A 72,089-nucleotide genomic window follows, 5' to 3' on the forward strand; every position below is an offset into this window, starting at 1 on the left:
GAAGCCCGCTAGGTGCGGCCTAGGGGGTGGGGCGCCTCATGGGCTTGTGACTCCCTCGTGGCTCTTCTCGCCTTCTTCCGAAGCTTCGGAGGTCTCTTTTGGTCACAAAAAAAAATCATCGCAAAGTTTTATTCCATTTGGACTCCGTCTGAAAAAGGGCCAAAACACGGAAAAAACAGAAAGTGGCACTTGACACTGAGTTAGTAGGTTAGTCCCAAAGAAAATGTGAAATAGCATATTCATGCATATAAAACATCCAAAGTTGACAAGATAATATCATGGAACCATAAAAATTATAGGTACGTTGGAGACGTATCAGGTAACCTAGTGACTATTCGAAAATTATCCGTTCTTTTTTCATGCGATTCGAAAAAGTTTGTCAAGGAGACTTGATCAACCTCATCGACGGATTTCTTTGGATGACCATGGGATGGATGAATCGAGGAGTCACAATCCTCTGTTCCAAGCTTTCACCTTCGGTTGCTTAGAAGAAAAATGATAGATTTAGCTTTAATTTTCCTTGTTTTCTGCTTTTTGCGTCCCGTAGAAAAGTGTCCCGAAAATAAAAGTTCTCCGAATGCCGTGAAAATCAAGTATGATTTTTTCTGGATATTTTGAAAAATTCTGAGACGGAGAGCTAGTCAGGGGGATGCACCAGTGGGCCACAAGCCCTGGAGGCGCGGGCACTCCCCCTGGCCGCGCCTACCAGGGTTGTGGGGCCCACGTGTCCCCCCTCCAGTTATTCCAGCTCCCATCTCCTTCTCCTACCTCCAGAAAAAATCGTTTCGCAGCTCAAACCCGTGTTCTTGCTCTTTTTCTGCGATTTTCGATCTCCTTGTGCAAAGCCCCATTCACCAAACTATTTTGGGGGAAATTGCTCCTTGGTATGTGACTCCTCCATTGGTCCAATTAGTTTTTGGTCTACTGCCTCATACGTCGTGTATTTTTACTGCCTTGGTGACCCTGTTCTTGAGCTTTGCATGCTAATTTTAGTTGGTCCCAAACAGTTTTGATGTGTGATATGGCCTCTAGGCACTTGTCGGAGTAGTTGCTATGAGTTTCGTTGAGCCTTGTTCACTTTTCCTTTGAGTCACTGAAAGTTTCAGAAAAGGAGGATGTTCAGGAGAAACTATCATGGTGGTTCCTCAAGCAAGAGGGGTCCCCGTCTCGCGATTCTGGAATCGGATCCTTACCAACCGAGGAACATACATGTACAACCATGTGAATGGCCTTCTGATGAATTCAAGATTGATGCAGGTTTCAAAGACGAGTTTGATACACTTGTTCACAATGTTGGACTTGAAGAATTCATCTCTGATAAATGTGAACATTATACTACTCTCACTGCCTCTTTTGTTCGTAGATTCAAATTTTCAGCTGGCCGTGACACATCTGTACTGTTTGATCTTTGTGACAAATCGTATACCATGGAATTAGAGGATTTCAATAGAATTTGCAAGATACCTGATTGGGGTAGTCTCAATGATCCTCCTAAATCTTCGGTTAGAGAATTTTTCTCTAGTATAACTGTCGGAGAAACTAGAGATATTATGCAGGCTATCATGGGGAGCATTCATTTTCCTGCCTTGCATTACTTTGCCCTCTTCATAGGTAGATGCATTAACGGCAAGATCGAGCATTGTCACCTTTGCACACCTGACCTCAGTATTCTTAAGAGCACAATAATGGGTGATAGAAGTTTCAACATGGGAGCTATAATAGCAAGGAGGCTGAATAATAATGCTAATGAAGGGGATTTCTTTGGTGGGATCTATGCCACTCACAAAGCAAATTTTCTTGGAGTACCCATCCGCGAAGGAGCTCCCCCGCTCCATACAGCTTTCCTTGATCGCGTCGCTATGACACGCTACCAGTTCCTTGAGAGGGATAATGAATCCCTCCTATACCGGTTAATATTTAACTGACAGCGTGTTTTCCATATTACCCTTCCTACTCCTTCCTTCTTTGGCTTTCAGGTAAAACGGAGATATTACATAACCAGAGGAGAGGCAGAGGAGTATGAGAGGGAGGCAAAGGCTGCTCGCCTCCGTGAGCCAGCTATTCAGGCGGTAGCTGCAGCGCTCCTATACAACCCCCATTATGATTTTCGGTATCGCCCGTACCATCCATGGGAGTAGACCAACTTAGGCCAAAAGCCTAAGCTTGGGGGAGTACGTGTTTCTCACCGACTTTATATTCATGCTCACACTTTCACTTTGATAGTCGGTGTTCACACTTTGCCACTGTATCATCCATGCTAGTTTATTTCTTTTTCTCTCTTTCTTCTCGTGTGTTTGTCTAGTTTGAGAAAACCAAAAAAGATTTCTCGTTCTTCTTTTGCTTGTTGGGAGCTTTCCCGTGTAAATAGTTTTCTTTTTCTTTGGGTCAAGGTAGAAGACCATTGTTACAATGTTTAGTGGCTCTCGCATGCTTATCTGTTTATCTGTCAAAGAGCCATATTACTTTGTCTTCTCCTTTGTGTTTGCTTGCAGATTCCAGCTTAGTCCAATGCATGAGCACTCTTATTATTGTTCACATCATTCGGTCGTGCAAGTGAAAGGCAATAATGACGACATATGATGAAGTGACTGAGCCTGGAAAAGCTGGTATGAACTCGACCTATTTTGGTTTTGTAAATATGACTAGCTCATCGTTCCTGATTCAGCTTTGTTGTGAGAGAAACATGTTTAATGACAACTTAGAGATCATAGTTTCTGATGCCATGCTTAATTAGCCAGGAGCTTATAATGGTCTGTCTTGGCTACCAACATGAATTTTGAGATGATTATGATGTAGTATGATAGGATGGTATCCTCCTTTGAATGATTCAAGTGGCTTGACTTGGCACATGTTCACGCATGTAGTTGAAACAAAATCAACATAGCCTCTATGATATTCATGTTCATGGTGATTTATGTCCTACTCATGCTTGCACTCAATGTTGGTTAATCTCAATGCATTTTGATGACTGTTGTCGCTCTCTAGTTGGTCGCTTCCAAGTCTTTTGCGAGCCTTCACTTGTACTAAGAGGAAATACTACTTGTGCATCCACTTCCATAAACCCAAAGTTGTTCCATATGAGTCCACCATACCTACCTATATGCGGTATCTACCTCCCGTTCCAAGTAAATTTGCATGTGCTACTCTCTAAATCTTCAAGAAATAATCTGTTTTGCATGCCCGAACCGCTCATGTGGCGACAAGGGGCGATCAATATCTTCCATGCTAGGCGTGTTATCCTTGATATGTGTTTATTCACTATCATTCACAAGAAAGGGGCCGGTAATTGGAATGCCCAGTTCCATGCTCAAATCGAAAAGATAATTGCAAACAAAACTCCCCCAGGATTGTTGTTGGTATGGACGGCACCCGAGTATTCGACTAGTCGTGGAGTGTGATTGATCGGTGGTGGGGCAGTCAAAACTTTACTTTTTTGTTTGGGAACCGCCTATAGCATGTGTAGCATGGAAGATGGTGAAAAATCTTGGTCATTGCGTTGACAATGAAAGCATGCCACCCAAAATTATAATCTCTGTCTTCAAAGCTTGAGCTCTGACACCTCTGCAAATCAATGCTTCCCTCTGCGAAGGGCCTATCTATTTATGTTTCTGTTGAGTCATCCTCTTCTTTCAAAAAGCACCATTTAGAGAGCACCTCTGTCATTCTTATGCTTTGCTTTTAACTGCTATTGAGTGTGACTGTCACTGCATCTTCTTCGCCATGAATTACAATGTTCAGTCAGCCCTTGGTCTTTGATGGTGCTCCACATTTATGTTTTGCGGTCTCAGAAAGAGCTAGCGAGATACCACCTGTTCATACTGCTTCATGATTGTTTTGATTGAAGTGTTGACGTTTGAAACTTATTATTATTGCTCGCTAGTTGATTATGCCATTGATATGAGTTTGCCATGAGACCTAAATGTCATTTCTTATGTGGTTAGCTTATGATCTTGCTGAAAATCTGAATATGAGTTAGACATAATTGCAACAACAAGATCAAACAGAGTTCGTAAAAGTTTTTTATTTTGTCTCTTTCAGTTTGTCAACTGAATTTCTTGAGGACAAGCAAGGCTTTAAGCTTGGGGGAGTTGATACGTCTCCGTCGTATCTACTTTTCCAAACTCTTTTGCCCTTGTTTTGGACTCTAATTTGCATGATTTGAATGGAACTAACCCGGACTAACATTGTTTTTGCGCAGAAATAAAAGTTCTCGGAATAACCTGGAAATTTACGAGGATTTTTTGTGGAATATATAAAAAATACTGGCGCAAGAATCAACCGGAGGAGTGGAGCGAGGAGCCCACAAGCCCACTAGGCACGAGCCCCCTAGCCGCGCCTAGCAGTCTTGTGGGCCCCTCAGAGCTCCACCGCCTCCAACTCCAGCTCTATTTAGTCCCTTTTGTCCGGAAAAAAATCAACGAGAAGAGTTCATCGCATTTTATGATACGGAGGCGCCGCCACCACCTGTTCTTCCTCTGGAGGCCAGATCTGGAGTCCGTTCTGGGCTCCGGAGAGGGGAGATCGTCACCATCGTCATCACCAACCTTCCTTCATCGCCAATTCCATGATGCTCTTCACCGTTCGTGAGTAATCTCATCGTAGGCTTGCTGGACAGTGATGGGTTGGATGAGATCTATCATGTAATCGAGTTAGTTTTGACGGGGATTGATCCCTAGTATCCACTATGTTCTTAGATTGATGTTGCTACAACTTTGCCATGCTTAATGCTTGTAACTAGGGCCCGAGTGCCATGATTTCAGATCTGAACCTATTATGTTCTCGTTAATATATGTGTGTTCTTGATCCTCTCTTGCAAGTTGTAGTCACCTACTATGTGTTATGACCCGGCAACCCCGGAGTGACAATAGCCGGAACCACTCCCGGAGATGATCAGAGTATGAGGAGTTCATGTATTCACTAAGTGCTAATGCTTTGTTCCAGTTCTCTATTAAAAGGAGAACCTTAATATCCTGTAGTTTCCATTAGGACCCCGCTACCACGGTAGGGATGGACAATAAATGTCATGCAAGTTCTTTTCCCTAAGCACGCATGACTACGTACGGAATACATGCCTACATTACATTGATGAACTGGAGCTAGTTACATATCTCTCCGTGTTATAACTGTTGCATCATGAATATCATCCGGCATAATTATCCATCACCAATCCAATGCCTACGAGTGTTTCCTACTGGTCCTTGCTACTGTTACTCTGTCACTATTGCTGTCACTACTGCTACTATTACTTTGCCGCTACTGCTGTCATTGCTGCTACTATTACTCGGTCACTACTGCTATCTCTGCTGCTACTATTACTGTTGCTACTGTTGCTATCACACCACCTTGCTACTGGTACTGTGCTACAGATACTAAGTCTTTCAGGTGTGGTTGAATTGACAACTCAACTGCTAATACTCGAGAATATTCTTTGGCTTCCCCTTGTGTCGAATCAACAAATTTGGGTTGAATACTCTACCCTCGAAAACTGTTGCGATCCCCTATACTTGTGGGTTATCAATGCTCCAGAAGATTCCCCTTCTTATTCCGTTGTCGCCGTGCAATTAAATTGTCTGTCGCATTCACCATCGGATCATGGCATCATCCGCATTGCATCGACACTCCGTTACCGCCAGATTTTAAAACTTGCATCCGTTATTAGTTTCTGGTTCTCTCCATTTTTCCATTGACCGTTTTGAGACCGACCGCACACGCACGCGCCCATGGCATCTTTAAAATTGTGTTTTTTAAAGTGTGTATAAAACATACTCAGATTGGGTTGATTCTTGGCGTGCGGTCTTATTTGAATATAGGTAGACCGCTTGCCAAATTTCATCGTGATCGAAGTTTGTTTGATATCCAGACCGTGAAATATATAGCGGCACTATAGCCGGTTGATACGTCTCAAACGTATCTATAATTTTTTATGGTTTCACGCTGTTATCTTGTCAACTTTGGATGTTTTGTATACCTTTTATGACTTTTTTGGGACTAACTTATTAATTCAGTGCCAAGTGCCCGTTCGTGTTTTTTTTGTGTTTTTGACTCTTTTCAGATCTGATTTTGGAACGGAGTCCAAACGGAATAAAATCCCCGAAATAAATTTTTCCAAAACAGAAGAAGATCGGGGGACATGAGGGCCAAGGCAGGGGGCCCAGAGGGAGCCCACAAGCCCTGTTGCCGCGGCCACGGGGGCGCGGCAACCAGGCTTGTGGCCTCCCTTGCCCTCCCCTAAACTAGGTCTTTGGCCTATAAATTCCTTAAAAATCCAAAAAAAATCAGGGCATCCACGAAAACACTTTTCCGCCACCGCAAGCTTCCGTTTCCGCGAGATCTCATCTGGAGACCCTTCCCGGTGCCCTGCCGGAGGGGACTTTGGAGTTGGAGGGCTTCTACATCAACATCATCGCCTCTCCAATGACTCGTGAGTAGTCCACTTCAGACCAACGGGTCCGTAGTTAGTAGCTAGATGGTTCTTCTCTCTCTTGGATCTTCAATACAAAGTTCTCCATGATCTTCATGGAGATCTATCAGATGTAATCCTCTTAGGCGGTGTGTTTGTCGAGATCCGATGAATTGAGGATTTGTGATCAGATTATCTATGAATTATATTTGAGTCTTTGCTGATTTCTTATATGCATGATTTGATATCCTTGTAAGTCTCTCCTGAGTCTTGGGTTTTGTTTGGCCAACTAGATCTATGATTCTTGCAATGGGAGAAGTGCTTGGTTTTGGGTTCATACCGTGTGGTGACCTTTCCCAGTGACAGAAGGGGCAGCAAGGCACGCATCATGTTGTTGCCATCAAGGGTAACAAGATGGGCTTTTATTGTAGATATGAGATTGTCCGTTTACATCATGTCATCTTGCTTAAGGCGTTGCTCTGTTCTTTTGAACTTAATACACTAGATGCATGCTGGATAGAGGTCGACGTGTGGAGTAATATTAGTAGATGCAGAAAGTATCGGTCTACTTGTTTTGGACGTGATGCCTATAGATATAATCATTGCCATAGATAGAGTCACGACTTTGCGCGGTTCTATCAATTTCTCGACAGTAATTCGTTCACCCACCATCTACTTGCTTTCATGAGAGAAGCCACTAGTGAACACTACGACCCCCGGGTCTATTCACAACTATCGTTTCCACTTTCACTTTTACTTTGCGTTGTTTACTCTTTGCTTTCAGTTCTCACTTTGCAAACAATCTATAAGGGATTGACAACCCCTTCATAGCGTTGGGTGGAAGCTCGTTGTATTTGTGCAGGTACTTGTGACTTGAACGCTCCTCCTACTGGATTGATACCTTGGCTCTCAAACTAAGGGAAATACTTAACGCCGCTGTGCTACATCACCCTTTCCTCTTCAAGGGAACACCAAGGCAAGGCTCCAAGGCCGCGGGGAAATCCTTTGCATATTTGCCAAGGAAGTCCCTACAGGCGTAGTCGTAGCAGCAGGATTCCTGGCGCCGTTGCCAGGGAAGGTCTGTTGTCGCAGTAGCAGAAGGATTTCTGGCGCCGTTGCTGGGGAGGAGACCTATCCAAGTAGGTGTCACAAACTCATCTCTTGCATTTACCTTTTTTGCTAGTTGCCTCTCGTTTTCCTCTCCCCCACTTCCCATTTGCCGTTTTCATTTGCCTTTCTCCCTTGCCGTTTTCATTTTCCTTTTTGCCTTTCTCCTTTGTCGTTTTCTTTCGCCTTTTGCCGTTTTCCTTTGCCGGTTTTATTGCTTGCTTGTGTTATTGTTGGTTTGTTGAAGTCATCATGGCTGAAAACACCAAAATTTGCGACTTCTCGAGTACCAATAATAATGATTTTATTAGTACTCCGATTGCTCCCGCCACTAGTGCGGAATCATATGAAATCAACGCTGCCTTGCTAAATCTTGGTATGAAAGAGCAATTCTCTGCCCTTCTAGTGAAGATGTCGCATCCCATCTCAATACCTTCATTGAACTTTGCGATATGCAAAAGAAAATAGATGTGGATAATGACGTGATTAAGTTGAAGCTTTTTTCCTTTCTCGTTGCGAGATCACGCAAAAACTTGGTTTTCTTCTTTGCCTAAAAATAGTATTGATTCTTGGGATAAGTGTAAAGATGCTTACATATCCAAGTATTTTCCGCCGGCTAAGATCATCTCTCTACGTAACGATATCATGCATTTCAAGCAACTTGATCATGAACACGTTGCAAAATCTTGGGAGAGGATGAAGTTAATGATTAGAAATTGTCCTGCTCATGGCTTGAGTTTGTGGATGATTATACAAATCTTTTACGTTGGTTTGAATTTCGCTTCTCGCAATATCTTCGACTCCGCCTCAAGTGGAACGTTCATGTAAATCACGTTAGGAGATGCTACGAAACTCCTAGACAATATCATGACCAACTACTCTCAGTGGCACACTAAAAGGTCACCTGCTAACAAAAAGGTACACGCTATAGAAGAAATTAACTCACTTGGTGCTAAGATGGACGAGTTGATGAATTTGGTTGCTAGTAGAAAAGCTCCTTTAGATCCTAATGACATGCCACTATCTTCTTTGATTGAGAGTAGCAATGCTAGTTTGGACGTTAATTTTGTTGGTAGGAACAATTTTGGCAACAACAATGCTTTTAGAGGAAACTATGTTCCTAGGCCTTTTCCTAGTAACTCCTCTAACAATTATGGCAATTCCTACAACAACACTTACGGAAATCATAACAAATTACCCTCTGATTTAGACAGTAATATCAAAGAGTTCATCAACTCTCAAAAGATTTTCAATGCGTCCATAGAGGAAAAACTACTCAAAATAGACGATTTGGCTAAAGGCCTTGATACGATGTCTTGTGATATTGATGCTTTGAAAGTTAGATGTGCTCCTCCCAAGGTCAACTTGGATGAAACTTTAAAAGCTATGCGTGTCTCCATGAATGAGAGCAAAGAAAGAACCGCCCAAATTCGCGCTAGGCATGAATGGTTTAAAAGGGTGCGTTCTAGTGATGCAAATCACGAAGATCTTAAAGTGCTTGGTGTGACTCCTCTTGAATCTTTGTTTTCGCGTGTCAAACCTATTGATGAAGGGGCTGGATATGAATCCACTTTGGTTGAAAAATGCCCCAATGATTCGGAGTCCACCTATCTTGATGATAAAGGTGTGGAGAGTGGAGTAGAATAAATCAAAATTTTGGGTAGTATTGAAACTCCCACTTTGGATTTCAAGGAATTCAATTATGATAGTTGCTCCTTGTTTGAATGCATTTCTTTGATGCAATCCATTGCAAACTCTCCACATGCTTATAGACAAAGAAAGCCTTTACCGCACATATCGTAAATGCTATGATGAAGTCTCTTGAAGAGAAGCTCGAATTAGAAGTCTCTATACCTAGAAAACTTCATGATGAGTGGGAACCTACTATCAAAATCAAAATCAAAAACTATGAATGCAATGCTTTGTGTGATTTGGGTGCTAGTGTTTCCACGATTCCAAAGTCTTTATCTGATATTCTTGGTTTTCATGAGATTGAAGAGTGTTCTCTTAATTTGCATCTTGCGGATTCTACTGTCAAGAAACCCATGGGAAGGATTGATGATGTTCTTATTGTTGCAAATAAGAACTGTATACCCGTCGATTTCATTGTACTTGACATAGATTGCAATCCTTCATGTCCTATTATTCTTGGTAGACCCTTCCTAAGGACTATTGGTGCTATCATCGATATGAAGGAAGGGAATATTAGATTTCAATTTCCCCTAAAGAAGGGCATGGAGCATTTTCCTAGAAAGAAAATAAGATTGCCTTATGAATCTATGATGAGGGCTACTTATGGTTTGAGCACCAAAGATGACTATCCGTGATTCCATCACCTTTTGCCTAGCTAAGGGCGTTAAACAAAAGCGCTTGTTGGGAGGCAACCCAACGAATCTATCCTTTTTATTTCTGTTTTGTGTTTTCCACACTTTCATAATTCTGTTATGATTGTGTTTTTTTTGTTTCTTTTTGCGTTTGTGCCAAGCAAAACCGTTATGATTAGTCTTGGGGATGATCGTTTGGTCATGCTGGAAAAGACAGAAACTTTTTGCTCACGAAAAGAATTTTCATTTATTTTCTATAAGAGCTTTTGAGTTGATTCTTTTTTCTGCTGATTACCACGCAAATTCGTCAGACTGTCATAAATTTTCAGAATTTTTGATGTACCACAAGTATACGAAGTGTACAGATTTCTACAGATTCGTTTGCTGTTAATAGATTCTGTTTTTGTTGAGTTGGTTGCTTATTTTGATGAAACTATGGATAGTATCGGGGGGTATTAGCCATGGAAGATTGAAAATACAGTAACCCAACATCAATATAAGTAGAATTTAAGTTTGCTATAGTACCTAAGGAATTGGTGGTTTGCTTTCTTAACTAATGTTATCACAAGTTTATGTTTAAGTTTCGTGTTGTGAAGTTTTCAAGTTTTGGGTGAAGTTCTTATGGACAAAGAGATAAAGAGTGGCAAGAGCTCAAGCTTGGGGATGACCAAGGCACCCCAAGTTGATTCAAGGATGTCGTAAAAGCCTAATCTTGGGGATGCCCCGGGAAGGCATCCCCTCTTTCGTCTTCAATCCATCGGTAATGTTACTTGGGGCTATATTTTTATTCACCACATGTTATGTGTTTTGCTTGGAGCGTCTTGTATCACAGCAGTATTTTATTTTTGTTGTGTCACAATCGTCCTTGCTGCACACCTAGAGAGAGATACATGCACTCACCGTGATTTTGTCGAGCTTCACTTATATCCTTTGGTTAGACAATTCAGCTCACATGTGCTTCACTTATATCTTTTGAGCTAGTTGATTTTGCTCTTGTGCTTCACTTATATCTTTTAGAGCACGGAAGCGTGTGGCTTGGTAGTTGATCTATGCTATGATAGTAGTCTCAAAAGGGGTAGTTATCCAAAGGGATATGAAAACTTCCACCTTCATGTGCATTGAATAGTTAGAGAAGTTTGATTCATCTCAATTAGTTTTGAGTTGTGGTTGTGGTAATATTGAAGTTATACTAGGAAGGTGTTGTGGATCTAGAAATACTTGTGTTGAAGTTAGTGATTCCTGTAGCATGCACGCATGATGAACCGCTATGTGATGAAGTCTGAGCATGATTAGTCTATTGATTGTCATCCTTTGTGTGGCGGTTGGGATCGCGCGATGGTTTATACCTACCAACCCTTCCCCTAGGAGTATGAGTTGAATACTTTGTTTTGATTACTACTAAATTTTTTGCAACAAGTATATGAGTTCTTCATGAATAATGATGAGTCCATGGTTTAGATGCACTTTCACCTTCCACCATCACTATCTTCTTTAGTGTCGTGCAAGTTTCGCCGGTGCACAAAACCCACCATTAGCCTCCCTCAAAACAGCCACCATCACTATCTTCTTTAGTGCCATGCAACTACCACCATGACATGTGCCACCACTTCTACATTACCATTGCATGAGCATAAGATAGCTAGCATGATGTTCCCATTGATGTCTATGCCATGCTAGATCATTGTCACGGTACACTACCGAAGGCATTCCATATAGAGTCATCATTGCTCTAAGTTTTGAGTTGTAAGTGTGATGTGCATCATTGATGGAGCATTGTCCCATGTGAGGAAATAAAAGAGGCCAAAGATGCCCACCAAAATATATATATATATATATATATATAAAGAGGCCAAAGATCCCACCAAAAAATGAGAGAAAAAGAGAGAAGGGACAATGCTACTATCTTTCCACACTTGTGCTTGTAAGCACCATGATCTTCATGATTGAGAGTCTCTGGTTTTGTCACCACCATATAGCTTGTATATTCCAATGATATGCTTCCTCAAAATTGCCTTAGTTCTTCGTGAGCAAGCAAGTTGGATGCAGACCCACTAGTTTTCTTTAAGAGTTTTCACATACTCTTAGCTCTAGTACATCATTTGTATAGCAATCCCTACTCATTCACGTTGATAACTATTGATGAGCATCTCCATAGCTCATTGATATGCCTAGTCAACGTGACCATCTTCTCCTTGTTTGTCTTGCAACCTCCACCACACTCCACACCACTTATAGTGCTAAAACCATGGCTCACGCTCATGTATTGCGTGAGAGTCGAAAAAGTTTGAGAAAGTAAAGGTGTGAAAACAATTACTTGGCCAATACCGGGGTTGTGCATGATTTAAATTCGTTGTGCAAGGATGATAGAGCATAGCCAGACTATATGATTTTGTAGGGATAACTTTCTTTTGGTCTAGTTATTTTGAAAGTTCATGGTTATCTTGCTAGTTTGCTTGACTATTATTGTCTCCACATCAATAGCAAACTATTGTTTTGAATCTAATGGATTTGAACATTCACATCACATAAGATGAGTTACAAAGGACATCTATGCTAGGTAGCATGAAAGCATCAAACATTCATTCTTTATCACATCCCTACTCGAGGACGAGCAGGAGTTAAGCTTGGGGATGCTTGATACATCTCAAGCGTATCTATAATTTTTGATGGTTTCACGCTGTTAAATTGTCAACTTTGGATGTTTTGTATACCTTTTATATCTTTTTTGGGACTAACTTATTAATTCAGTGCCAAGTGCCAGTTCCTGTTTTTTCTGTGTTTTTGACTCTTTTCAGATCTGATTTTGGAACGGAGTCCAAATGGAATAAAATCCCCAAAATAAATTTTTCCAAAACAGAAGAAGATCGGGGGACGTGAGGGCTAAGGCAGGGGGCCCACAGGGAGCCCACAAGCCATGTTGCCGCGGCCAGGGGGGCTGCGGCAACCAGGCTTGTGGCCTCCCTGGCGCTCCCCTGCCCTAGGTCTTTGGCCTATAAATTCCCTAAAAATCTAGAAACAATTAGGGCATCCACGAAAACACTTTTCTGCCGCTGCATGCTTCTTTTTCCGCGAGATCTCATCTCGAGACCCTTCCCGGTGCCCTGCCGGAGGGGACTTTGGAGTTGGAGGGCTTCTACATCAACATCATCGCCTCTCCAATGACTCGTGAGTAGTCCACTTCAGACCTACGGGTCCGTATTTAGTAGCTAGATGACTTCTTCTCTCTCTTGGATCTTCAATACAAAGTTCTCCATGATCTTCATGGAGATCTATCCGATGTAATCCTCTTTGGCGGTGTGTTTGTCGAGATCCGATGAATTGTGGATTTGTGATCAGATTATCTATGAATTATATTTGAGTCTTTGCTGATTTCTTATATGCATTATTTGATATCCTTGTAAGTCTCTTCGAGTCTTGGGATTTGTTTGGCCAACTAGATCTATGATTCTTGCAATGGGAGAAGTGCTTGGTTTTGGGTTCATACCGTGTGGTGACCTTTCCCAGTGACAGAAGGGGCAACAAGGCATGCATCATGTTGTTGCCATCAAGGGTAATAAGATGGGATTTTATCGTAGATATGAGATTGTCCATCTACATCATGTCATCTTGCTTAAGGCGTTACTCTGTTCTTTTGAACTTAATACACTAGATGCATGCTAGATAGCGGTCGACGTGTGGAGTAATAGTAGTAGATGCAGAAAGTATCAGTCTACTTGTTTTGGACGTGATGCCTATAGATATAATCATTGCCATAGATAACGTCACGACTTTGCGCGATTCTATCAATTGCTCGACAGTAATTCGTCCACCCACCGTCTACTTGCTTTCATGAGAGAAGCCACTAGTGAACACTAAGGCCCCCGGGTCTATTCACAACTATCGTTTCCACCTTCACTTTTACTTTGCTTTGTTTACTCTTTGCTTTCAGTTCTCACTTTGCAAACAATCTATAAGGGATTGACAACCCCTTCATAGCGTTGGGTGCAAGCTTGTTGTGTTTGTGCAGGTACTTGTGACTTGAACGCTCCTCCTACTGGATTGATACCTTGGTTCTCAAACTGAGGGAAGTACTTACCGCCGCTGTGCTACATCACCCTTTCCTTTTCAAGGGAACACCAACGCAAGGCTCCAAGTCCGCGGGGAAATCCTTTGCATATTTGCCAAGGAAGTCCCTACAGGCGTAGCCGTTGCAGCAGGATTCCTGGCGCCGTTACCAGGGAAGGTCTGTTGTCGCAGTAGCACCGGTCAATTGTTGGACGTTTCGGTATTTGAAACTCTGTCACCGGGTTGCCCGTTTTCCCTCTCGTCTCCGCCTAGCACCTCTGCACAACGCACCGACCTTCCTGCAACCTAGTCCGGAAACTTTTCCCGGAAACGAACCGGCGGTCGTAGCCGTTGGATGTGAATCAACCCCGTTTTACCGCAAACCATCATTGGTTTGTCCACTCGACTCCCTATTCTAGCCATTTCCGACCGTCCGATTAAATCGGAGGGTCTAGATGTCGTGAGAGTGAACCTGACAGTAGAGGTGTAGGGTACAAAAGAAGAGGGCAGAGTCCTAGCTACGGCAAGCTTGTACGCAAGATGTATGAGTTCAGGTCCCTCTCGTAGAGGTAACAACCCTACGTCTCAGTGTTCGAGAACTCTCGCGGTGTGGAATATGTGTTACACGGGGTGCGAACCCTTGTGCCAGAAGGGAGGGGTTGCTTATATTGAGTGCGCTATGATAACCCACAAGTATAGGGGATCGCAACAGTTTTTGAGGGTAGAGTATTCAACCCAAATTTATTGATTCGACTCAAGGGGAAGCCAAAGAATGTTCTCAAGTATTAGCAGTTGGGTTGTCAATTCAACCACACCTGAAAGATTTAGTATCTGCAGCAAAGTATCAGTAGCAAAGTAGTATGATAGCAGCAGTAGCAACAGTAACCAGTAGCAGCAAAGTGACAACAGTAGCAGCAAAGTAACAGCAGTAGCAACAGAGTAACAGTAGCCGAATACTCCCCCACCACCGATCAATCACACTCCACGACTAGCCGAATACTCGGCTGCCGTCCATACCAACATCAATCCAGGGGGAGTTTTGTTTGCAATTATCTTTTCAATTTGAGCATGGAACTGGGCATTCCAATTACCGGCCCCTTTCTCGTGAATGATAGTGAATAAACACATATCGAGGATAACACGCCTAGCATGGAAGATACTGATAGCCCCCTGTCACCACATGAGCGGTTCAGGCATGCAAAAACAGGTTATTTCATGGAGGTTTAGAGAGTGGTGCTGGAATTATGCCCTAGAGGCAATAATAAATATAGTTATTATTATAATTCCTGTATCAAGATAATCGTTTATTATCCATGCTATAATTGTATTGAATGAAGACTCATTTACATGTGTGGATACATAGACAAAACACTGTCCCTAGCAAGCCTCTAGTTGGCTAGCTAGTTGATCAAAGATAGTCAGTGTCTTCTGATTATGAACAAGGTGTTGTTGCTTGATAACTGGATCACGTCATTAGGAGAATCACGTGATGGACTAGACCCAAACTAATAGACGTAGCATGTTGATCGTGTCATTTTGTTGCTACTGTTTTCTGCGTGTCAAGTATTTGTTCCTATGACCATGAGATCAGATAACTCACTAAAGGAATACTTTGTGTGTATCAAACGTCGCAACGTAACTGGGTGACTATAAAGATGCTCTACAGGTATCTTTATACTATTTGTTCCTATAACCTATTATGTTGCCGGGTTATAACACATAGTAGGTGACTACAACTTGAAAGATAGGATCAAGAACACACATATATTGGCGACAACGTAATAGGTTCAGATCTAAAATCATGGCACTCGGGCCCTAGTGACAAGCATTAAGCATGGCAAAGTAGTAGCAACATCAATCTCAGAACATAGTGGATACTAGGGATCAATCCCCGTGAAAACTAACTCGATTACATGATAGATCTCATCCAACCCATCACCGTCCAGCAAGCCTACGATGAGATTACTCACAAACGGTGAAGAGCATCATGGAATTGGCGATGAAGGAAGGTTGGTGATGACGATGGCGATGATCTCCCCTCTCCGGAGCCAAAACGGACTCCAGATCTTCCCTCCAAAGGAAGAACAAGAGGTGGCGGCGCCTCCGTATTGTAAAACGCAATGAACTCTTCTCCCTGATTTTTTTCCGAACGAAACGGACTAAATAGAGCTGGATTTGGAGGCGGTGGAGCATTGTGGGCCCCACAAGCCTGCCAGGCACGACCAGGGGGGCCGCGCGTGGTGGGCTTGTGGGCTCTTAGCTCCACCCTTCCGGTTGATTCTTGCGCTAGTATTTTTCATATATTCCACAAAAAATCCCCGTAAATTTCCAGATCATTCTGAGAACTTTTATTTCTGCGCAAAAACAACACCATGGCAATTCTGCTGAAAACAGCGTTAGTCCGGGTTAGTTCCATTCAAATCATGCAAATTAGAGTCTAAAACAAGGGCAAAAGAGTTCAGAAAAGTAGCTACGACGGAGACGTATCAACTCCCCAAGCTTAAAGCCTTGCTTGTCCTCAAGCAATTCAGTTGACAAACTGAAAGAGACAAAAGAAAAAACTTTTATGAACTCTGTTTGATCTTGTTGTTGCAACGATGTCTAACTCATATCCAGAATTTCAGCAAGATCACAAGCTAACCACATAAGCAAATGACATCTAGGTCTCACGGTAACCTCATATCAATGTCATAAGCAACTGGAAGCTATAACGATAAGTTTCAAATGTCAACACTACAATCAAAACAATCATGAAGCAGTGCGAATAGATGGTATCTCGCTAGCTCTTTCTGAGTCCGCAAAACATAAATGCAAAGCACCTTCAAAGACCAAGGGCTGACTAAACATTGTAATTCATGGCAAAGAAGATCTAGTCACAATCATACTCAATCACAGTTAAAAGCAAATCATAAAAATGACAGAGGTGCTCTCTAATTGGTGCTTTTATAAGAAGAGGATGACTCAACAGGAACATAAATAGATAGGCCCTTCGTAGAGGGAAGCATTGATGTGCAGAGGTGCCAGAGCTCAAGCTTTTAAAACAGAGACAATAATTTTGGGTGGCATGCTTTCATTGTCAACGCAATGACTAAGAGTTTTCACCATCTTCCACGATACACATGCTATAGGCGCTTCCCAAACAGAAAAGTAAAGTTTTCACTCCCCCACCACCGATCAATCACACTCCACGACTAGCCGAATACTCGGCTGCCATCCATACCAACATCAATCCAGCGGGAGTTTTGTTTGCAATTATCTTTTCAATTTGAGCATGGAACTGGGCATTCCAATTACCGGCCCCTTTCTCGTGAATGATAGTGAATAAACACATATCGAGGATAACACGCCTAGCATGGAAGATACTGATAGCCCCCTGTCACCACATGAGCGGTTCAAGCATGCAAAACAGGTTATTTCATGGAGGTTTAGAGAGTGGTGTTGGAATTATGCCCTAGAGGCAATAATAAATATAGTTATTATTATAATTCTTGTATCAAGATAATCGTTTATTATCCATGCTATAATTGTATTGAATGAAGACTCATTTACATGTGTGGATACATAGACAAAACACTGTCCCTAGCAAGCCTCTAGTTGGCTAGCCAGTTGATCAAAGATAGTCAGTGTCTTCTGATTATGAACAAGGTGTTGTTGCTTGATAACTGGATCACGGCATTAGGAGAATCACGTGATGGACTAGACCCAAACTAATAGACGTAGCATGTTGATCGTGTCATTTTGTTGCTACTGTTTTCTGCGTGTCAAGTATTTGTTCCTATGACCATGAGATCATATAACTCACTAAAGGAATACATTGTGTGTATCAAACGTCACAACGTAACTGGGTGACTATAAAGATGCTCTACAGGTATCTCCGAAGGTGTTCGTTGAGTTAGTATGGATCAAGACTGGGATTTGTCACTCCGTGTGACGGAGAGGTATCTCGGGGCCCACTCGGTAATACAACATCACACACAAGCCTTGCAAGCAATGTGACTTAGTGTAAGTTGCAGGATCTTGTATTACGGAACGAGTAAAGAGACTTGCCGGTAAACGAGATTGAAATAGGTATGCGGATACTGACGATCGAATCTCGGGCAAGTAACATACCGAAGGACAAAGGGAATGACATACGGGATTATATGAATCCTTGGCACTGAGGTTCAAACGATAAGATCTTCGTAGAATATGTAGGATCCAATATGGGCATCCAGGTCCCGCTATTGGATATTGACCGAGGAGTCTCTCGGGTCATGTCTAAATAGTTCTCGAACCCGCAGGGTCTGCACACTTAAGGTTCGACGTTGTTTTATGCGTATTTGAGTTATATGGTTGGTTACTGAATGTTGTTCGGAGTCCCGGATGAGATCATGGACATCACGAAGGTTTCCGGAATGGTCCGGAAACGAAGATTGATATATAGGATGACCTCATTTGATTACCGGAAGGTTTTCGGAGTTACCGGGAATGTACCGGGAATGACGAATGGGTTCCGGGAGTTCACCGGGGGGGCAACCCACCCCGGGGAAGCCCATAGGCCTTGAGGGTGGCGTACCAGCCCTTAGTGGGCTGGTGGGACATCCCAAAAGGACCCTATGCACATTGGAAGAAAAATCAAAGAGAAAAAGAAAAAAAAAGGAGGAGGTAGGAAAGGAAAGAAGGACTCCACCCACCAAACCAAGTAGGACTCGGTTTGGGGGGGAGACCTTCCCCCCTTGGCTCGGCCGACCCCCTTGGGGCTCCTTGAGCCCCAAGGCAAGGCTCCCCTTCTCCCACCTATATATACGGAGGTTTTAGGGCTGATTTGAGACGACTTTTCCACGGCAGCCCGACCACATACCTCCACGGTTTTTTCCTCTAGATCGCGTTTCTGCGGAGCTCGGGCGGAGCCCTGCCGAGACAAGATCATCACCAACCTCCGGAGCGCCGTCACGCTGCCGGAGAACTCTTCTACCTCTCCGTCTCTCTTGGCTGGATCAAGAAGGCCGAGATCATCGTCGAGCTGTACGTGTGCTGAACGCGGAGGTGCCGTCCGTTCGGCACTAGATCGTGGGACTGATCGCGGGATAGTTCGTGGGGCGGATCGAGGGACCTGAGGACGTTCCACTACATCAACCGCGTTCACTAACGCTTCTGCTGTACGGTCTACAAGGGTACGTAGATCACTCATCCCCTCTCGTATATGGACATCACCATGATAGGTCTTCGTGCGTGTAGTAAATTTTTTGTTTCCCATGCGACGTTCCCCAACAAGTGGCACATGCAAATTTACTTGGAACGGCAGGTAGATACCACATATAGGTAGGTGTGGTGGACTCATAGGGAACAACTTTGGGTTTATGGAAGTGGATGCACAAGAAGTATTCCCGCTGAGTACAAGTGAAGGCTAGCAAAAGACTGGGAAGCGATCAACTAGATGGCGACAACAGTCATCAAAATGCATTGAGATTAACCAACATTGAGTGCAAGCATGAGTAGGACATAAATCACCATGAACATGAATATCATAGAGGCGATGCTGATTTTGTTTCAACTACATGCGTGAATATGTGCCAAGTCAATCCACTTGAATCATTCAAAGGAGGATACCATCCTATCATACTACATCATAGTCATCTCAAAATTCATGTTGGCATCCAAGACAAACCATTATAAGCTCCTAGCTAATTTAGCATGGCATCAGAAACTATGATCTCTAAGTTGTCATTGCAAACATGTTTCTCTCACAACAAAGCTGAATGAGGGACGATGAGCTAGTCATATTTACAAAAACAAAATAGTCGAGTTCATACAAGCTTTTCCAGGCTTAGTTACTTCATCATATATCGTCATTATTGCCTTTCACTTGCACGACCGAATGATGTGAACAATAATAAGAGTGCTCGTGCATTGGACTACGCTGGAATCTGCAGGCAAACACAAAGGAGAAGACAAAGTAATATGGCATGCGAGAGCCACTAAACATTGTAACCATAGTCTTCTACCTGCACCCAAAGAAAAGAAAACTATTTACACGGGAAAGCTCCCAACAAGCAAAAGAAGAACAAGTAATCTTTTGGGTTTTCTCAAACTAGACAAACACACGAATAGAAAACGAGAAAAAGAAATAAACTAGCATGAATGATACAGTGGCAAAGTGTGAACACCGACTAACAAAGTGAAAGCGTCAGCAAGAATATAATGTCGGTGAGAAACACGTACTCCCCCAAGCTTAGGCTTTTGGACTAAGTTGGTTTACTCCCAAGGAGGGAAATAACCAGCTCCGGGGTACTCTAGAGTGTACTGAGGTGCCACTGCTGTGTGAGCTCCTCTGGCTCCCACTGATAAACTAGCGTCTGATACTGGGCTGGTGGCTCGGGCACGAGCAGCTGTGGTTGGGCTATGCCCCAATATGCGTAGATGTCCGAGGGCATAATAATGTACGTGCTTGTATGAAGATTGAACAAAGAAGGAGCAGGCAAGGTAATAGTCTCACGAGTACCCTGACTAAATACCATGTTATAAATCATCCTTCTATTTATATCTCTATCAAGAAAGTCATGGCGAACCATGCTATCATAATCTAGATATATCTCGGGAAGAAGAATCTCTTCTTCCTCGTCCAGTCTAATAGGTATCTCAAAATGTCTAGCAAGACGAGTAGCATAGATACCTCCATAGACAACGCCTTTAGAACGGTTCGTGTTCAACCGTTGAACTACTATAGCGCCCAAGCTATAAGTTTTATCATTATAAAGGGCTTCGTGCAAGACCGCAAGATCTGGGGAGCTAAGGGACCCAGCTTTCCCACGGCCAATCAAACATTTTCCCACAAATAATGAGAAGTATCGAAGCACGGGAAAATGTATGCTAGCAGCTCTAGTGCAAGACACTCCTCTCTCCTCTCCTACAGCAATATTATCTATGAAAGCCTCCAAGTCCCGTGGACGAGGTTCATGAATATCCCCAACATAAGGTAATCTGCAAACATTGCAAAAATCCTGAAGTAACATGCGTTGGGGGATATCATATAATTTGAACTCAACCATAGGAGGACTCTTCCTTGGATTGAAATTAAAGCTTTGCACGAAAATATTAGTGAGGAGGAGGTATTGCGGACACTTATCTTCAACGAAGGCGGTAAGGCCTGCGTTCTCCACCAAGTAGTAAAAGTCCTCACAAAGTCCGGCGGCGCGTAAGAACACATCGCTTGGCCACTCGCACGCTCGAACTTCTGCAACTCGGGGGACCGTATACTTGGGTTTCTTCTTCTCACTTTCATCATCCTTGGGGTCATGGCTTGAAGAGCCTCTTAAGAACCTCCTCATCTTTTCCTTTTTCTATCTCTGAAAATTTCTGAAATTTTTAGTGACTCTAAGGAAAAGTGAACATGGCTCAACGAAACTCATAGCAACTACTCCGACAAATGCCTAGAGGCCATATCACGCATGAAAACTACTTGGCACCAGCTAAAATTAGCATGCAAAGCACAAGAATAGGGTCACCATGGCAGCAAAAATACGCGACGTATAGGGCACTAGAGCAAAAACTAATTGGACCAATGGAGGAGTCATATACCAAAGAGCAATTTCCCCAAAACAGTTTGGTGAATGGGGCTTTGCACAAGGAGATCGAAAATCGGAGCAAGAAGAGCAAGAACACGGGATTGAGCCGCGAAACAATTTTTTCTGGAGGTAGGAGAAGCAGATGGGAGCTAGAATAAGTGGAGGGGGTACACGTGGGCCCCACAAGCCTGGTAGGCACGACCAGGGGGGTGCCCGTGCCTCCAGGGCTTGTGGCCCACTGGTGCATCCCCTTGACTAGCTCTTCGTCTCAGAATTTTTCAAAAAATCCAGAAAAAATCATACTTGATTTTCACGGCATTCTGAGAACATTTATTTTCGGGGTACTTTTCTACGGGACGCTCAAAGCAGAAAACAGGGAAAACTAAATCTAAATCTATCATTTTTATTCTAAGCAACTGAAGGTGAAAGCATGGAACGCATGTTCGTGACTCCTCGATTCATCCATCTCATGGTCATCGAAAGAAATCCGTCAATGAGGTTGATCAAGTCTCCTTGACAAACTTTTTCGAATCGCAAAAGAAAACGGAGAATTTTCAAATAGCCACTAGGTTACCTCAATGGGGATGTGCATATCCCCAACAAGCAAATCATACTTCATCTTGATAGTAGGTATAGGGCATTCAAAGCTCCCAATAAGAATCGATGAAGTTTTTTGATAGCATTGATGCAATGAACTTGATATTGTTTCTTCAAAAAGTGCACCCTATGCTCATTACCGTTGACATGAAAAGTGACATTGCCTTTGTCGCAATCAATAACAGCCCCTGTAGTGTTTAAAAAGGATCTTCCAAGGATGACCGCCATGGCATCGTCCTCGGGAATATCCAGAATAACAAAGTCTGTTAAGATAGTGACGTTTGCAACCACAATAGGCACATCCTCGCAAATGCCAATAGGGAAAGCAGTTGATTTGTCGGCCATTTGCAGAGATATTTCAGTGGGTGTCAACTTATCCAATTCAAGTTTACAATAAAGAGAGAGAGGCATAACACTAACACCGGCTCCAAGGTCGCATAAACCAGTTCTAACGTAGTTGCCTTTAATGGAGCAAGGTATAGTGGGAACTCCGGGATCACCTAGTTTCTTAGGAGTTCCACCCTTGAAGGTATAATTCGCGAGCATGGTGGAAATCTCAACCTCAGGTATCCTCCTCTTATTAGTCACAATATCTTTCATGTACTTAGCATACGAAGACATTTTGAGCATATCTGTCAAACGCATTTGCAGAAAGACAGGTCTAATCATTTCAAGAAACCTCTCAAAATCCTCATCATCCTTTTTCTTGGATGGTTTGGGAGGAAAGGGCATGGGTTTCTGAACCCATGGTCCCCTTTCTTTGCCATGCTTCCTAGCAGCGAAGTCGTTCTTATCGTATCTCTTGTTCTTAGGCTGTGGGTTATCAAGATCAACAAGTTAAATCTCCACATCCTTATCATTGCTAGGTTGAGCATCAACATGAACATCACTGTCAATATTATCATTAGGCTCATGTTCATCACCAGATTGCGTTTCAGCATCAGAAACAGAGACATCGTTTGGATTCTCAGGTGTAACAGCAACAGGGTTGCTAGAGTGCACGTTCCTATCATCTTTCTTCTTCCTAGGATGACTAGGTGCATCAGTGCTAACTCCTTGAGAATCTTGTTCAATTCTCTTCGGATGACCCTCAGGATACAAAGGTTCCTGGGTCATTCTACCGCCTCTAGTGACGACTCTAACAAAATTGTCATTCAACTCATTGAGAAAGTCATTTTGAGCCTTAAGTACTTGTTCTACCCGAGTAGTAACCATAGAGGCATGTTTACTCAAGAGCTTACGATCATTGACATTTCTATCCACACAAGCACTTAAATGACTAAGCATACGAGCATTCTGTTCCAATTGTGTGCTAACATAATCATTGAAACTTTGCTGTTTGGCAACAAAGTTATCAAATTCATCTAGCCATAAGCTAGCAGGTTTATCAAAAGGAATATCAATCTCATTGAATCTACACAGAGAATTTACTTCTACTACCTGTATCGGGTTATCAAGACCATGGATCTCTTCGATAGGTGGTAGATTTTTGACATATTCAGATTTAATGCCTTTCTCTTTCATAGATTTCTTAGCTTCCTGCATATCTTCAGGACCGAGGAATAGAATACCTCTTTTATTAGGAGTTGGCTTAGGAGGTGGTTCAGGAATAGTCCAAGCATTCTCATTGCACAAGATGTTATTCAATAGGATCTCAGCTTGTTCTACAGTTCGTTCCCTAAAACCACAACCAACACAACTATCTAGGTGGTCTCTAGAAGCATCGGTAAGTCCATTATAGAAGATATCAAGTATTTCATTCTTCTCAAGAGGGTGATCAGGCAAAGCATTCAGTAGCTGGACGAGCCTCCCCCAAGCTTGTGGGAGACTCACTTCTTCAAATTGCGCAAAGTTGTATATTTCCTGCGAGGCAGCTTGCTTCTTATGGGCAGGGAAATATTCCTCACAGAAGTAGTAGATGATATCTTGGGGGCTACACACACATCCAGGAGCAAGAGAAGTGAACCAAGTCTTAGCATCATCCTTTAGCGGGAAAGAAAACAACTTAAGGATAGAGTAGTGGCGGATCTTTTCCTCACTCGTGAATAGGGTGGCTATATCGTGCGTTTTGGTAAGATGTGCTACAACCGTTTCAGACTCATAACCGTGGAAAGGATCAGATTCGACCAGAGTTATTAACTCACGGTCGACAGAGAATTCACAATCCTTATCGGTGACAAAGATAGACGAAGTAGCAAACTTCGGGTCGTATTTCATCCTAGCGTTCAAAGATTTTTCTTTCCACTTGCGCAGTAATTTCTCGACATGATAGCTATCCTTACAAGCAAGAAAGTCATCAGCTATCCCTCCCTCCATAACATAACCCTCAGGCATATCAAGCAATTCATATCTAGGACAGCTAGTTCTAACAGGCAAAATAGCAGGTTCTACTTCAATAGTATCAGCAGTTTCAGAAGTATCATCACATCTAGAAGCAACTCTAGCAATTTGTGCATCAAGGAATGCACCTAGTGGCAAAGCAGTATCAAGCATAGCATCATCATAAGCATCATGGGCAGCAGAAGTAGCATCATCAAGCACAGGCGACACATCAAGATTTCTAGCAGGAGGCGGTGTCGCAAACTTACTCATAACTGAAGGTGAATCAAGTGCAGAGCTAGATGGCAGTTCCTTACCTCTCCTCGTACTTGAGAGCAAGACTTTAGTTATTGGATCTTTCGGATTCCTCATAGTGACCAGCAGACGTAAATCCCAAGTGACTCGGAGAATATAGCTATGCTTCCCCGGCAACGGCGCTAGAAAAAGGTCTTGATAACCCACAAGTATAGGGGATCGCAACAGTTTTCGAGGGTACAGTATTCAACCCAAATTTATTGATTTGACACAAGGGGAAGCCAAAGAATATTCTCAAGTATTAGCAGTTGAGTTGTCAATTCAACCACACCTGAAAGACTTAGTATCTGCAGAAAAGTATCAGTAGCTAGGTAGTGTGATAGCAACAGGAGCAACAGTAACCAGTAGCAGCAAAGTGACAGCAGTAGCTGCAGAGTAATAGTAGCAGCAGTGACAGCAAAGTAACACCAGTGACAGCAGTAGCAGAAAAGTAACGTAGCAAGGACCAGTAGGAAAAACTTGTAGGCATTGGATCGGTGATGTATAATTATGTCACATGGTATTCATCATGCAACAGTTATAACACAGAGAGATATGTAATTAGCTCCAGTTCGTCAATGTAATGTAGGCATGCATTCCGTATATAGTCAAACGTGCTTAGGGAAAAGAACTTGCATGGCATCTATTGTCCGTCCCTCCCGTGGCAGCGGGGTCCTAATGGAAACTACGGGATATTAAGGTTCTCCTTTTAATAGAGAACCGGACCAACGCATTAACACTTGGTGAATACATGAACTCCTCATACTATGGTCATCTCCGGGAGTGGTTCCGACTATTGTCACTCCGGGGTTGCGAGGTCATAACACATAGTAGGTGACCACAACTTGCAAGATAGGATCAAGAACACATATATATTGACGACAACATAATAGGTTCAGATCTGAAATCATGGCACTCGGGCCCTAGTGACAAGCATTAAGCATGGCAAAGTAGTAGCAACATCAATCTCAGAACATAGTGGATACTAGGGATCAATCCCCGTCAAAACTAACTAGATTACATGATAGATCTCATCCAACCCATCACCGTCCAGCAAGCCTACGATGAGATTACTAACGAACGGTAAAGAGCATCATGGAATTGGCGATGAAGGAAGGTTGGTGATGACGATGGCGATGATCTCCCCTCTCCGGAGCCCAGAACGGACTCCAGTTCTGTCCTCCAGAGGAGAACAGGAGGTGGCGGCGCCTCCGTATCGTAAAACGTGATGAACTCTTCTCCTTGATTTTTTCCGGACGAAAGGGACTAAATAGAGCTGAGATTGGAGGCGGTGGAGCTTCGTGGGCCCCAAGGGGGCCCGCGCCTGGTGGGCTTGTGGGCTCTCAGCTCCACCCCTCCGGTTGATTCTTGCACCAGTATTTTTCATATATTCCACAAAAAATCCCCGTAAATTTTCAGGTCATTCCGAGAACTTTTATTTCTGCGCAAAAACAACACCATGGCAATTCTGCTGAAAACAGCGTTAGTCCGGGTTAGTTCCATTCAAATCATGCAAATTAGAGTCCAAAACAAGGGCAAAAGAGTTCGGAAAAGTAGATACGACGGAGACGTATTAGTCGTCTCCGCTCTAGACCAACAGGAATGCGGCGCTCTAGGACGAAATGAATGCGGTGGAGAGAGGGGAAGTGTGCTCGCGCTCGAGATGATTTTAGGCGAAACCAAGGGTCGAACGCGTATGTGGTGATGGTTTGGACGCCCCCAATGACCGGAAGGTTGCTTCCGGTTTGTGGTATTTCAAACTACCGGACTGGTGTGGAGACCCATAGGGCATTGTCTTTGATGGCCAAGTGCATCCGGACAAGTTGGCCCCATGTGGGCATTTTAAGGTCCGTGTTGAAGATGCTCCTACCAAGTTATCCTCCCATTTCCTCATCCCGCTCAAGGGTAAATCAAACACCCACTTGAGCACTCTTTTGTTATTCCTTTTAGAGGAACTTTTTGGGCCATAAATCTGTTGGAAATTTAAACAAATTAATGATAGTTCCATTAACTAATTCATGACTAGAATGTAAAATAGCATGCAACAATCTAACATACTAGACGAACAAGAAAACACGCATAACATCACACGTGTCACATCAACTACAGATAGAGAAATGAAAAAATCACGATGGACGTACTACTCATTAGCTGCTGTAGGAGCGATGTTGTTGTTGACGTTGCCTACTATGTGCTGCTGAAAGTGCTTGTAAACGATGATGAGTAGTGTCGCCTCGCTTGGACGAAAGATGGCCGTAATGATGAACTTGAGCAGTCACACAGAGCGTTTCCAAAAAATCTAATTCGTCATCTCCCGATGCAGGATCGTAAGGACAAACGGTTTCGGAGACCTACTCTCCCGTGCGCCAAATGCATATCGGCGTTCCGGATGAAATAGATTATGGTGGCGACGCTAGTTGCAAGCTGATGCAAAATCCTAGGTGACTTTCGGTGTGTCTTTGACTGCTATGGGATCACATGCGGCATCGTGTCGTGATCACGATCTAAAAAAATTGTTTTTTAAGTCGTGTACTATCCGCACAGGAAATAATTAATTTGTTTGTCAATACATTGAAAATAAAACGACAAATTATGTTACTACCCCTGCAAGGCAGCCGACCAATTATCGGTGGACCATTCACGCGCCGCCCCGGCCCGAGCCCGACGAGGCGAGCCAAGCTAACGCACGCGTGTTGTTAGGACTGGTTTCCAAATAAAATAATTTATTGGAAATCGGCCATAAATGTCACGAGTGTAGAAAAATATTTCTCACTGATAGACTCATCTTGATACAGAAAACCAGTACTACGTAATATTAAACAAAGTAGAGCAGAGGTCGCTCTATAAATTATGACAACATGTTCAGGTCTCACACAGACGGATATGTTACAGCGTAATGGGATACTCTACTCCTCGTAATAAAGGGGGCACGTCACATCAGAGTAATGTGACAAGACAAGTACTACTAAGCGCCATGCATCAGACTGAGGTTTGACGATTTATTCGTGGTGGCGGAAGCAGTGAAATAATACAACAGTAGACTCCAAGATCATAAGACTGACTTGGACTCCTCTAGATGTCGGACTCGCTATCGAACTCTTCATCCATGAGGTCTCCTTCATCCATATCCGATCACATCAACAAGTCAGTGAGTACTTCGAAAAGTACTCGCAAACAGTTTACACAAACGATGAGATGCATTCAGCAAAATTTTAATATGCAGGGTTCAGGTCATAATTTATCATAATAGATATGTTAGTAATCCTCCCGAGATATCCAAAGAAAAAAAAATAAGATGCACTGATCGGGAGTTTGGAGCAACGCCTCGAAATGTCAAGAGGTAAATAAATCACGACTGTTGGGCGTCTAAACGACACCTCATACAGGGCATCAAATAAATAACAAGCCGAAGTGAGGCATCTTAGCGACACCACAGAAAGGGCATAAAATAAATAACAAGACGGAGTCGGGCGTCTTAGCGACACCACAGAAAGGACATAAAATAAATAACAAGCCGTAGTCGGGCGTCTTAGCGACACCACATAAAGGGCATAAAATAAATAACAAGAAGCAGTCGGGCATCTTAGCGACACCACACAAAGGGCATAAAATAAATAACAAGCCGCAGTCGGGCGTCTTACCAACACAACAAAAGGGCATACAATAATAAAGGATTATCCGGGTGGTACGACCAACCTTCAGGATAATTTTAGAACGAAAATGTTAGTAATATGGTGTTCCACAACACCGGTAGATATCCACAACCATTATCATTCAATCATACTCGTGCTCAAAGGACCGGCTCAAAGACCGACACTTGACCTGTCAAATGACCGTCCTTGACCGTGGACACGGCTACTCGAATAGTTTTGACTCTGTAGAGGATGTACTCTTTACCATAGCTCACATGTTCCGATAGCCCATATGACTAATCCCGCGTACGGTATTTTAGAAGCAGGCGCTCAAAATTAGTACACGCCCATGTTAACCCCGCGAAGACCGGCTTCACCCGGACTGCACTGAGAGGGAAAACCATAAGACGGGGAGGCTACGACCTCGATTAGCATGGGATCAAATTTATACCACGTGCTACAAGGGAGTGCCCTCCCTCTTGGTCCTAGACCGGAAACACCCATGCCCCCTAACCGGGTGACTGGATTTAGTCCAGGGCCATGGATACCTTCATCCCGTCCCCTCTACTTGGTGTGTAACTGATAATAGGCCTACGACAGACTGTACCGAATCCTCATTCAGGAAACTGTGGCAGCACGAAAATGAAAGTAAGGCACTGACAAGACTCGATCTAGGTCGATACTGGAGTTATTACTTTCTTTCCGTTACGGTCATGCACTTGTCATGACCAGGCCATAACCTATCACGTCCGCGTGACTAGGCTATCCACGACCTCTCACAACCATAACTTTTCATAGTCATATTTTAACCTTGTTTATGAGAGATGTAATATGCTTGGTTAATGCAATGGATGAATGCTAAATTATGTTAGTGAGCAAAAAACACATCCAAAGTTCAAACATGCTTGCTCGGTTCCACGTAGTCAGGATCGAGCTCGGTGAAGTTAATGTCGGTGTTTCCTTCATTGGAATCTATGTCATATGACATATACCATCGTAAGAGCTAAAGCCTAGTTAGTGTCTAAAAATAATTTTCAAATAAATATGAAATAAACTAGACCCTCACAACAAGATTTTGCATAAAGATTCAATTCAATAGTTGTTATTGTTTAATAGTTATTAGCAAAACAAGATAAGGGACCATTATGTAAGAAGACAGAATCTGCCCAAGGGCTAGTCTGAGAAAACTCAAAGCGCGAGACGGGTTATGCGCCAACCCACAGCGAAAACAGTTTCTGGAGAAGGCGCCTTCGACGAAAATGATTCAAAAAACAGAAGAACTCTGATGAGGGGGTCCCACCATGTCAGGTTCGAATCTCACCGGCGCCTGAGGCGTGCAGTGGTCGCCGGTGGCGATAGACGAAGGGGGAGGGCAAGCTGAGGGCATCTGTGCACTCGCCGTGTTCCTGCGCGTCGATGGGATATGGATTGGACTGAAAAGGATGCTCTCTATCAACGGCGGCCTAGCTCTGGTGGACGACGCCATCGGCCACCACCAAATCTCATTGAAGGAATGGCCTGCGACTAAATTGGAGAGCGGATTACGTAGAGGAGCTCACCAGGGAGCTACTGAGAGGCTCGGGGGCTCACCTCTCCGCTTACCTTGCTCGAGCGTTTTCTAGAATAGGAGCAGATCAAAGTGGCCGGAGTTGGAGAAGAAGGCCTCTCTGAGGCCCTTCTCTGGCTTGGGCAATGCTTCGGAGTGAGGAGGGAATGAGATGGAGTCGATGAGGGGTTCGGCAGCAACGGAGGGGTTCTATTTATAGAAGCGCGAGACGGGTGTTGCGGAGCTTACACCCGGCGATCAATTCCGGTGAGATCCAGGAGCTTAATCAGGTGGTTAGGTGGTCGAGTGAGTACCTACTCAGTATAGGGACTCCATTTTTGGTCAAAGCTTGATCAACCCTCGGCGCAGGACGCGGCTCGACGATGCGATTCATTCTGCGCATGGCGGCCGTAGAGGTCGTGCTCTACTCTGCCCGGGGCGTGGCGAGGGCAAACACGACGCACACTGCAGGCCAGGGACATGCGGAGCTCACAAGGGCGATGGGCGGTGGTGAAACGGCGAGGGCTGCAGCCAAGGGCTCTTGTGGTCACGGCAGCTGCTGCTGGTGCTGCTGTAGGAGCTCGTTGGCTCTCGCGAGCTCACCACCGACGCCAGCATGTGTCCAAGGAAACGTGCGGCGGGTGCATAGACACGAACACAGGGGCGAGCTATCCCCGCTCATACTGCTGAGATTGACGAAGCGACGGACTGAACGGCGAAGCAGTGAAGTCTGAATGACTGAATCAGTTTCACAGATAAGACAAAAGTGCACACAAGTCATTTGATCAAATGGAACTAGCACGTGGAAAAAGGTTTTGGAGCTGAAAATTTCTGAGATGGCCTCTCACTGAGTGCACAGAGAGTCTGCAAATTTTCAGAATTTTTGAAAATGTTTAAGACAGTTTTTTTAATAAAAACAGAATATTTTGATTAAACTTGAGTCAAATCAAATTTGAAATTTGTAAACTTGTGAACCCAAGGTTTTTGGTGAAATGGGTTGAGGGTACTAAGGTATTCTAAGTATAGGAGTTTGGGTCTCAATTTCCAAAGGAATCTATGAGTTCCTTTGAAAAATTGCTCGGGTTAAAACTGATTACAGAAAATCCTTTTAACAGAAATAATTTATGAAAGGTTGTTAAACCCTTCTAAAAATTTGAAGAAATCAATAAAATGAAAGCCTAGATGATGGAGAGGTGTCATAGGATAGAAATCAGAAGGGGTGGAGGGAAAAGAAATATATAAGGACATTAACAATCGAAAGTATGGAAATTTTCCCAAGGTTTGGTTAAAGAATAAATAAAGTTTTCCAACCAATCATTTTGAGAAGAGGCCAATAAAATCCTTTTTCAAACTAGCCATGTTGAAGAAGAAAGTTCAAAAGATTTTCTTTAAAAGGTTTTCAAGGAAACTTCAGGGTATTTCTCAAAGCCAAATTTTTAAATTCATCCTAAAACAACTTAAAAGTCAAAGAAATCCAAATTTAAAAATCTTGGGTGTTACACGTGTGGTCTTCTATTTCTCTTCTTCACACATCACTAAGCGTGGTATAGAGAATCCTTTATATAAAATGGTTTCTCTCTTCCTCCACTAGCATTTTTTTTTGCGAAGAACAGGGAGATTTGATTAAACTGTAACAGACTTACAATCCTCAGCAACCAGCATGGTCATACATGGAGGTGGTCTACCCAACCAACATGCAGTGCTATCACCACTACGACCAAAGTTCGCTAAGCAATGTGCAACTCTATTTTGTTCTCGACTAATCTTAAGGAAAGAAACCTCCCTATTCAAAAGTAAACTCTTAATTTCTATCACTAGGACACCATAAGGTGATCTATCAAAATTACAAGTAGCAATCCTCTTTAGAGCAACAGCATAATCGGATTGCAGCACCACAGGTAATGAAGCATGAATGAATGCCAGTTGTAGCCCTTCTTTTATTGCTTGTAGTTCCGCCTCGAGTGCATCGTTGCATTGGAACAATTTATGATAAGACGCAAAGATGACATCCCCTTTGTTATCCCTGAGGATCATCCCCGAACCGGCAGTGCCATCATCAAGGTTGAACGAGCCATCGGTAGATAACCTTACCATATTAGCTCCCGGGGCCAGCCACTTCTTAGCCACAGTACTCATGGATGAAGGTTTTGGAGGGGTTAGCTCAATCACTGGAGATTTGCCTTTCACCATATCCTCGACGCTTAGGGATATGTTCTTGTAAGAATTATAGTAGCTTGCAAGGAAAGAACAAGAGATATCAAGCGGGGGTACCGGTTTGCCATGGAAAACTTCATTCCGTAAGTACCATGTCCTCCATAGGACCATAACAATTCTGCTGCGAATGGACTCCGGTGCCTCCACCAGTAGATGAAACAACCATTCCTTACCAGTACATGTGATGTCCATACGAGGAGGTAATGGCCAGACTGCTTGCATTGAGTCCCATAAAATCGCGGCATTCGGGCAATCCAGAAGAGCATGAAATGATGATTCCACATCACGATCACATAAAATGCATGTAGGCTGGGTAGTCATGTGTCGCCGATGCATCTCTGTCGAAGTTGGAAGGGACCCAGAGATCACCTGCCATGCGAAGTGGCGCATCTTTGGGGGGGCTTCGATTTTCCATATTAACTTCCACATAGACCGATCACCCGTGGGAGCAGAAGAAGATGCGCCAGGACTGAGCTGGTGCCAGCATGCGGTCATAGCAAGGTGGTAAGCAGATTTAACTGAAAAAGTACCAGATTTATCCCATGGCCAAGCAATAAAATCATCTATTTGGCGTGCAGAAGTACGGATTTTCAGAATGGATGCCACATCCGCCTGACAGAAAAATTGTTGCAAAAGTTCGGTCTTCCAATTCCCATGAACATCGAGGAAATCCTTAACCTTTATGAGGCGACATGTTCTCTTTGGAAGAATAGGCGTGAAAGGAGGGCCTCGTGGGATCCAAGGGTCTCTCCATACCCGAATATGTTCACCATTCCCAACCCTCCATAGCATACCTTTTTTGACTAGGGCAAGCCCATGTTCTATTCCCTTCCATACCGCCGAAGGATTTGATGGAAACACCGTATCCACAAGGTTGCCATTGGGATAATATTTCGCCTTCGCCTTTAGGAGTCGAGCACATAGGGAGTCCGGAGTAGTGAGGAGCCGCCAAGCCTGTTTAGCTAAGAGTGCTTGGTTGTAAGCCTGCATATCCCTGAAACACAAACCACCTCGGGCCTTAGGGAGAGATAGTCGATCCCATGCCACCCACGCCATTTTCCTCCTTCCGTTCTCGACACCCCACCAAAACTGTCGCATCATCTTTGACAATTCATCACACACTGCCACCGGAAGTTTGAAAATGCTCATAACATATACTGGGATTGCTTGAGCCATTGCTTTAATAAGCACTTCCTTGCCCGAGTAAGAAGAGTAGCGTTCACTCCATTCAATAAGGCTCTTGCTCACCCTAGCTTGCAACGATTCAAAACGTCCTTTATGCATGCGTCCTTCCGGCACAGGGAGACCAAGATACTTTGGCTCAAAAGCTTGTTGTGTTATCTCAAGAACTAGCTTGACATCATCGGCCACTTGAGGAGAACAATTGTCTGGAAAAAGAATGGAACACTTTGATGGGTTGATAAGTTGGCCCGTTGCTGAGGCGTAAGTGTTCAAAACATCCTTTACAATTGTTGCATTCTCCATATTAGCTCGGAAAAAAAGCAGCGAATCATCCGCAAAGAGGAGATGTGACACGGCACGGGCTCTCCGACAGATTTGGAGCGCCTCCAAACCTCCATGTTGGACGGCCGTGTGCAGTAAAGATGAGAGTGAGTCCGCCACAAAGAGGAACAAAAAAGGGGACAGAGGATCACCTTGACGAATGCCACGAGTGGGAATGAATTGTTCCAGCAAACGTCCATTAAACTTGACAGAAAACTTTACGGAGCGGACGCAAATCATAACCAGAGAGACCCAACGTGGGGCAAAACCCCATCTCAATAGAGCTCCTTCCAAGTAATCCCAGTCCACTCTGTCATACGCTTTGGAGAGATCAAGTTTGTAGGCACAGAAATCTGCATTCCCAGCATTAGATTGAATATGATGAATGCATTCAAAAGCAATAATGGAGTTATCTAAAATCAGCCTCCCGGGGATAAAATCACTTTGATTTTTAGAAATCAGATCTGTCAAGCACGGTCTCAACCTATTAACCAAACATTTGGAAACAACCTTATAGATTACGTTGCAAAGGGATATAGGCCTGATCTCTTTCAACGTTGCCACGTGTTGGACCTTGGGAATAAGTACGATACTGGTATCATTAACACCCGAGGGCATCTGTCCAGTCTCAAAAAACTGATGCACTGCTAACACCATATCCTCCTTGAGACAGCCCCAGTTTCGTTGGAAGAACCTAGCTGGAAAACCATCCGGACCTGGCGCTTTTAACGGACCGATTTGGAAGAGTGCATCTGAAATTTCCTGATCTGAAAACGGGTCTAACAAACGATCATTTGTTTCAGGGGATACTTTTGGCAAGAGGGTATCCAGAATGGGAACCGGATTCAGAGTTGGATCCTTAGTATATAACTCCTTAAAGTATGATGCAGCCATATGTTCCATCTCCGTAGGAGAATGACACCAGGACCCGTCCTCCTTTTGAAGCCTACAGATGTTGTTTCTTCTTGCCCTCCAAACAGCTTGACGGTGAAAGTATTTTGTGTTACGGTCCCCTTCCTTCAGCCACGAGATGCGGCTGCGTTGCAACCACATCATCTCCTCTCAGTACAGAAGCTCATCAAGGTTTTGCATCTTCATACGGATTAGCAGTCGGTCAACATTGGCAAGTTGGAGGTGCTCAAACTCTTTTCGCAAATCCTCGATCTATTTCTCCACATGCCCAAAGTTTTCTTTGCTCCATTTACGCAGGGCAGTCATGACCGAGCTTAGTGAAATCGCCACCTTGCCCAAATCGCCTCCAGACCGTGCCGTAGCCCATGCTGTTGAAATAAACTCCGGGAGTTTCTTGTCGCGTTCCCACATGATCTCATACTTTGGAGTCCCCTTGTGGCGACGATCCTCGGATGAGTCCAGGAACAACATGATAGGGCAATGATCCGATCTCGGGGATACAAGGTGTTGTACCCTAGCATACGGGAATAGCTCTCTCCATTCTTCACAGGCACATGCACGGTCCAGGCGGACACGGACATTACCTTGTCCTTGTTGGCCGTTGTCAAACGTATAGGGCACTCCGACAAAACCTCAATCCACCACTTCACACAGCTACAAAGCATCCCTAAATGCCACCATCTAGTTCTCAGCCCTGCTAGTACGGGAGAAGTGTTCATGCTGCCACATAGCTTCGTTAAAATCACCACATAACACCCATGGAAGGGACGATGTGCTTTTTAGTCTCACAAGATGATCCCACATACGTTGACGGTTTTCGACCCTGGGCTCACCATACACAAAGGTGGACCGCCAACTTTTCCCCACTCCTTGATCTAGAACAACCACATCAATAAACCTGCTGCATGACTCAAGTACTATCACTGTTAGTGATTCATCCCATAATAGAGCAAGACCTCCTCCACGACCATCGGAGTCGACACCACAGAAGCCTTTTAGTCCTAATTTCCATCTCAAACCCTCAACTTTTGCACTTAGCTGTCTCGTTTCCGCAAGAAACACCAAGCGAGGGGAATGGGCTTTTACAAGAGCCCTAACTTCGCGAACTGTCCGGCGGTTCCCCATCCCCCGGCAGTTCCAGAACAAGTGACTCATTGGGACGGGCAGCACTCCTCATCGGAGCCCGCCAAGTTTGAAGCACAACTGATAGTCTCAGTACCCACCTTTGCACGTTTACTACACCCAGCGACAGTAGGTTCTTCGAGGGCGTCCAAGGGTTTATCAGTCAACAGCATGATCCCGTCTCCAGGAGAGATATCCTCCTCAGCGTCTAGTATAGCAGCAGCCTTAGTATCCATCAATCTCTTCCGTGAAAGCTTGTCAAGCTCCATGTCGCTTAGCTGGTCCATCATGAGAGGGCTAGGGTTTTGCTGTTCATGAACTATCCCTTGAGGAGTAGTTTCTTGTGTCACCGCAGCTGAGTTTAGGGGAGTTCTGTTATCTTGTGGGTATACCCGCTCCGATCGGGCATGGACCGGCTGATCCGCGTACAGATAGGCACCAAACTTTAGATCCTTCTCAGCGAACACCCCATCACCACATTCTTTATGGTCATGACCTATTACACCACATGCACTGCAGAACCTGGCTAGTTTTTCATATTGAATAACAAAGATGTGGCGGACTTTTTCCTTGACAATGCTCACAAATTTGGTTAATGGCTTTCGGATATCATGGTTAATTGTGACCCGCACATAGTCTCCTCTAGAGTTCCCATTGATCCGAGTCTCAAGAACCTCTCCCGCAGAATGCAGCAGTTTGACAATCAGATCATGCCTGCAATAGCCATCCGGCAACTTGTGAATTTGTAACCAGATGGGCATCTTGATCATCGGCACATCCTCCGCCCGTGTGAATCCATCATACGGAGCAAGCAGCACACAACCATGTTGCCAAAGAGCCAAGGCCCCTGTTGCATGATCCGATCCCAATCGCCCAAACAGTAGACCTGCACCACGAATAGATTGGGTCCGATGGGACGGAATCGGACTTGCCGTGAGCAGTTCCAAGCTGCTCGCATATCTTTGTAGAACGCGGATTGGCTAAACAGCTTGGAGGTATGAACCGTAGTGAGAGCAATCCAGCGGATTTCCTCCAGAAGTTCATGAGCTTCCTCCTCCACAACGACATCGTCGAACTCATCTTGGTGGAGATCAAGCTTCTCGAAAAAATCACCAAGGTCGTCCTCCTTTCCCTGGGAATTACCAGCGAAAGCGACGGACGGTGTAGTTGCCATCGTTATCGCATGTAAGATCGAAACCGCGATCGCTTGGGCACCAGAGGGAACGCTGCTCAGACGAAGGGAAGGCGGGGTGGCGCGAGGGTGGAGGGCGGGTGGCGCGAGGTGGAAGGCGATGGATGGCGGGGGCAGCAGCGGAATCTCGCCGGGGCGCCGGCATAGGTGGACTTACGGCGGGGAGTCGCCGTAAGGAGTCGGGAACCCTAGCCTACGCTAGGGGAGTTTCACCGCAAACTCTAGTGCCAGTTTCCTCCACTAGCGTTATTGAACTTTTAACATCACCACTTCCATTTTCATATATTTTAAGATTTCAAAAATTATATACAGGACAGGCCCATTATTTCTAACAAAAACCTGGGGAGCCAATAATCATCTCTCCAAATACCCCTAAATTTTTTTATTTCTACAAATAGAGAATGGCGTTTTGGCTCCCGGGAGCCATGAAGGCCTTTATTTTTGAAAAATTCAAATTCAAATTTTTATGGTTCAAAAAATTCTGAAAAAAAATATGCATGTATGTAAGGATGTAACCGACATGTGTATAAAATTTCAGGTCAAAATACTTTAAAACGTGATCTGTACGAAAAAGACAAATTCATGGTCTGAAATGATGAATAGTAACATGTGTTAAACAGCCTTAGATTTGTCTTTTTTGCACAGCCCTCACTTCAACGTATTTTGTTCTGAAAATTTACACACTTGTGTATTATACCTTCATTTATCTATGTATTTTTTTCAGAATTTTTTGAAACATTAAAATACAAATTTTCATTGAATTTGAAGTTTGAATTTAAAGGCCTCCAGTGAGCTCGGGATCCAAAAGCAATATTCGCTACAAATATTTATACTTATGCGTCAAAAACTGTTCAAATGACACCATTCTTAAACAATTTAAGGCGCTGCATAATACCTTGCCAAGTGTTGTCTTTGTCCGCGGGCTCGTTCGAGGAGGCGAGCGTGCTGATTGTTTGGACCTAGCATCCATATGATGGAAATCTGTCCTGCCACGTCTATCTTTCAGTACCAGGTTGATGCTTCGTGGATTGCTGGAGATTTCAGTCAGTTGGGGCGACACATGATCTATGTTGTATGATGATATTCTAGTATTGATTTGGAACCTTGATCCATCATTGATTATGACGGCTTCATCATGCCTTCTTCTATTCACCAAATTAATAGTGCGTTTTTACACAAGCCACAGAAATGAAATGCAACATTTTTGTCCAAGAAATCTCATTTACACACAGTATTGGGATATCTAAGTGTTGCATTTCTCTAAAAATAATTACAAAATTTGTCGTCTTAGCCCGGCTCGAGTGTGGCCAGGCAGACCTCGAGTTTCCATATATAAGCTAGCTAGTGTTCATGATATTAATTTATTTTATTTGTCAAAAAATATAAGCTAGCTAGTACTACTAGTTTGTCTGCTATATATACATTTCTTTTCAGGCAATGCTATATATACATGGAAGGATCGCAAACAAAGGTGAGGTCACTGGTCCCTCACTGGGAGCACCGCTGCTGGCCGCTAGTATCAAATAACTGACCAGCTGAACGATGTCGATTCTCGAAGTAGATGCATAAATCGCACAACCCAGATGTTAATTACTTCTGTAGGACCAACCGAGTGACTGATGCGGCAATGGTGCAGAGTTGGTCGACGCCTTTGGTGCACACCGTGAGCTCCCCCTGCGGCACCCCCTGGCACGACCGCTGGCACAGCTTCACCACCGACTGCGCGCCGTCGATCAGCACGCTCGCCTCCTCGATCGAGCCCGCGGACAACTTCCCCGATGCTTGGTCCAGGAACTTCGCGGCCGACTCGTACCTGCCAACGGCCAGATCAAACACACCGGATGCAGACATTACTCCCTTGGATTAGAAACGGTAACGGCTAGCTCCTCATCTTTGTTTTTGGTAAGGGTACTACCTCTCGGTGCAGTCCTCGACGCAGCGCTGGAGCTCCGGGCTCATCTTCTTGATGTCTTCGGAGTCGAAGAGTTGTTTGAGGTGCGCCGCCGTATTCGTCGCTTTCAACCCCGCCGCCATCACGGCCGCGTGGGCCAGCTCGCGCGTGTCCACCGGCGTCTTCTGGGCCGCCGGGTTCGACGAAAGTAGCTGCATGCACAACGCCTCCTGCTCGCCGGCGCTCTTGCATGTCTCCTGGAGGGTGGCCGGCGGCACGGCCACGGCCGAAGCGGCCATAAGGAACAAGGTGGCTGCGAAGGTGATCACGGACAAGGGCGCCATTGGTGCGTAGGTATGATGTTAAAATGTTGTTACTATTATCAGATGATTGGCATGAGCAGGGTATTTATCCTTGCGATGTTTTTGCTAATTTTAGAATGGTTGCTTGTCATTCTACAACGGAAATTACAGGGTGTGGGTGTGCTCGCTTTTGGTGGCTGTGCTTGTTTTAAGGTGAAGAGGAAATGAATTGGATGGTGCTTTATTTCTTCATAAAATAAAGATTGACAGAGAGATCACTTCCCCGCTAAATTTCAGCATTTTCTAACCGAATGAAGTTTGTGATCTGCTCATCTGCAGTACCGCAGTACAGCATTTACGTGTCCTCTTGATTTGGCGTCAGAAATGAGCACTAATACAAAAAAAAAAAAAAAAACGGCCGCAGCAACGTTTGATCTCGAAATAGCATCTCCCTACAAACGCATAGGCGCGTTTCGTTGCTTGAAGTGAATAGTATCTGCATTTGGTTCGCATCTTGAGCCATCCAGTTTGAGCAAAAACAAGCAACAAACCAAGATTTGCGTGTTGTTTGGTTGTCTGTATTGCATAAAAAAACATTTTAGGGATGGTTGTTTGTTGACCGCATTTGTGTTTAATGGATGAGCAGATACAAAGCACAATTGTTTGGGTGCATACACGTTTGTTTTCTGCTCTCTGTATTCAAATACGATGCCTTACTACCACATATACACAACAGCAAGCAGAGCACTAACAGTAGCTAAACAAGCAAGTTAACAGCAGCGAACAACAGAAAACAAAAAGATAAACAACACAGAAACCATATTGCTAACTAACTAACAAAAGATAGTTTTAAGACAATAAGGGCAATGCCATGCCCCTTGCTTCAACACAGGATGTTGAACTCTAGCAAATTATTAACATGTTCCCATCAATGCCTCACATCACCGCCGCAAACTAACTACAATGTTCATCCTAACAACATGTTCAGAGGGCGAAAACAAGATCACCAATGCATCTGTGTTTGCTGCAGCGCATCCTGCATCTGATGGAGCTGTCATGGTTGTAGACTTGCACCTTGAGGCCTAGGCCAGAGATGCGCAGCATGACGAGGTCGTCGGGGACGATCCTGTTAGGTGACAGTGGTACTCCCAACCCCCTCCAAGAACCATACGACACTCGAAGTTCTGGACCTGAACCCCGAACTCACACCACTTGTTGGCCGAGAGCACTGTTGGAAAAGGCAATGCCTAGGAGGCGCTTAGGCACGCCTAGGCGCTAGGCAATGGCCAAACGCCTCGCCTAGGGCATAAGCGAAAGCCTAGGCAGGACATGCAATTAACTTTCTACCGAGAAAGAAATCATGCCATATTGCATTAATGTGTCAAATGAGCCATATTTCAATGGCAGTAGCTGGTAGTTAACTTATATGTATGCTTTTAATTAAGATAATACACATATAATAACCATAAATACATCCTAATAATAGAAACTATATTACCGCCTAGGCTACGCCTAGGACGCTTATATACCGCCTAGGCACTAGGCACAGGCCAACCGCCTTGCTTATGCCTACCGCTTTTTCCAACCTTGCCCGAGAGCCTCACCACGCGTGGGAGCTTCACCGTCAGCCACTCCTTCATCACCTCCATGAATTGGGAGGGATGATGAGCATGGCGAGGTCCTTCTTTTTTTTACTTTTCTACCCAGTAGGAAAGGCTCCTACTGCTTGGATATTAACCCAAAGTAATAGGGTTTACAATTTTTTACATGATGATGAAATGAAGCTGGGGGATGTTGTTGGGGGACTACAGAGAAATATTACATGTATCAAGAGAGGATAATTCGGTGCAATCTACAAGATGGAGTCTACAAGAGTAGTAATAAATTGTCTTCTGTGTTCAGAAGTTTTGTATACTAGGTTCCCGAAGTCTTCTCTGAATCTCCTTTTCTAAGATAGGACATTGGGGTGATTTGTTATTGTTATTAATCCCCTTCCACAGACTCCAAGTTGCCACCAGAAAGACATCCTTGAACATGCGGCCCCTTTGACTGTCCCTTTGCTTGTTTCTGGTTTATTCGATGAGTGTTAATCTATCTCCAGTTAGAGACCATGTCAGCCCCAGCATCTGCCAACATTTTTTGTTGAATTCATAGTGAAAGAGGAGATGTTCAACCATTTCCTCTACACTCGTATTACACAGTAGGCAGTTTAGGTTGCTCCCAATGTTGTAGTGTCTCCTTTTTAGCATGTTTCTTGTGTTGACTCTATACACACATAGGAAAGAGACAAAGACCTTAGCTTTCTATAGCCAAGTAAATGTCGGGTGAGGCTGTAATTATCTGAAGTATAAGGCATAGTACTTATTCATTTTAAAGATGTCCGCACCCGAGACATATTTCCATTGATCATGGGCTAGACCCAAAATGTGTGCATCCAAAGTGTGTCTTTGCATTTCTCTCACTTCTTCATACGCTTGTATCGCCAATGGCAAGTTGAAGGCTTCGTTGAGGTCTGTAATCATCAAAAAATCTTTAACCGATACATCTTCCATCTGAGCGTATGAGTATGCCGTTGGGTATGCCTCAGAGAAGGGGACTCCTGCCCAACAGTCTTTCTAGAATAGCGCTGAATTGTCACTTTTGATTTCAACTCTAGTAAGCCCTCTGAAGGGAGGGCTCAAGTTCATGACATCCTTCCACCAGAACGATCCATAGGCATCCCCTGCATGAGGTATGTCCGTTTGATAGTATGTTTCCCATACTAAGCTCACCCAGGTGATGTCCTGTCGATTGTAGAATTTGTGTAGAAATTTAAGGAGTGTTGCTTAGTATCCCCAGGCATCCTTTATCTTTGGGGCGGCATATCACATCCCAAGCAGCTAGAGAGTTACAGTTTTTTCCATCTTTGGTTTTCTTTCTCCACAAACATCTTCTCCTGATCTTGTCCAGTTGGACCATGATTTTTGGGGGCATCTTGATTGTGCCCATGGAAAAGATCTCAATGGAGGTGATGAGGGCATTGACTAGCGCCAATTTTCCGCATACGACATAAGGAGCATGGTTGTCGCTATTCTCCTCTCTGTTTTACAGACCAAGGGTGCAATGTCAATGACACACGGTTTCATTGTGCTTAGAGGAAATCCTAGGTATGTGAACGACATGGTCCTAGTGTTGCACCCAAATATTGTGGCCATAGATTGGCATAAACCCGGAGCGGTGTTCTTTGGTATAATCGTGGATTTCAAGAAGTTTATCCTTCGTCCTACTAAGTCCGCATAGTTAGTTTGAATCCTTTTCATCCTCTTGGTCTGAATCTCACACGCTGGCATGATCATCGGTGTGTCGTCAGCGTATTGAATCACACGGTTACCCTCTATACTTCGATTTTCTATTGGCAGCTTCAACAATTGATCACGGAGGGCGTCGTTGACACCTCTTGCAGAAGCTCTGCTGCCAGAACAAAAATCTGCAGTGACAGGGGGTCTCATTGCCGCACACCGCACAAACACTGGAATTGTCTACCTGCCACGTCGTTCAACAAAACAGATAATTTTCCCAAGAGAAGATTGTTTTAATCCATTTTATCCATGTATCATGGAATCCTATCCTTTTCATGACCTAAAGCATGGCTAAGTATTCAATCATGTCAAAGGCTTTGGCGAAATCAAGTGTCAGCCTGTCAGGATAACAATCGCTTTCTTGGATTCCTGACATTTATGTATGAAATCGAAAACCCATCCTAAACAATCGTGAATCAATCTCCCTCTTAGGAAACCGTATTGGTTTCTGTGGATCAAGTCGAGAATCTTATTTTGTAAGCGGTTAGCAAGGATTTTGGTGATAACTTTCGGACGACAATTCAGTATTGTAATAGGTCGATAATCAATGACAGTCCCACGTGAGTTGGTCTTGGGAATTAGCATGATGTGCCCATAGTTGAGACTTTCCAGATTCAAGGTCCCCTCATGAAATTCAGAGCATAGATTGTAAAATTCCGTTTTCATGATCGGGCGTTTGAGGGGACATATTTGCAATTTGCAGTTGTAGATGCTTTTATAGTCAGACGCAAATAAGGGCTACTCCAACAAGCGACCCCAAATTGTCCGTCCGCGTCCGTTTGAGGGTAAACATACATGAACCACGACCCAACGCGCGGGAGAAAACGAACGAATGTCCCTTTTCGGTCCGTTGTCGACCCATTCCTGGCCCAAGTTTGGGCCGGGTTTGCGGCCAAACGAACACGCGCAGACTGGCGCGTTGCGTGCCTTGGACATTCCCTCCCCCCCGGTCGGGGACACATCCCCTTTTCTTCCTCCCATGTCCTACCTCAGCACTCTGCCCCTCGCCATCACAAACACCACCCACGCATCATCCACCTTGCTTTGCCCGTCGGTGGCACATCCCTTTTCTTTCGCTGTCTATCCTTGCTCCGCCCTTCGCCCATGATCATCCACCTTGCTTTGTTGCCTGCAAAGGGGATCGGCGTGCCCTTTCTGGCCGTGTCTCCACCACAACTGCAAGGTGTTCGACGCTTTGCTCGCAACGACCATGGATGATTATTTCTTTGACTGTTCATCTGATGATTCGTCCTCGGATGATGAGGACATAGTGGTGGAAGCATTGGTTGTCCAGGACCAAATCAGTAGGACTTGAAGTGGAAGAACTGTCCATTTGCTTGGTAAGGTCAGTACAAGGGGCATGTGAAAAGTTCCAATGTCATACTTAAAGCGATGGCTTCACAAGATCTGCGGATATGACATTCTTTCTTCGGCATGGCTGGTTCTGACAATCATATTAGCGTTCTTCAGAATTCTCCACTGTTTGCAAGGCTTGCAGAAGGCCACTCCCCAGAGGAACTTTGAGATCAATGGCCACCATTACAACAAGGATATTACCTAGCAGTTGGTATCTATCCCGAGTGGACCACTCTTCTGAAGACCATACCCAATCCGCAAGGAGAGAAGAGACACAGGTTTGCCCAAATGCACGAGAGTGTTAAGAAAGCTATGGAGCGTGCATTTGGTGTGCTTCAGTGTCGACGGGGTATCGTTCGAAATCCTGTATCGACATGGAGCACACAGAAGCTTTGGGAGGTGATGATTGCTTGTGTGATCTTGCACAACATGATCATTGAGGATGAGCATGATGACGACATCTATGACCGTGTGTTAGATTCCAGGGTGAGAATGTTGAGCCTGAGCACGCAGCCCCTCCAACTTTTGAACACTTCGTCCAATTTCATCATGACATGCATGATCGGCACACTCATACAGATGCAAGATGACTTGGTTGACCACATGTGGGATCACATTGGCAATCAGTAGATCTATCGGTTTAATCTCCTTTCGCGCGCACACATTTTGAGTGATTTTGTAAGACTATTTGATATTTTTAAATTTCGATTGGGTTGTGATAAAAGACTTTTTCGAACATGAAACTATTTGTTATGTTTAATTTCAACTATTTTTGTTATGTTTGATTTTATTGTACTTGGCCTCCAGCGGACGTGATGAGGCCAAAGATGCGGCCACACGTTGGACGCATGGCCGACGCAAACACAGAGACGAACGGACACGACCCCGTACCCACCCACAAACACAAGAAATCCGGACCCCAAACTGAATTTCCCTAAGGGCGAGTTCTTTTCCAGCTTATTTCAGCTTATTGTCAAAATAAGCTAGAAGTGCAAAAGAACTCGTTTTTGATAAGCTAGCTTAGCTTATTTCCACCTCTCTTCTCTTCACAATGAAAAAAAGCTGCGCACGAGGAGTTTCCCACAACTTCTGACTTAACCCCGAAGAGGTATAGGGAAGGGACCCTGTTTTTCTACGAAATCACGATGAACTACCAATCAGGCACTTGCCATCTATCTTCATTGTTCAACTCTTTGATGATGAAAAAACCAAAAAAAAAAACTTGCCCTTCCATCTCTTGGACGTGCCTAAGGGCATATCGGTTGAAGTAGATTCTTCTTTTCTCTCAACAAACCCCTTCCCAAACTGTACAAGCTTCTTCCAAAGCATACGACTTTCTATTTGGATCAATACCTATTCGGTGGATCTTGTTTTTTTCTCTGCCAGGAACCAGATTTGAACTCGTGACACAAGGATTTTTAGTCCTTTGCGCTACCAACTGAGCTATCCTGACTGAAGAAGAGTGGGCTACTAGATACAACCTAGAAGAGCAATTGGAGGGCATATACCAATTTGAGGAGCTTATTTGGCAGAAGAGAGCTGGAGAACAGTGGTTACTTGCCAATGTGTTCTTCTAGTTATGAATCGTCGTAGGCCTACAGTAAACGCTGGGTAGCCAAGTGCGGAGAGGCCCAAAAATAACAGGGGTCAAGGTCGGACAGTGAGACGATGGGGGATAAGCTTCATCGTCGAGAGGGAAACAACCCGGATCACCAGCTAAGGCCCCTAAATGACCGCTCAGTGATAAAAAGGATCGACGCGGAAAGTTCCGATTGAAATAGGATCTAAACAAGGAAGAGCACTTGCCATTCGTTGGTTATTAGCAGGGCCCTACACATAGTACACCTTAGTAGAAGGTAGATTTCTCTCACCCTATGTGCAATCAAGCCCCTGTGTGTGGAACTAATTATATTTGTTTTCTAATTGCTTTTATCGGGCCATCGAGAAGTCAGTCACGCTTCGAAAGCTTCTCCGGAGGAAAAGACGCCGCCCATAAGATGTGCCTAGATATAACAATCATTTAAGAATCTCGTATAAGTGGCCCCGTAACTTCGGGAGAAGGGGTGCCCCCTCACAAAAGGGGAGTGAATCCTCGAGGCGTGACTGGAGCCAGTGTGGGCTCTCTTTAGACCTATGTCTCTTATCCCTAGGAGGCCTTCCTCCACTAGCAGGTTTCTTCGAAAAACTCTATCTATTCTGGTGTGGATGGCAAGGAGGCCCCTGGCCGGGGGAGCTGCATTCACTTTTCTAAAAATGAGCCAGTCTTTCCCTATCGTAATAGTACCCGCGGGTAGTTCCTTCTCTGATCAAGGGGATGGTAACTCATATTACAGGGGGAAACTTTGCACAGAGTTCCATTACGATTAATGGGTGGCTTCGAGATTTCTTGTGGGCTTTCTAGTTTTAGTTAGTAGAAACCTAATTGGTTAAAATTCCATCCAGTAAAATGGAAGAATTATAAATTTCTAAAATGATAGATAGGGCCAGAAACCTATTCTCCATATGCCAATTCGTTTCGCAGAAATTCGGAGATTGGAGAAAATGATCCTTTAACGGAGGTACGATGCATTACCTTGTATACAAAATCTAACGAAATTCTCATTCATTCCTAAAATGATTTTTGAGATAGTGTGGCTGCTTCTAGGCAAAACTCCTCGCCGTCTTTGCACCTCCACCTCCTTTATCACTGAGCGCCAGTCCAAGTGTTTGTCGTACGCCTTCCTTAAAGGGCTTAGTTTAATCAGTAGTGGTCCTATCACGGGTAACACATTCATTTTGACCTATCCGGGAGACCCAGGGTATTCAGAAAAACAGAAATCTCGTCAACAATACTTTGTCTACCCACTACTCTTTCAGGAGTATATTTATGCATTAGTTCTTCTTCCAAGCGCAGGATATCCCCAAGGGGTTGTGGTTTTTTTCTACCAATGGGAGCTTTCCCTTCACCACCCCATGCACTTCAGATCATTAGCCTGGAGTTCGCCACCAGTAGTATAGCCAACCCTACCCTATCATGTCAATCCCACAAGCCTCTTATCCATTCTCGTTCGCTCGTGGCGGGGGAGTAGAGCGTATAATATCGATGGCCCGAGGTAGAGCACTCAATGGGCTAGGATGGCCCCCATTTCGCTTTACCAACCCCAGGGAAACACCGAATACATGCGCGTCCAGGGGTCACGGACCGACCATAGACCCTGTTCAATAAGTGGAACACAATAGCCGTCCGCTCTCTGGTTGGGCAGTAAGGGTCGGAGAAGGGCAATCACTCGTTCTTAAAACGAGCATTCTTAAGTTTAAGATCAAAGAGTCGGGCGGAAAAAGGGGAGAGCTCCCCATTCGCAGCACGAGCCCCTTCGCTTCTATAGTGCTCTTGGTTCGTAAGAAGGATGGATCCTGGCGCTTTTGAAATATCCTATGCCAGTCGCGGGTTGTCCCAGGAGGTTAAGATAGTTTTCCATTAATGGGGAGACAGAAAAAGTGTCCTTGACCTCAGGAATCGGTACCTGGAATTAGCGCCCCTGGAGACCGGACTCGACGGGGTTTGAAGCTTAGGTAATTAATTTCTTCTGCTTAACACAAGAACAAAATTGGATCGATTTTTGATAAATCAAAATCATAAATAAGCTCGACCAAGGATTGCCATGCATTTGGCACTGACGTTCTTTGCTCGCCAACTACCCTTATTGTCGAATGGACTCAAAGGTAGGGCATTTCCCATTGATATAGGAACTTTTGTACCAGAAACAATAGTATCTCCAACTATAGCCCCTCTGGGATGTAAAATACGGGTACTGTTCTCCGTAGAGACGAGGTGAGATCTACCGCCAATGAGAATGGATATCAAGAGGGACATGAAATCCATTAGCAGCTCTATCAGTTATTTCATTATTAGCATTCCTTGCATATTGTATATATATCTGGTGTCACCGTTTGCATCGTATCAAAAATGGCTATTCCTGAGATTAGTCAACCGCCTGGGTGTGCTAAACTATTGGCAGGGGTAGAAACTGCTGCGGTTAAGAAATTACAACCTTCCAAATAGGAACTTGCCAATCCATGGGTATACCAAGAAGTTACAAAAGTTGTCCCTGTAAACCAACCCCCTAAAGCGAAATACGCACAAGGAAAGAGCAATAGGCCAGACCATCCTACAAAAATGAAACGGTCCCTTCGTAACCAGTCATCCATAGTATCAAATAGATCATTTCTTCTTTAGGAACTGCCTTCCTATGTTCTGTTGTAAAGGGGCCACCCTTAGCAGTGGGCTCCCTTTACGCATCTTTTCAGTATTCGATACTACTGTGAGATACTACGAGAGCTCGTTGGCAATATGAGATAGAGCTGACTAAGAGAAAGAAGTAAGCGGATCTTGCAGCTGTTTTCATTCCTTTATTTAGGTCTTGAACCTATTAAGTAGAAGATCAAGCACTGATGTGATGGATCAAATGCTTTCGGAGGAACTACTCGATCAAAGGCTTCCCAATATATTTACTAACTTCTCTTCGTTCCGCATGAGAGAAAGTTATAAAGACAGATTTCCGAATCGTTTTTTTAGTCATGTTAGCACCACGCTTCGCTTTCCCCGAGTAAAATCAAGGCCATACCCGAAATGCCTCCTCCTCAAAACCTTAAGGAGTTGCGTTCACTTTGCGCTCATGATAGGGATTCCGTTTATGGCATGAGGTGAAGTTAGAAGCATACTTGGATATATACTCATAGTGGCTCCGGGCAACCATAGGCTTCGACCCGCATTGAAAGCGGGGAGCACAGACTGGCATCAAGGAGTAGAATGACCAAAGCATCGGTTGCTTCCACTTGTTTGTTGCCTTCTTCGATCGACAGACAAGGTACCCCCCCCCTCTTTTTCTCTTGCGAACTGACTTCCTATGAGTCAAGGTACGTAATTCCAGTTCGACACTGTTACTGAAGTCGTAAACATCCGGAGGAATAGAATCTTCAAATCATTAGGGAAGGAATGGAATATAGTGGTAGTCACTTTGGCGCCAAGAAACAGAGGAATAGGTTTCATTGAGATCTGCATTCCTGAATTGAGTAAAGTACATGAATAGAACTAGCGCTTAAGGAAGAGTAGGATCTGTTAGCAAGTCATATTCAATCACCCGGTCTTCCCCTTCCTAGCTTTTAGATTTTATGATTCTCTCTTGGCTTTTCATACACTTAGCCGTGTACGTATCTTGGCTAAACTCGAACCTATAGTTGATCCATCCATACTCGGTAAAGAATCATTGAATCTATCGTTTGGGCTCATAACAAATTAAAAGTTGCTCCTGCTACGCAGCCTAGAGCCTTGAGCCCCCCCCTCCTAATTCACTAATTTGTAGGAAGGTACTGGACTTTTGGATTTTAAAAAAGTTTCAGAAGATATATCTAATGTCGATGGTGATTGATAGAGCAATTCTTGCTCATAAGTTCCTGTATGAGTACTGCGCCTAACATAAAGCTTGTGACTGGTAGTAAAACATATATTTTATTTATTTTTAGATAGAGTTCGATCCTCAACTATTTCTCGCGATATCTTCTTACGAAGTTTTGTTAGGGCATCTATAACTCCCTCCGGTTTAGGAGGGCAGCCCGGCAAGTAGACATCCACAGGAATTAACTTACGGTATCATGACATAAATCCTCCCTTCTTCCAATCTTTGGCCTTTACCTCGTTCCTTCTTTCCCTTGCATTGATGACTTCCGTTCTCTCAAGCAGTTAAGAACAAGAACATACTCAAAGTCAAGCTCTTTTGCAACTGAACATGTATTCAAATAGCAGCTGAAAAGGAGTGTTAGATGATTTGGATTGGCTTCAGTCTTCGAAACCGCTGCGCGGAACTCATTATCCAGAATGGCCCCACGGTATTGATGTCTAGTGCTACATCATACCTGCAAGTTGCAATAAAAGGGGGGGTCGACGAAGCGGAAGCAAGAATGTCGGCTTGAGTAACGAAAACATTGGTGAGAATCCAATGCCCCGAAAACCCAAGGTTTCCTCCGCAAGGTTCGTCCACGGAGGGTGAGTCAGGGCCTAAGATCAGGGGCCTATCGCTCTTTCCTTGTGCTTATTTCGCTTTAGGGGGTTGGTTTACAGGGACAACTTTTGTAACTTCTTGGTATACCCTTTGCTGTCGATGCAGGCAATAATAGATAGGAGATGCGCACCTAGAAAAGACGGATGAAAGAGAACCTGCCCTTCTGACTTCTTCTCTTGCCTGGAAACACGTTTTCCTATTCCATCTTTTCCCAAATCTCCCATAACGGAAGAAATAGAAGCTCGAGAAGGAATACCACTAAAAACCTAGTTCGCTCTCAAATAAAAACCTAGTTCACCCTCCACAATAATAAGAAATCCAAGAAAAAAGATATAACGGATGAGGAAGGAGCTAAAGAACCTATCAACAATGATGCATCTAGTGACAGTAATGATGCATCTACTTCTACTTCCCCTAACCCTAATGATGGTTCTAGTTCCACTAATGATGGAACAAATCCAAATGTGAAAACTAGTGCACCTAAGCACGACGACTCGATCATCAGATTATAAGTTCATTCCAACCGGAATAGACCGTGCACATTCTTATTATGAGAAGGGGTCATTCGAGCAATAAAAAAGTGACTTTTCTCTGCGCCAACCAGGGGCGGTAGTCCCACGTATTTATCTGTTAGAGCTTGGCGTGGGCTTCTATAAGAGAATGAAAAGCTCTCTCTTTACAATAAAACGCGAACCACGCGGAGCCCACCCTTTTTCGTTTTCTGCTGCCACTGGGTGGCCGCAGGGGAAACACAGCCCGCCCGCCTCTCGGGAAAGGGGGTGGAAAAATTCAAAGGGTATTCAGAAAAACAGAAATCTCGTCAACAATACTTTGTCGAAGTAACGAGTACTCAAGGAATCCTATGGAATTCCAGCCATGATGATCAGGTACCCGGAGTACATCACCCCTCATCATTTCTCTAAGTCATAACTAGTACCTCCCTTGTGGCGAAACCAATGGTTCACTTGATTTCTAAAGAACAACTTTCGTCGCACGGCAGGGAGGGCCAATGAGACTATTCTACGCGTTTTCTGAGGAGCAACATGAGACTTTCTTTTCCGTTGGTTTTTCTATTTTGTAACGAAAGTAAATCAATAAAAGAAGGAAACCATGGTACCTACCTCCCCCTTACTTAGTAATCTAAGAACCCTTTAGGGGGGAGCAAGAGATTTGCTAGTTGATAAGGTAAATATCCATCCCACTAAATGCTAGGCGTAATGAGGATAAGGGCCTCCAAAAAACTTATTTTCGTTCTATGAACTTTAAGGTGTATGAAGTCATTTCTCAACACCAGGCGGGACGAGCAGGCCTGTTGTATTTACTTATAGAGTGAAGAACAAGCCCACTTTCCATATCCCTTTCGTCCGGATGATCGATTGCCTCATTCTCGCGATTTAATCACGAAACGCGCCACTTCTAATGTCAAGATTGCTAAAAGGAAAATTTGCTGGTGGCCACATATAGAAGAGTTGTTAGTGAAGTTAGCTAGAAAGGGTCGTCATTTCCCTACCATTCAATCTTCCACCTTCGATAACATACTTAGAATCAGGTATCTTCGGGACCGGGGCTCGCCCTCAACCGAGACGGGAAAACCCTCTTTGGATTTGCTCAAGATCTTTGGAATTCATTTATTTCTTGCAGGGGTGGCTTGCTTTGGCTTTGGGGCATTTCATGTAATGGGCCGATACGGCCTAAAGGCCATGTCTCCCCTATCCTGGGCTTACGGCTGCTGACTACTAGCCAGCAACCCTGCTCTACTCGCTCGACCAGCTCGCTCGCTCGACCCCCACCCCGCTCGCTCTCGCTACCCCGCTCGCTAGGGTTTCTCTCCATGTCGTCGCCGCGTCCCCCAGCTCCAGCTCCTCCTCAACGAAGCCGTCTTCGGCTTAACGACTGGCGACTCGCCCTCTCCCTCACCGCCGATCCCGGTCTTCTCTTCTCTTTGCAGCTGGTCCTGGCCTCCTCTGTTTCCCGCCGCTGGTCTGGCCTCCTCTGCTCCTCGCTGCGCCATCTCCAACGACATGGCCGACTGGTGGGCCCTCTCGCACCGCTGATGTTGCCTATGTTGCGACCGCTCCGCCCCCTGACACGAGCAGTAGGTCCTAGTTGTCCCGGCCGACGCTCCACTATAGCTACCCACTGTTCCTCCTTCCTTCTCTCATTCTGTGGTTGTGAGCCTCTGCAGGAGCTGATCCATGATTCTTTGCTAATTTTCTCTTGACTTGCTATTAGGTGCTGATGACAAATGATTTTTTATCTAATTTTTCTTGATTTGTTATCAGGAGCTTATCTAAATTTTGCTATGGATGTGTTTTCGGCAGACTGTGTAAGTAGTAGTACTAGATGATGTTTAAAGTTGAATTTGTGTTCATATGGACATCAATATGATAAAAAAAATTGACACAATATCATTTAATCGGTCGATAACATAGTCCAAAGATATTACAGACTTTTCACGAACCATACTACGGATAAGTTAAAAAGCAGACATAAAAAAACCGGCTAGCTTATTATTTAAAGTTTATTTCCATCGAAGCTTATTTACAGCTTATTTTTACAAGTTCTTATTTTCACAGCATAGCCTCGGGGCTCACAGCTACAACACCTATCTGGCTACCCAACGTACCGAGAAGCTTCCTAACATCCTTGGCAAATCCAGCACGGTTCCATTCCAAGCAAGAGTAGTTGTACTCCAGACAACGATGACGATCAACTTAAAAAATATCTGTTTCCGGTCGATCGACTACGTCGTCGTCGTCCGTGGTCAGATCGTACCGTCCTCAGATCGTACCGTTTCGTACGCAGACGGCGACGTGATCACACGAGTCTCCATCGTCGCCTCCCATTTTTCAAAGGCACGACGACAAGATCCATGTGCTCCGCGGGAAGGGGCACAGCACCATCGAAAGCAACGGCCATCGATATAACAACACGCGAACCGGTGCACCGCCAACTTGACCACCGTTCCTGCTGGGCTGAGGTGAAAGTGGGTGTACGGAGACCCGTGACGTGCGACTCATAGTGGAGGAGAAAGATGGTTACTGAAGAAGGGATGCCAATACGACGAGGGGGGCATCTTGCCTTTAATGCATGTATGTTTTGGATGTGGTTGTATGACAAGGTACGCTAGGATGATCTGGACGGAGTTGGGGATTAATTAGTTTGGCCGCGCGTACTGTATGGAACAGGTCACGAGCTGCGGAATTTTTTTTTGAAAGATCCAGCTGATGGCTGGCATGTATTGAGATAGCAGATAGCATGACGGAAATACAAAAAGTGGGGTTGATCAGTAGATCAAAAGACATAACATGAAAATATTCCGAAAAAGAGGGTGAAAAAAAGGTAGCCTCGCACAGGCGCCGGACTACTCAGGTAATTTCCCCAAACGGGTGCTCAAGAAAAACTGCTCCTGCTTGCCTCCAAAACTCAAGAGTTGTTGTGATGGAGGTGGATATGTTTGCTGCTCTTGCTGTTTTATTTCTAAAAGTGCACTCGTTTCTTTCCTTCCAGATTTCTGACAGAATCAGCACGATCATTGTTCTGGTTCCTTTTTTGTACTCTGGTCTTGCCTTGCATATCATCTTGGAGATGATCTCTCTGGTTGTTCTTTTGTGAGTCCAAATTGTTGGGCTTAGTGAGGCGCATCCGATGCGAGATGCGCCTCCATCCATACTGTTGTTGCCACGTTGCATTTCCAGAAAAGAGGAGTTGCTGATTCTAGATTTCTGAGGCATAGCTGGCAGAAGTAGCTGTTTTGCCAGCCCCTCCTCTGCAATCTGTCGTTGCACCAGAGCCTATTTTTTGTCAGCAGCCATATGGATATCTTGATCCTTTGCGGTGCCCAAGTTTGCCATATAAAGTTGCTGATTTCCGACGTCGTCCGTCCTAGGAATTGAGCTTTGTATGCTGAGTTGGCAGTGTAAATCCCCGAGGCCTCATGTCTCCATTTGATTTGGTCACTTGATTGCTCTATGAGCTGGATGTCCGCGTCCTGAATCCATCTATGCAGGCGGAGGACGTCCGCCCAAAGGTGCGTTGTATCTCCGTGCGCAAGGTCGGCTATCCATGTGTTGCCTTGTAGCGCCTCTTTCACAGACCTATTTTTCCTACGTGAGTGCCTGAACAGCGTCGGGTATGCCGTCTTTAGCGCCCCCGAACCCGTCCAGGGGCATTTCCAGAAGGAGGCCATTGCCCCATCCCCCAGGGTGACTGTCGTGGAGGCGCTGAAAAGTGCTCTGTCATCGTCATCGCATGGCAGCTGCATGCCGTTCCATGGCCTTTGCGGACTTGTCCATGACAGCCATAGCCATCTTAGCCGGAGCGCTCTGGAGAAGCAATGCATATCCAGCACCCCTAGGCCACCGCTCTCCGTTGGGGAGCATACTATTGGCCAGCTAACTTTGCATTTCCCTCCGCTGATATCTTCTTCGTGTGCCCATAGGAAACGGCGCCTAACCTTGTCGATCTCGTCGAGGAATTTTTAGGGCGCTCTCAGGACAGCTAGGGCGAAAGTTGGCAGCGCGGTGAGTACGCTGCGAACCAGGACCCGTCTCCCTGCTATGTTCATTAGCTTCCCTTTCCATCCTGCTAGCTTAGCCCTAATCCTATCTAGGATGAATTGAATGTGTACCAAACGGATCCTGTTAAGGGTGAGTGGTAGTCCTAGGTACTTTATTGGGAAGCCTACCCTCTCCCCTTCGAAGGCTGCAAGCACAGCGTCGAGGTCTAGGTCTTCACAGCGTATTGCCGAGACAGTAGACTTGGCAGGGTTGATATGCAGACCCGTGGCATTTCCGAAGTCTCTTAGAATGCCCATAATCAAGTCTATTTCTTCCTGTATGGGGTTTGCGAAGATGACGGCATCATCCGCATAGAGGCTAAACCGTAGCGAGGAACATGTTCATCTCAGTGGCCCTACACACACTACAAGGAATATGCTAATACACGACGCTATATTTTCGTCGCTACATCGTCACGGTTTTTAGTTTACGACGATCTCATGACGAAAAACCAAGCGTCGAAAACGGAGCGTCAGAAATGAACAGCACCGACGTTTTGATCGAAATCGTCGTAACTTCTACGACGATTCCTGGATCGTCGTAACCTTTACGATGATCCTAAATCATCGTTGACAATATAACCCAGTCCTACGTGGCAAAATTACGACGAAATCAAAACATCATAGTTGAAATCAGCCCAACCCATTTCAATTGATCACATGGGCTGGTTTTATTTATTTTGGGCTTTTCCTTATTGGACTTGTTTTTGGGCCTTGGCCTATTTACAACCACTTCTAGTATTTTTTCGAATTTTCGTTTATGGGCTTTTACTTTCTATTGATTTTATTTTTTGTCCATTTTATATTCGTACTGGTCCCACATGTCATGTTGATCTCAAAATTAGCCCCACACGTTAGAAATTTTAATTTTTTTTCAAATAAATATCATAACTTGGTCCCCTAAGTTGCCATTTCATAGGTATTCAAATCACATTCACAATCAATATTTCAAAGGGAGCAAATGAAATTCGTCCAAACCAACATTAGATTTGTCTATTACAATCTTTACAGTACACCACAACCCACATATGCCTACTACACCACAACCCACATATGCCTACTACTGCCTTCTATTACAATAGATATGCTACTCTTTGTTGATACGCTTCATATATATCTTCACACTTGGCTTTGTACTTCACCTGTACAAAATATAAGAATAAGATATGAACTAACACTGCAGGTATTTAAATAAAAGAATTTAAAAAAAAGTATGAACTAACACTACAGGTATTTAAATAACAGAATTTACAAAGATCTTCATTGTTGTAGAGACCATCTGCTGCTGCTGCCGCGAGAGGAAACGAAAAGCTAAGTGAGAACCAACCCTGAGAGGAAGCATTTTACAGTAATTTATTCGACTAATTAACAAGAGATGGCTAATAATCAGCAGGTTTAACATTACTGAATAGCTTGCATTGCTATACTAACAGCCATCAGCAATTCTAGTGAAAACTCAACTTGGAACATCTGGCAATCCAAAGGTCAGCACCCAACAACGGCAAACAGAACACAAAGGTCTAAAACTGTATCCCCTAAAACAAATCTGGAACTCAGTTGTGCTAATAATCATTTGCTAGCAGGATACCAAAAAATGCATAATAATTTAGGATGCTAAGCCAATTGCAGAGACAAAAAAACAAGTATTTCAGAGTAACATATCACCCTCCTACTTGCAAAATAGTTAATTAGTGAGATATGGGGTCTATGAACTTGCAAAGCTACAATAGTAAGACATTATCAAACTATGATTAGCCAGGTCATACTGACCAAAAAATAAATCAAGCATTTTATAGTAATTTATTCCACTAATATCCCTCCCTCAAATGGTTAATTGATCAAAGAAGTTGTGCGTATGATGAGAGCGAATTTTATTATGGTTTTTTTGTTAACACAGTATACATATGTAAGCGCTCATATCTTGAGTTTGTTGCGTGGCAGGCAAGTTGAACACTGGATACTGGGATAGATCACTGTAATAGAAAAGCAGCAGCTGATCAAGGCTTAGATTTGCAATTTCTTCAGATTATGTATGTATGCAGTGTTCTGTTTTCAGAATTTCATCAGAGGGGCAGGCAGACATTTTGGGTCCTTTTTGTGACATGATCAAACTGCTAGACCTAAAGAAAGGAGTAAAGGATTTCTTAGTTGCAATGCATGAATGATGGGCGACCGCGGGCTCTGCGACAGGCTCCTCTCCTGCGAGAGAGCGCATGGATAGATGGATAGATTCAGTACCCAAAAAAAATACCGCGGAACACTAAAAGCTCCCAGGCTCAATCAAAAGCACTTCTTCAACAACCCCAGCTCAACAGAGGACTTGCAAATTACTCTATAATGAACAAATTCGCTCAGCTTCAGAGTTTACAACTGATTGTGTCCCAAATGAACGGGTCACAAGATGACATGAATTATTATGAAATTTAGGCTATCAATTGAATATTATGTTCAGAGAGGCTCAAAATGATTTGAACGACATTGTACGTGCAAATGTCTAGTAGAACATGCATAGAATGAGTCCATTAGGACAGACAAATAATTCACAAAGTATATTCTAGAAGTATATAGCTACAATTGGGATGTTTGAGTCTAACAAAATTTCCAAGCACAACCTAAATAGATAAATTACCTAATCTAGTGGAAGCATATGGCAGAGGTTACGTTGTTCACCGTGGGAGCATTCAGCAAGTTCTTACTACAGATCAATGAAAGAATGCTTGCAAACCCTATTAGATATGATATTGAAAAGTCTGTCACAACTCTAATATCAAATGTATAGGAAAAACTCGAAGTCTAGGTACCATACGTTTGCTTGTCGCTGGAAGGAATGATAATTAGACATATCGTGCAAATAGTTGTAGATTAGTCTTGTAGTTCAAAGAAATAATAGAAGGGATGATAACTATCTACATAAATATAATATAAGCTAGTTCTGCCGGCTACTGAATAGGGAGTGCCATAGCGAAAAATGAAAAGCCTCTTATAAATCTGAAAGTGAACTGGATTGCTGTCGTTTGATTATTTCCTATTGTTAATGCCCAACCCTGCTGTAGGGGCTCCAAGTTGCGGACGGAGGGGTGCAGACTACCCCAGAACACCTGAACATGTACGTTTTTCCAGCCATAGAACATTGGAATCATAAACAAAGAATCTCCAATTAACAAAGCATTAGAGTATCATATTTCTCTTAACTGAACAATAGGATCACTTCTATAACTATAGTCTTTAGGACGAAATTTGAAATAAACATTCTGGCTGAGAGAAAATCCATTGCATCTATTGTGTGATCACCTTCATGGTCTAGCATCTTCAAGCTTTCACGAACCTCAATGGAGATACCCATAACTCCTCCCTGAAACAGATGAAACACATAAGTTTTGCTAAACTAGGACATGGTATTAACCTTTTTTGCTTGATATTCTTCAAGATACAGCAAATCCAAAACACGTGAATTGTATGGTATTATTCCCTCTTATATAAATATGTCATGAGTACTGCACATAGTTGGACATCTACAATACAATATATTGCTGATCAGATTTTTTTGCATTAATCTACCGCGAAGCAACCCGACGAGGCCGCCACGATCCAGCTAGCCGCGGCGCGGAAGGGCAGCAGCGCGGATGATCCAGCAAGCCCTCGCCGCGAGCTGGAGCTTCTCCCATGTCTTGCCCAGGTTAATGATCTAGATGCCTAGGAACCACAAACAAGGGTACGAGATGGGGGGAGGGAGGGGGCTCACGATTATGCGGTCGCGGTCGCGCGTGGCTGGAGACGACCGCGGGCGCGGAGGGAGAGGAAGTGGCCGTGTGGTCCTTGGCGAGGAGGATGCGGAGGCCGGAGTTGGGCGGCGGCGGCGGCGAGGGCTTCCCCATGGCGAGGGAGGCGACTCGCTGGTAGGGTTCAGGGACAGGTCGAGATCCCGTCGGTGCGGCGAGGGCCTCCTGCCTGCCGCATCCCTCGGCCGCCGTTGCCTCGGTCACCGGCGCGGCTGCCCCCGCCACCCTCGCGCGCACCGCGTCCCCGCGGCCGGCGGAGGCATTGCCGCCGCGCCACGCCGAGGAGGAGGAGGAAGGGGCACTGCGACGCACCGAGGAGGTGGAGGGGTACTGGGCGGCGACGGCGGAGGGGTGGAGCAGCGGAGGAAGGGCGCGACGAGCGGAGGTGCAGAGGATGGGTGGGACGGTGGGTAGGAGGTGGCGGCTGCGATCTGGAAGGGAGGAGGAGGGGTGCTCGATCTGGATGTGGTAGGGTTCGTTGTGCGGGGGAGAGAGAGGAGTTGGTGGGTGAGAGGGTGAGGGGGTGTGGGCCGTTGGATCTGTACGACTTGGACGGCTCAGATCGTTTTCAATACGGTGATCCGTGGACTCTATTCTGATTGGTGAAAACGTGTTCTCGCTTTGCACTCTACCTATCTAGCGTTTGAAATCAATCACTGAACGTATATCATTGCTTCCATCGATAGTAGCTACATGCACTGATTTCTGAATTTTATAGCCATGCAGTTTGGTTGATCAATGATGAGTTTCAATTCCAGGAGAGAAAATAGATAGACTGAAGATTTTTTGTTGTTTTTTGTTGCGTTTTTCTAAGAATTGGCAATGGAAAATTGAAGAATCAGAAGGTTTAACAGCGAAGGGAGAATATAGTACAGGGTAAAGAAGAATAAGATTTACTATATTCTACAATGAACAAGAAGCAAACCTGATCAGAGATTACATGTAATTAGCGTTAATGAAAGTGATGTATATAGTATTATGTATTCCATGCAACGGCGCCTTTGCTAGCAGATAGAGGAAAATACACCCCGTTGTAGGACGCGTCTGTAGTGCTCTCGTTATATGACGTGGATACATATTATAGATACCTGCTGTCTAATCCAATGTACATGCCCTAAGTGCTAAAAACAATGGAGATTTATGAAGAAAGTACCAATAATATTTTGCAAAATCCCACCACTAAAATTTTCACTCAAGTTATACCACATTTTATGGATAATAACCAACTTCTATGCATTTTCTTTGGACGAAAAATTGATTTTCCATTTTTCGAGGGCCCAAAATGAGTTGTTTTGTGAAGGACCTACCATATATTTCTTGCAAAATTAGCTAGTACTTCCTTCACAAAGCTGTCAGCTGGACACAAACTTTGAAAATTTGCTGAGAAAGATTTACTAGGCAAATGATTACGAAAGTTTTTATCAGGCAATGATTTGGATAGGAAAAAGTGCCCAACAATTTTGAGGGTGATAAAAAAATAGAAATAGCACTTCCTTCACAAAGTGCTATTCTGAACAGAATAGGAAAATGAATATTGCTGAATTATTTGTAAACTATGGAAGGAAGGGTTTTAACATATTTGAGAAATATATGATCCAAAGATTTATGAGAATTTTTCGAGAATTTTTGGAATGATAGAATAGTAGGTTGCTTCACAAACTAGGATGAGGTGGGATATAATGGACCCATGAGTGACATGTCAACATAGTTAGAACATGTTACGACATTTTTACAATCGTCGTAATAGTTATGACGATCTCATCTTATGCGGTTACGACGTTTTGACTCACATCGTCGTAATTTATATGTAGATTTGATCTCCTCAAACGGTTTACGACAATCCCTGATGAAATCGTCATAGATTTATGACGAATTCATCAACGACATTTTAAAAAACATCACATATGAGCATATTTCTTGTAGTGACAGGAGCCTGTGCATGGTGTCGATGGCTAGGATGAATAAGAGGGGGGACAGCGGGTCTCCCTGTCGCAGGCCCCTTTTGTGCCAGATAGGTCTGCCCGCGGAGCCATTTAGCATTACCGTAGACGATGCAGAGCTAAGGAGTAGTGCTATCCAATCCCGCCATCTTGCTGGAAACCCTAGATGCTGCAGCAGTTCTAAGAGGTATTCCCAGGAGACGTTGTCGAAGGCTCTTGCGATGTCTAGCTTCAGCAGTAACGCAGGGGTCTTCTTTCGATGGAGAGATCTAACGGCATTTTGTACGTAGAGGAAGTTGTTTTGCATTGACTTGGCACACAAGAAAGCTGATTGTGCTGGCGAGATTATGTTGTCGATGACCGTAGATAGTCTTCTCGAGAGGACCTTAGCTATAAGCTTGGAGATCGAATGAATTAGACTTATCTGTGTGTAGTCCTGCACCACGGAGGCTCCTTCCTTTTTTGGCAGCAGGACTATCGTGGCGGAGTTAAGCTTGGAGAAGTCTCCTCTAGTCAGGTGATAGAAGCTGTGAAATGCCTGCATCACGTCCTCCTTAATTAGAGGCCAGCACGTTTTGAAGAAAATCCCCGTTAAACCATCCGGTCCTGGCGCCTTCTCCGAAGGTGATGCCTTGACCGCGTCCCACACTTCCCCTTCTGTGAAAGGGTTGTCCAAACCTCTCCCATGAACTGATGGTAGATCTAATGAAGCCCAGTCTATTGTGAAGGTGCGGGTAGCTTTTTTCCCTAACCCCTCGTTGAAGTGCCTATAGATGACTTCTTCTTTGTGTTGGTGTGTCGTAGCTATGCTGTCACCAGCCTTTAAGGTGTGGATGAAGTTTTTTCGCCTCCTTGCTCTCATCTTGATGTGGAAGAATTTTGTTCCCGCGTCGCCCAGCCTTAGCCATGTAAGTCTAGATGCCTGTCGCCGTCGTGCACGCTCGACCGCGGCGAGGCAGAGCATACGTAACTTGAGTAGCTTTCGAAGATCAAACTCTGCGTCTGTAAGGCGCCTGCTCTCTTGTGCTACGTCAAACCTAAGGACTAATTCTGCCGTCATGTGGAATTGTAGTTTTGCATCGCTGAAGAAGGATTTGCTCCAAATCTTCAGGTCCCATGCAGTGCGCGTCATTTTGGTGAGGAGACGACGGAAAGCGCAGGTAGACTACACTAGTCTATTCCAAGCCCGTTCAACCGTGTCGTGGAACCGCGGGAACCTAGGCCAGAAATTTTCAAATTTGAACATGGCTGGGCGTGGAGTTGCTGATGTGTCAGTGAGTACTAGCGAGCAGTGGTCGGAGGTGGCCATGGATGCCGCGTGCAGTGACGCCGAGGGGAATCGGTATTCCCATGGAAGGTTGCAGAAGAACTTTTCGATGCTTACTAGCGTCGGGTTTTGTCGCTCGTTGCTCCACGTGTAGTGGCGGTTTGTACATCTAATTTCCTTCAGCCCGGCAGTGTCGATGGCCTGCCTGAATTTTCCAATGAGCCTCCGGTTGAGGTTTAGGTTATTTTTATCCCTAGCCTCGTAAAATAGGTTGAAATCGCCGTTTATAAGCCACGGCTCCGCAGGCGGTGGCGTAGAGAATGATAGCTCGCGGAGGAACGCCTCCTTCCTGGCGTCGTCCGCTGGTCCATAGACCGAGGATAGCCAGAAAGGCTGGCTCTGTCCTAGCAGGGTGACCTTGGCAGTGATAGCAAAAATTCCTACCGCATGCGAAACTATTGTAGCGAGCTCTCTATTCCATAGGATTGCCGCCCCGCCGCTCGTGCCGATCGCCGGTAGTGCGATGCATTCTGTGAGTTGGGTTCCTCCTATCTCCTGCACTAGTTGCAGTGTCCATGCGTCTATCTTCGTCTCCTGGGGGCACAAAATTGCTGCTCGCAATGATTTTGCCATCTCACACACTGATGCCCTCTTTGCTGGTTGGTTTAGTCCTCTAACGTTCCAGCACATGATCGGTGGTAGCTTGTCACTCATGGGGGAAACTAACAAATCTTCGGTGACTACATCTATTTGGCCTTGGGCCCAGAATAAACACCTCCAACATAACCGGGGATCGCCGTCGCCCACCAATAGGCCCCAAGCTACGACGGCGACAGGATACAGCCTCGCTAACCTTACACAAAGAAATGAAACCTAGCTCTAACCGGCTGCCCGTCGGTCGCCACCGGAAAAGTACAAAGTTTACTCTTAACATAACTAGACTACGGCCTTCTCGGCCACTACGTCGGGGCCGGCCATGCGAGCCATGACTGTCAGGGCCTCCCCGTCGAGGCGGGTGAGCTTGGCGATGACCGCGATGTCGCTGTCCGAGAGAGGCTCATCGAAACATCAAATAAGGGCCTTTGCTACTTCCTCAGTCATCTTCTCCTTCGGTCCTAGCAGCCCTAGCTCCTTCACGAGACGGAGGGAGGCACGCTGCGCGACCGGGACGGTAGACGTGTTTGCTGCCTGCCGTGCGCTCTGCCTGGTCGGAGTAGCCTGCGCACTGCTCTTCGGCGGCGGCACGGACCTTCTGGTGGGTGGCACGGCCAGCAGAGGAGGCCTGCATTTGCGGAAGAGGCAAGGCTCCTTGCTGCCGCTTGCCTCGACGAGCTCGAGCTGGCTCACACGGCTGGTCACAGCTCCGAGCTGGACCTCCATCGTGCGCGCGGAGGAGGGAGTAGCCCTGTTGAAGTGGCCGTAGTCCGACAGCATGGGGCTGAAGGCGTCTAGTTGCAGCGCCTCCCCTGCTGCCTCGAGCAGGGATCCTTCGTCGAACTGCAGCGGCTCAGCCAGTACCGCGCCTGTTGCCGCCTGAACGTCGGCCACCATGCCGTCGACGACGGGGGAGGTCATCGGCGGCTTGTTTGCTGTTTTGAAGAACTCGTCCACCGGGTCCTTGCCCGTGGTCTCGGCGTGAGCCTCTCGCGCCTGTGCTGGCCTGACAGTGGGTGGTGGCGGAGGCCTAGACCTGCCCCGCTGCATGTGATGACGCCTCCCCACCGAAGCCCTCCTCTCGCCGCGGCGTCGGCCGGAGGAGTCCCATGACCGGCGTCTTGGCGCTGGAGAGCGGCTGCGCTGCCGTGGAGCCGGTGGTTGTGGGGGTACGACCGAAGCGCGGCTACGGCGGAGAAGAATGTCCTTCCAGGAGCGGTTCTCTCCCCCCCCTCGGGTTACCATCCCCGTCACCGTCTTGCTCCCGGCCGCTGCGAGCCATACACCGGCAGCCGACGCTGGCCACCGGCGCGCGGGCCTGGGGCTTCTTCCTTCCTCCATGCTGGCCGTCCTCGGTCCCCATTGTCCAGGACGCGGGCGCGACCGCCGGGAAGGGGGCGGCCTCGCCATCCGAGTCGGAGGACGGGATTCCGCTCCGCCCGGAGTGGGAAGAACGGGGGGACGGCGGAGTCCAATCTTCTACCCGATCGACGTGGATGAGCATGGAGTACTCGGCCGTCGCCGAGGGTGGAGCTACTCTTCTGTCTGGTGGGGAGAACCCCACCATCTCCTCGACGCGGCCTGCTCCCCTCGGTAGGGTCCCGAGGCAGTGTTTGGTGGGGATGTTCCCGACATCGTCGGTCCAAACCCAGCACGCAAACGTCTTGGTGTGGCCGCGCTCGAGCGTCCTGCTGTCGAGGCGATCAACTCTTACCCTCCTCCCGAGGATCTCCTCCGCCCCCTCGACAGACCAGTAGTGCATGGGGACGCCCTCGATGACGACTCGGACATGGACCAGCAGCGAGCCGAAAGAGGCGTGGTCGTGCTCATGCCAGGAGGCGACGTTGAAGACGGCTCCATCGACCCGGATGGAGGCCCGACGCAGTGCATTGACCTGCTGTGCCGGCTGCGTGAAGATCACCAGGTAGTGCTCCGGGTGGTGCGCCGTGACGCGCAGCGAGTGCTCGGGCACTTTGAGCTGCGCCTCCAGGGCCCTTCCCACCGCCATGGGGGACGAGGCATTGACGCCGTCGGCTGCAGATAGGGTGACGGCGTGGCTTCTGAGGAAGAAAATGGCCTGGTCTACAGCCGGCGAGGGAACGTCCACCGAGCGGCTCTCCCTAGGCCGCCTCGCAGGGTCGATGTGGTGCAGCATTGCAGGCCTCAGCGACGGCATGTGAGAAACGACCGGGGGCGGAGGGAAACAGACGCGCGCTTGTAGCGGCTGGCCAGGAGCGGGCGGGCCTAGCCGGCTGCGAGCCGAGACCGGCGCCCCCGGAGGGAGGTGGCGCCGAGGGCAGCTCCTAGCTATGTGACCAGCTCTTCTGCAGAGAACGCAGTGTATCGGGTCTCTGCACTCTGCCCTGCGGTGCTTGCTACTGAGGCACCGAAAACACCTACCTCTGAACTGGCTTAAGAAGGCGGACGGCGCTGCAGCTATGCCCGAGAGGCGGTTTGGCCTATTATCCGCACGGCGCTGCCCGGTGACCAACGGGTCTGACGAGGCGCCGCGTCCCCTCCGGCGAACAACCTCTGACCATTGCCCAAACTTCCCCGAAATGGCAAGCGGAGGGGCGACGACTATGGACCTGAGGCGATGGGACGGCAAAGGCGCCGCAGCGACCGCGGGGTCCGAGCACGGCGCAGGAACGGCGGGCCCTGGGGAGTGCGGCATCGGACGGACCGTCGGATGCGGGAGCGCAGAAGGGGGGCCGCGCTAGGACCGGAGTGGAAAGGGGGTGAGCCTCCCTTCACCGAGGAGGAGCATTCACCCCGCAGCAGGATTCGCGGTGGCTTCGGTGATTCTCGCGAAGACTCGGAGGCTGGAGAAGCCGGAGGAGACGCGGCCTGACCCGCGGATCCCGCCCCGCACGAGACGACCGCGCCAGCAGGCGAGTGACCGGTGGATCCCGACGAGCACCTCGGGGCCATGAAGGCTGGTGGGTGGCCGCCGCAACCGGAGTGGCCCGCGACGCGGAGGGGAGTGGAGGGGTTCCCTAGATCATGCGAGGCAGAAAAGAGTTAGCTGCGGAATTTTGATTGATCTTGGGCACCTTGGGTGGGGTAATGTGAAGCTAGCTCCTGCCTGGCATAATTGGTTGAACGTCGCCAAGCAGCTCGGACTGTAGCCTCCGCTCCAAGGCACATGCCGTATGAGAGTGTCTACCCTAGCCCGCACGCGCTCGCCTGGCTGCTCGCCCTCTCTGCTACTCGAGCCGGCGATCGGAAGGAAGAAGAAGGGGGGTAGACGGGGTAGACCTAGGGTTTCCGGTGCACGAACGCCACCTGTTTGATTCCTCGAGCACGAACTCGATACACTCCCCAGCCATTACAACGAGGCCCTCCGTGGCTTTATACCCGAGCCAGCGCACTGGGCACGAATCCACACCTCCACTCGCTCACGCTGATCCGCCCGCCTCGCGCACCCAGGACGCGCTCTGCCGTGCCCAGTCCACGAACGACGCCCTAGATCCTCCCGCGATCACCGCGCCCGCTCGCCAATGGCCTCCTCCTACATCCCCGCGTACGGTGCGTGCGCACCCGGGCACCCCCGTGCACCACACACACCTATGCACGCACACCTACACCGTCTACCCGATGCACCCGACGTGCCCGGCACTCGCCCATACACGTGCCCAACACGCCAGGTTCACCGCCACGGTTTTATGTCCTAACATTCACCCCCGAAACCGTGGCCTAGAGAAGCCCGACGTCCTCGACGTCGATCTCCCCCAGCAAAGCTCGCTCCGGCGCCGCCGCTTTCTCCCGCCTCGGGCACTCCCTCTTGAAGTGGCCGCGTTCGTTGCAGTGATAGCAACGCCCGCGGCGATTCCCTCGAGCACTTGACGCCACGCTCCTGTCGTCGTCGTCGTCCCTCGCACCGCCGCGCCCGCCATTGTTCCGCCGTGAGCATCAACTGGCCATCCTCCCTCGCGTCGCCTGCCTGTCCGCGTCGACGCAGACGTTCGTCGAACGCCTTCAGGCGCCCCAGCGCTTCCTGGAAGGCCATGGTGGAGACGTCGCAGAACTGTTCGATTCCGGCCACCGCTGCGTACAGGCGGTCCGGCACGGAATCGAGCAGCTTCTTCACCAGCTTGTCGTCCTCGAGCGTTGACCCGAGCCGTGCGAATCGCGCCGCCATGCCACCGAGCTTTCCCGCGAACTGGTCCAGCGTCTCGTCCTCCTCCATGCGCAAGAGCTCAAATTCTCCCCGGAGAGTGCCCAGCCGAGCAGCTCGCACTTGATCTGCTCCAACAAACCGAGCCTTCAAGCTGGCCCAGACCTCCCCCGCCGTTTTCTTGGACGAGACCTACAACAAGAGATCCTCTGCAAGCGCCCCGAGGAGATATGCCCGCGCCGGCTTGTCCTTTCTCGTGATCACCGCCGCCGCCGCGTCCTCCGGCAGCAGGACCGCCTCCCACAGCCCGACCGCGTCGAGGTTTGCTTCAACCTTGATCGCCCAGGTGGTATAGTTGCTGCCGGTGAGCATCGGGACCGGCGTCGACAGCGAAGTCCCCGACCCACCGCCGTAGGGGACGAGCGCCATCGCCGGCGAGCCCTCCGCGCTCTTCCCGAACCTGTCGCTCTGATACCAAATGAGAGTGTCTACCCTAGCCCGCACGCGCTCGCCTGGCTGCTCGCCCTCTCAGCTACTCGAGCCGGTTATCGGAAGGAAGAAGAAGGGGGGTAGATGGGGTAGACCTAGGGTTTCCGGCGCACGAACGCCACCTGTTTGATTCCTCGAGCACGAACTCGATACACTCCCCAGCCATTACAACGAGGCCCTCCGTGGCTTTATACCCGAGCCAGCGCACTGGGCACGAACCCACACCTCCACTCGCTCGCGCTGATCCGCCCGCCTTGCGCGCCCAGGACGCTCTCTCCCGCGCCCAGTCCACGCACGACGCCCTGGATCCTCCCGCGATCACCGCGCCCGCTCGCCAACGACCTCCTCCTACATCCCCGCGTACGGTGCGTGCGCACCCGGGCACCCCCGTGCACCACACACACCTACGCACGCACACCTATACCGTGTACCCGATGCACCCGATGTGCCCGACACACGCCCATACACGTGCTCGACACGCCAGGTTCACCGCCACGGTTTTATGTCCTAACACCGTATTGCGTCGACGCCAACCCTGCTCCATTTCATCGATTTTGGCATCGTCGCAGGTTTATCTCGACAAGAAACATGGATTAATGCCCGCTTTCTATTCATCGGTACATCTAAATTGGGCGACACGGCGTATGACAATACGGACGGGAAGATGATGGAGATAATCCACGACGGGTTCCGTTGCCAAAGTGAAAGTAGAGATATAGGGAACGTGCTACACACAAAAATGCGGGCAACGCTAAAAATTCAGGACTTGCAAATCCGGCTTCTCAAACCCTCATGGACGTCCGGTCAATGATCGAGCTTGTCTGTTTTAAGTCCTTACTTTTTCATCTATGCAACCATACCTTTTATATTTTTTTTATCATATGTCCGGTCTTGCATGTGATTTGTGAAGAAGAAGAGAGAGAAAGGAAAGAATGAATAAAGAAAGATAAAAAGGTGGTCCTGGATGGGGTCGCCTTCTACGTGGCAGACTGATCGAATATATCCGGACACGTCCGCAAGCACTTATATTGTCCCCATATTTAAGATGGATATGAGGGGTGTCGGTCAGTCGGGTCGTTTGAGATGGGTATGAGGGATCCGGGTGGATAGATTTTTAGACAGTTGAGTGACCGGGCTGGCTGCCCGGACGTTTGAAACGGATTTGAGGGGTCGTGTCTATATAAACAACATTAAATCCGTTGCAACAAGATCTTCGAAACTAGATATCATATCGACATGTTTCGTTGACATTTTTTTTAATTAAATGTTGATATGTCTATTGCACATAAATTACCATCATAATAGCATTAAAGTTATCATGATATATTTCAACTACTTTTTTTTCTACATTTAATGTAAATTTTGACCTATTATATATAGGAAAAGTAAGAAACTAAATTTACTATGATGAATTATTAAAATTTGCCATGATCCATGAAATAATTTTAACATGGTTCAAAAATAAAAATAAATATGTCGCCATTTATTTTAAAAAAGCGTGGTGAGTGGCTCAAATTTTCCATGAACCATAAACTAAAATTTCCATGGTTAATTACTTAAATTTGTCATGATACATGCATCAAAATTTCCCATGATTCATACAAAACATATTTTCCATGTTCAAAAAACTAGAATTGTCATGGTCAAAATACTAAAATTGTCATGATCTATAAACCCAATTTGCAATGATGAATTACTAAAATTGTCATGATCCATGAATTAAGTTTGCCATAATTAATTACTAAAATTTTCTATGGTCAATTAATAAAATTGACGTGAAAAGCAGTCACGAGTGAAGAAACGCGCATTAGTCTTGGTTGGTAAGGGCCTTTAGTTCCGGGTCACCAACCGGGACTAATAACTTGGGACTAAAGATCCCCTAGCCCCGGATGGCCACAACCTGGGACTAATGCCCTTCCACGTGGCTGGCAGCGTGCGCCGGGGGGCGGGGACCTTTAGTCTTTGCAGGTGACATTAATCGGAACTAAATGCCTTGGGGTTTTGGGTTTATTGTTTATTTTTTGCTTCTTATTTTGTGTTTTACATTTTTTTATTTCAAACATATTATACGCTACTACATACTGTACATGTTATGCATATATCATAGAATTTCTCGTATGACCAATCATATAATGCCCTTCTCATAGAATGTTTCATAGGACCAATCATATAATCATATCAATGCACTGTAATTTTAGATTTCATAAATTTTATCATATTTTATACGTAAAAATAGATCGTAAAAATTATATAGTCACCGTAAAAAATATTTTATATCATGTAAAATTACAAATACAAAACATAGTGTAAAACATACATAAAATACGACTTTTTTTGATCTTATGACCTATATTTTTGTTTTCTTAAGTCAAACTTTACGTAGTGAATCAATATAAATGTAACTATTTACATTTTAAATGTAATTTATTTATGAAACGATCATAAGATCGGGTAAAGAATAACTTATTGTGCATCCTGGGTGATGAATAGATTTTCTATATATATATATATATATATATATATATATATATATATATATATATATATATATATATATATATATATATTGACTATTCGTCATCCTCGGTGATTCACCCTCATCTATTTTCACATCAATGCACCATAATTTTATGTTTCATATTTTTTTTCTTATTTGATACGTAAAAAGATATCATAAAAAAATAGTCATTATAAAAAATATTTTATGTTATGTAAAATTACAAACATAAAAACATAGTGTAAAATATATATTAATTGCGATTTTTTTGGCCTTATGACCCATATTTTAATTTTTTACATCAAATTTTATGTAATGATTCAATATTAATGTAACTATTGGTATTCCAAATGTATTTTATTTATGAAACGGTCATAACATTACCCAGTTAACGAATAACTTATTTTCCACCCTTGGTGACGAATATAATTTGTACATACACACGCGCGCGCCCAAGCACCTTGCCTAGAAATCACTGGATTACATTGAGATGTGTGCTTGTGTACTTAGTATTAGCTCCTTATTAAGAAATAACTATCACTAATTATTGATTGATATGGACACTTAATGCACGGATTAAACAAGGTGAAGAAAAAAATTCAGCAATTAGTGATCGGGCCATGCATGTTCCATGTACGTTTCTAACTTTATTTCTTATATGTACACTTCTTTTTTCTTATATAAAATAGGAAATCATATCCATAATTAAATACTTAGGTATATCATCATTTTAGGTATAAAAGGTATGGTTAATTTTTGTCCCAATAGAAAAATACTCTTGTACAGGTATGGTTACATAGCCAGGTATATATTTAGGCAAATTTTAAGTAGCCGGTATATATGTATCAGTGTATGTACATAATTTCGTTAACAGGTAGGTACCGGATATGAGTATTAGATAATTAGGAAATAAATTATTGAGCATATACCTACCCACGTATGTACGTAATCTTTTTGTCGGTGTGTCTTCAAGGCATATACTTGTATTAATAAATAAGTTTTGTGCGTACAACATCTTAGGTATTTGTACATACCGAGTCACGTAAATCATATACCTAGCTAGTCACATACTAATTCATATATACCTATACAAACAGTATACCTAGTCAGCGTACTAACTTTTTCATATACCTAATCAATATCTTATGTATATGTATAAATACTATTTTTGGATGTATGTCCAATATGATTTATGGGTATATTTTTTGGAAAGCAATCATTGCCTACTAAAGGTCATAGTGTATGCAAGTAAAATTTAAAAAGTCATGTGTCGTGGATTGTACACCATGCATCATGAATATCACCTCCTATAACAAGCATCTAGGTGCCCAGGCACCTAGGTGCCTCAAACATTTTACCTCTCTCTCAATATATATATATATATAGTCGGACTATTCTGCTAATATTAACACGTGCCAACTGCACGCTCAACAAACTACAAGTCATTTATTAAAGCAACAACACGTAGTACTGATACGAGTGCGCTTCCCCTTGCAAAAACCTGTATGCGTTTTTTTCGACACCATTTACGCTTTAGTTTTTAAACTTTTGTGCGTATAATATATCATTGGATTGCTACGGAAAATTTCCAACTTCTTTATGTTAAACACTTTTCGAGATTTCTCGCGGTTTGAGAACAGTTTGAAAAATAGTCGCGCATGACGGCCTGCAAGGAGCGTATTTTCATGATTTTTTTTCTAAACCACTCGTCGAAATGAAGCAAACGATATGAAGTTGGAAAGACATCGTCAAGCTGCATCCTTTTCATGTAGATTACTCTCTGTAATTCTTTACGGTTTGAGAGTAATTTTAAATTTACTAAAAACCGGAAATCCGTTTTTAAAAAAAAATCTGACTTTTTTACTGCAGTTTTTAAACTGTTCGTCGGAACGAGGTGTGTGATACGGCATTGAAAAGCACTGGAATAGGCACAACTTTTATATGTTGCCAATTTGTTGAGATTCCTTATGGTTTGAAATGAATTTTGAAAACGATGACGCTGTCTACGAGTTGCAGCGAGCGTGTTTTCGTAAAAAAATTCAAATCGCTCGTGGAACGAAGCAAATTATACTGCGTTGAAAATATATCGACGAGACACAACTTTTTCATGTAGAACATCCTCCCTAATCCATTATGATTTATGAGCACTTTTGAATTTACCGAAACACGAGCACTTCATTTTTCGCGACACCAAAACCGACGCGTAAACCGCATGAGAGAGAAGTACACACTACATCGGACTGAAGACCTTACTGCATCGGACGGGCAAGCGGACTGCATGGTTTTTCTTTTGTGGGACGTGAATTTTTTTAAGACAAGGAAGTGATGTGCACTTCACGTTAGACGTAAGTTAACAGCAACGCTATAGGGAAGTGAGCCGTATTAAAGAAAATTGTCTTTTTATATAACTTTATTCTCTGCACTTAACATTGGCTTAAGTCAAGTGCAATGATATCCAAAGTGAACCTCGTTACTTTCTTTAACTTGTGTCAAACTATGTCCTTATTTAAACATTTTTGAGCTCCATTTGGTTTTTTTTAAATGGAGTGTACTAAAGAGTCCTTCCTAGTGGACTCTTTTAAAAACCAAAGTGCACCGCATTTTCTTCATTTTTTTTACTGCAACAATGTGATGTGTACAAAAATATTTCAACCTTTCTTTCTCTATTGCTTTTTGGCAACAAGCGACTTGCATTTTTTCACATTTTCAGAGTTGCACACGACTCGAATCTGGACTCCAATGTCGAGAGTAAGAAACTACTCACTCCGTTCCTAAATATAAGTCTTTAAAGAAGTTTCATTAGTGGACTACATACGGATGTATATGGACATACTTTAGAGTGTAGATTCATTCATTTTGCTCTGTATGTGGACTTCTAGTGAAATATCTTAAAAGACTTATATTTAGGAACGAGGGAGTACATGATTTTTTCATACATCATTATTTTTCAGTCGAAACGATAAAATAATGCAAAATAAACTGCAAATGACTTCTCAATAATTACAAAGATCTTTAGTGTTTTTAACACAATGACAACTCCATCATCACAAAATTTTGTTGAGGAAAAACATTGAATCGTGGATCAACTTCAGCCGTGCATGCCACAAATTGTA

At 45.1% G+C, this 72,089-nt stretch overlaps 1 protein-coding gene across 1 annotated transcript; it reads right to left on the bottom strand.

Annotated features, from left to right (window-relative positions):
* Positions 1–37,948: 37,948 nt before the first annotated feature.
* On the bottom strand, positions 37,949–39,172 carry LOC123412261. The gene is made up of 2 exons (XM_045105212.1): positions 38,666–39,172; positions 37,949–38,563 (listed from the first exon to the last, which is right to left on the bottom strand). The coding sequence occupies exons 1-2, from the start codon at positions 38,983–38,985 to the stop codon at positions 38,341–38,343; spliced, it is 543 nt and encodes a 180-aa protein (XP_044961147.1). The 5' UTR covers positions 38,986–39,172; the 3' UTR covers positions 37,949–38,340.
* Positions 39,173–72,089: the final 32,917 nt, after the last annotated feature.

Source organism: Hordeum vulgare, chromosome 1H, assembly GCF_904849725.1.
Source record: "Hordeum vulgare subsp. vulgare chromosome 1H, MorexV3_pseudomolecules_assembly, whole genome shotgun sequence".
Taxonomy (NCBI): Eukaryota; Viridiplantae; Streptophyta; class Magnoliopsida; order Poales; family Poaceae; genus Hordeum; species Hordeum vulgare.

Bases quoted from the DNA above. Each gene is read 5' to 3' on its own strand.
- LOC123412261 (XM_045105212.1), bottom strand. From the start codon at position 38,985: ATGGCGCCCTTGTCCGTGATCACCTTCGCAGCCACCTTGTTCCTTATG. The intron at 38,564-38,665 runs GTAGTACCCTTA...GGCCGTTGGCAG, and splicing joins GTCGAGGACTGCACCGAGAG to GTACGAGTCGGCCGCGAAGT.